At 35.7% G+C, this 72089-nt stretch overlaps 3 protein-coding genes and 1 long non-coding RNA gene across 6 annotated transcripts; 3 read left to right on the forward strand and 1 right to left on the reverse strand.

The window, feature by feature from the left end:
- The first annotated feature begins 2630 nt into the window (after positions 1-2630).
- LOC145083816 (respiratory burst oxidase homolog protein C-like) lies at positions 2631-7451 on the forward strand. Its single transcript, XM_079023407.1, has 12 exons — positions 2631-3188; positions 3288-3450; positions 3540-3588; positions 3742-3855; positions 3925-4347; positions 4428-4811; positions 5006-5101; positions 5206-5321; positions 5426-5528; positions 5624-5673; positions 6056-6564; positions 7153-7451. Exons 1-12 carry the CDS (start codon positions 2762-2764, stop codon positions 7260-7262), a joined length of 2544 nt encoding a protein of 847 aa, XP_078879533.1. The 5' UTR covers positions 2631-2761; the 3' UTR covers positions 7263-7451.
- Positions 7452-22518: 15067 nt separating this feature from the next.
- LOC145083832 (uncharacterized) lies at positions 22519-25022 on the forward strand. Its single transcript, XR_013698296.1, has 3 exons — positions 22519-23028; positions 24144-24232; positions 24826-25022. It is a non-coding gene; the product is annotated as an uncharacterized LOC145083832 (long non-coding RNA).
- Positions 25023-29671: 4649 nt separating this feature from the next.
- Positions 29672-52781, forward strand: LOC145068076 (uncharacterized). 3 transcript variants are annotated; one of them, XM_079015068.1, is made up of 13 exons: positions 29672-29835; positions 29989-30123; positions 30603-30726; positions 30849-30988; positions 31104-31248; positions 31452-31627; positions 31714-31957; positions 32235-32321; positions 32430-32575; positions 32714-32821; positions 32928-33016; positions 33111-33659; positions 52676-52781. In XM_079015068.1, exons 1-12 carry the CDS (start codon positions 29767-29769, stop codon positions 33634-33636), a joined length of 1989 nt encoding a protein of 662 aa, XP_078871194.1. In that variant the 5' UTR covers positions 29672-29766; the 3' UTR covers positions 33637-33659; positions 52676-52781. The 3 variants fall into 3 exon arrangements, with proteins under 3 accessions (XP_078871194.1, XP_078871197.1, XP_078871202.1); XM_079015071.1 differs by lacking the exon at positions 52676-52781 and adding an exon at positions 48915-49071; XM_079015076.1 differs by lacking the exon at positions 52676-52781 and adding an exon at positions 46150-46308.
- Positions 36309-41783, reverse strand: LOC145083843 (respiratory burst oxidase homolog protein C-like). The gene is made up of 12 exons (XM_079023409.1): positions 40988-41783; positions 40719-40881; positions 40583-40631; positions 40341-40454; positions 39811-40233; positions 39357-39740; positions 39180-39275; positions 38953-39068; positions 38761-38863; positions 38491-38558; positions 37573-38117; positions 36309-36888 (listed from the first exon to the last, which is right to left on the reverse strand). Exons 1-12 carry the CDS (start codon positions 41607-41609, stop codon positions 36779-36781), a joined length of 2793 nt encoding a protein of 930 aa, XP_078879535.1. The 5' UTR covers positions 41610-41783; the 3' UTR covers positions 36309-36778.
- Positions 52782-72089: the final 19308 nt, after the last annotated feature.

Genomic DNA, 72089 nt, shown 5'->3' on the forward strand with positions numbered 1-72089 from the left:
CTGATATAACTATGTTGTACATAGGTTGAGTCAATATATTAATTCACCAACTAAGCCACACATGGAAGTTGTTAATCATTTACTACGATATCTCAAACATAATCCAGATCAAGGATTATTTTTATCCTCCAAACAATCATCACATCTTCATGCTTTTAGTGATTCAGATTGGGCGGGATGTCCCAACACAAGGCGCTCCATAACTGGTTTTTGTATTTTCATTGGAGATTCTGTGATTTCTTGGAAATCAAAGAAACAAACCATTGTTTCACGCTCTTCTACTGAGGCGAAATATCGTGCCTTAGCTGCCACAACTAGTGAAATCATATGGCTCAAGCATTTGTTACAAGCTTTTCAAGTTGATACCTCACAACCTACGTTATTCTTTTGTGATAATGAGTTAGCTATCAAATTAGCCTCTAATCCACAATTTCACGAAAGGACAAAGCATATAGAGTTGGACTGCCATTTTATTCGTGATAAAGTTCTAGATAAAACAGTCAAGCTCATGCCTATTCGTTCTCAACATCAACTTGTTGATTTATTTACTAAACCTTTACCAAAAGCTAAGATGGTTCCTTTATTATCTAAGATGACTCTTCAAGATATTTTTCAGCGTTCATCTTAAGGGGGTATATTAGATATATTTATACACACATGTTCTTTGACAGCTAATTAGTTAGTCGGTTCATTCAGTTAGTTGTTATAGCTGTTAGGCGTATGATAAGAGGTATGATTTAGCTATGTTTAGAGTTTGTATATAAACAGATTGTAATGATGAAATTCAGTAATAAGAGAAATAATTTCATCTTTGTGTGAATTTCAATAGAACTCTCAGCCTTTTAAATGCTTCCAAATAAAGCCTCAACATTTTTTGTTTTTCTCGAAAAAAAACTCTTACATTTTACAATTGTTTTGAAATTTTTTTTGACTAAAATGGCTAAATCATAAAAAATAAAAAATACAAAAAAAATAAATTCAAACAAAAAATAAATTTTAATTTTAATTAAAAAAATATAAAATATAAGATATTTTATAAGATTAACCTTAGTTATTCCATTCTAACATATCTTTCAAGTACATGCGAGGTCATCAATCGACTGTGTAAACAAATGTGTATGCACGTTCCATACTATATTTATCAAATATGAGATAGTCATCTAAAATCTAAAATTATATCTAAACTATAATTAAAAAGATTTGGGAATATAAATACACCTCATAAGATTATAACTATAATTTTAAATTAAGAATCACATAGTCCAAGATGTCATTATTTGACATACTCCAAGATGTAATCATTTTAGCAAATCAGCGATAATAACTTAACTAAGTAGTTAATTAATTACAAAAAAATAAAAAATTAAAAAAAAAAACCTACTTTATAGTGCTATCCATGCAACACGTTATTCTTAATCATATATAAATGTATCATTATATTATTATATTTTTGTCTTTTATGTACTATTTATATAACATGATAAAGAAAATAAAAATGTTTGTTAAAACATATGAAATAGTATGAATATGTTAAATGTATAGCTTTTTTATTGTTAGATTGTAAATTTAAACAATAAATTGGATTTGGTAGAAATTTAGAACAAATATAAAATGAAAAAACGAAGCAACTCATCTGGATGTCAAACGGAGATACAGTTATAGTTGTTACAGAGGTGTTCACATGGGGGGCTATGGAGATGGTCAAACAACCCATTTGGCTATTCATTCATTTCTATCTCTATCGCTTATATTTTAGGTTTGAAACTAACCTATTTCCAAATAAATCGACTGAAATATTTATGATTCGAATAGATCGTTCGAGTTAATCGGGTTCCTAACAAAAGAAAGTTCAGGTAACCAATTTATTAGTTGCAATATTAGAACCGGTATTGGATAAATGTATATATTTTTGATATACTCAAATACCTAATTATTATTTTTCTCTTCCATATATATTTATTGTTTATTTTTATTTTTGAAGTTTTTATTCTTCAATTTTGATCTTAAATATTTTTATTTATGATATAAATTACTTGATAAAACTTATAATAATAAAAAAACATTTAAAACACAATCATAGTTATATATTTTCCATCAAGTATCATATATAAAAAAAATATTTAAAATCAAAGTTAAATAATAAAAACCTCAAAATCAAAAATAAACAATAAATATAAAATGTAGAAACTATATTTTTTTTAATACTTACTTCTTATGATAAATATTACTTGTCGTACAGTTTAATCTGAAAACTCGAATTCATAATTTAAACATAAAGAAAACGAAATTAGAACCATCAAATATTAAACACCACGCATATGGTTTTCAAATAATTTAAATCTATGTCATTTGTTTATAAACCTCTTGGGTCCATCGTTGATCGATTAGTCTTGTTTGTAAAAATAGACCTTTTAATGATATTAAAAAAAACCTATTTGATTTAAAATTAAAAATTAAGTAAATGAAAAGAAAACGAACGAGAAGTCAAAATATTTGGGTGTCTCCTAATCATTTTGTCATTTTAAAATTTTAAGGGCAGCAATGTCATTAATTTTCGGGTAATTTTAATATATCCTCAAGGGAGGTGACACACACTATGAGCATATAAGTAGGAGGCCTCTCCTCCTTCATTTTTCCAAGAACAACCCAGCTATACAAACTCCACCAATAGTATTCTTCACATTTTTCTTTTATTAATTAACTAACATCCACCACTCTCTTCAGACGCGCGATTTTTCAGTTTGATTAGCTTCGGAAGCAAATGCAAAAGATGAGTACGGATGACGGAAGAAATGGGTTGCCGGAGATCACTTTGAATGTCCGCGACGATTCGGTGGCAGTACAGAGCGTGAAGACGGCCGGCGGAGCTGACGTGGACGACTCGGAGCAGCTGAATGTGTTAGCTAAAGGATCGGAGAAGAGGTCGTCGGTGGTGAAAAATGCATCGTCGAGGATCCGGCAGGTGTCGTCAGACTTGAAGCGGTTGACTACCTTCTCGAAACCGAAACGACAACCCTTGAGTCGGTTAGACAGGAGTAAGCCCGTCGCAACTTATGCTCTCAAGGGGCTCAAGTTCATTAGCAAGACCGACGGAGCTACACCGTGGGCCGACTTAGAGAAGCGATTTGACCGTCTCACCGCCGCCACCAATGGCCTGCTTCCACGGTCGCTTTTCGGGGAATGCATTGGTAATAACTCCATAATCCATCCATGCATGTTATTCACATTTTTTAATAATTAGGATTCTGTTTAATTATTACTTTATTTAATTTATTTTAATTTGGTAGGCATGAACAAAGAGTCCAAAGAGTTCGCTGGAGAGCTGTTTAATTCACTAGCTCTAAGGAGGAACATAACTGGTGATTCCATTAACAAAGCACAACTGAAGGAGTTTTGGGACCAAATTTCTGATCAGAGTTTCGATTCAAGGCTACAGACATTCTTTGACATGTGAATATTCAATTATTTAATCTAATCTGCATTTATTCGCATATTTATGTTAGTGGGAATCATATGTAGAAATGTATATATAAATGCAGGGTTGATAGAGATGGAGATGGTAGGGTCACAGAAGATGAAGTCAGAAAGGTAGATTAAGGAATATGTAAATATAATTAATTTAGTCAAAAATCGCACTCATCAACAAGAAGATAGAAAAAGAAGTTTAAGGGTGGTAGATTATAATAGTTTGTCCAAATGCATGATTATTGATAATCTATATTCTATGCCCTTGCGATGCAGATTATTAGCCTTAGTGCTTCAGCAAACAATTTAGCGAATATTAAAAAACAAGCTGACGAATACGCTGCGATGATCATGGAAGAGTTAGACCCGGAAAATCTCGGTTACATCATGGTAAGATTATACACACAACTACATTATATATAAGATGATTAATAAAAAAAAGTTAATTAAATTAAACAGATTGAGAATTTGGAGATGCTATTGTTACAAGCACAAACACACAACGTGATAGGAGAAAACCGAAACCTGAGCGAAATATTAAACCAAAAGCTGAAAACGACACGAAGTGGTAATCCAATCAGGAGATGGTATGGAGATTTCAGGTTCTTTTTACTGGATAATTGGCAGAGATGTTGGGTGATTGTACTTTGGACAGCTGTGATGGTTGCTTTGTTTACATGGAAATACATTCAGTACAAGAACCGAGCAGTATATAAAGTGCTTGGTGTTTGTGTCTGTATCGCTAAAGGATCAGCGGAGACATTAAAGTTAAACATGGCCCTTATTCTGTTACCTGTTTGTCGAAACACGATTACTTGGCTTAGGAACAAGACCCGGTTGGGTGTTGCTGTTCCATTCGATGATAATCTCAATTTCCACAAAGTGAGTATGATAATATTATGTAAATTGTTTTTACTTAAACTTATGATTTTATAAATACTAAAAAATTGATATTGTTGTAGGTAATTGGGGTGGCGATTTCGATTGGAGTTGGGTTACATGCGATTTCGCATTTAACATGTGATTTCCCGAGGCTAATTCACGCGACAGAGGAAGAGTATAAACCGATGGAACAGTTTTTCGGGGATCAAGCTAAGAATTATTGGCATTTTGTGAAGGAAGTTGAAGGGTATACTGGAATCATAATGTTAGTGCTAATGATGATTGCTTTTACACTGGCAACACCATGGTTAAGACGAAACAGGCTCAAACTACCATTGGTTTTAAAGAAAGTCACTGGATTTAATGCGTTTTGGTACACCCATCATCTATTTGTTATTGTCTACACGCTGCTCATAGTTCATGGTATCAAACTTTACCTCACAAAGGAATGGTACAAGAAAACGGTAATTAATTAGTTCCTTTATATATGTTTGATTTCATATATATATATATATATATATATATATATATATATATATATATATATATATATATATATATATATATATATATATCCTATTAATTAATTCGAAATTCATCTTTATTATCATATCCTTGATTAATTGTACTAAATTAATCAAGTTTTGATTATGTTCAGACATGGATGTACTTGGCCGTACCAATCTCGATCTATGCTTGTGAGAGATTAATAAGAGCGTTTCGATCTAGTGGAGAGACAGTCAAAATACTTAAGGTATATATAGTTTTTAATAATTAACGGTTAAATTAATTTCAGACTTTTTTTTATCATATATCCACAATAAGATAATATATTAAATGATATATTATATGTTTAAGGCTGTGAATTATCCTGGAAATGTGTTGGCACTTCATATGTCGAAGCCACAAGGCTTCACATACAAGAGTGGGCAATACATGTTTGTCAAATGTGCAGCTGTCTCCCCATTTGAATGGTGAGTAGCTATATACACAGGGCTTTTAAAATTCATATTAAGTGATACATATATAAATAAAAATTAAGTGAAGTTAATGATTAATATATACATGATGTCCACAGGCACCCATTTTCCATCACATCTGCTCCTGGTGATGACTACCTCAGCGTTCATATCCGGAGTCTCGGTGATTGGACTGGACAACTAAAAACAGTCTTTTCAGAGGTACACGACATACTTGTTAATATTACTTTATGACACGTGCGTTAATTAATTTATATATGTTTAACATTAACATGGGTGTTTTGGTGGTATGTCAGCCTCTAGCTAATGGAAAAAGTGGACTTGATGGCCAAGGTGAAAATCCAAAGTAAGCGAGTTCAACTTTTTCTAGATTTTCATATATTTTAATATTTAAACTGAGCCATCTAATTGATATCTTAAAGCTTAAAAATTAATTGATACGAGAAACAAATTACCATCTAATAGCCCTTACTCTTTAGTATATATATAAAAACATAATATATGCCACCTTTCTAAATTTGCACCTAAAACCTTGACTATTTTGTGTACACCTTGCTATCAACAACATCTGTACATGATTTTCTTCAACAAAAATGATTCTTTAATTCCTTGACTAATATAGCAAATATATATATCTGACAACATTATTTATGTATGAGACGTAGTTAACTACCTAGTTGAAACTTCTTTTTACAGTTACCCAAAAGTTTTGAAACTTCTTTTTACAGTTATCCAAAAGTTTTAATTGACGGTCCATATGGAGCACCATCACAAGACTACAAGAAATACGACGTGGTGTTACTAGTGGGGTTAGGAATTGGAGCAACCCCTATGATTAGTATTGTGAAAGATATTGTGAATAACATGAAAGCCAAAGAAGAGGATGTGAGTGCCTTGGAAAATGGTACACTAGTACAAAAGAATAAATCAGGACCAACAAGTGCTTACTTCTATTGGGTGACTAGGGAACAGGGTTCTTTCGACTGGTTTAAAGGCATTATGAACGAGGCTGCTGAAATGGATAAAAATGGTATCATTGAGATGCATAATTATTGCACAAGTGTTTATGAGGAAGGTGACGCCAGGTCTGCTCTAATTACTATGCTTCAGTCACTTTATCATGCTAAAAAGGGAGTTGATGTTGTCTCGGATACTCGTGTTAAGACTCATTTTGCAAAACCCGACTGGCCCGAGGTGTACAAGCACATCGCTCTTAAACATACTGGTTCCAGAATAGGTCAGTCCCTTTGTGCGCTAATTCATCTCATTGTTCATTATTTTAAGATATACTTAAACCGTTAAACGTCCTATATACATTCCTGGACCTTAAAAGGTTAAAATACAACATTTATAGTGACTGGTAATTTAATGCTAATGGGGATTGATCAACATGAAGTGCTTATAATAAACTAATTTCATTAACATTGACAAAGAAGGGTATAAAAAAAACAGGAATACAAAAAACCACAAAATTCAAATTTCAGTAGCTAGCCAAATGATGTTATTTCACCAAGTATTAATTTATTGACACGTTGATAATATTGTTTATCTAACAAAGGTTAAGTAGGAGCGGGTTTGTTTTTTCCACGTCCAAATGGTTGCCGGCACGTTCAAAAAACAAACATGCATGCATGTCGTGAATAAATAAATCATGATATTGAAAAGCTGTTTTTTCTCTTGTAATTCTATCTTCCCACAAGAGAATGCACTGTCGATTAAGAATAGAGTATGATATCATACATGATAATAAAACAAGTTCTTGTAATTCCATCATCTGTGATCATATATGTGATGTTTTCTAACGTTTGTCTATTAAAATCCGCAGGGGTGTTCTATTGTGGAGCGCCAGCACCAACACAAAAGCTGAAACAACTAGCTCATGATTTCTCACACAAGACGTCAACCAAATTTGACTTTCACAAAGAGAACTTCTAGGAAAGTTTTTTTTCCTCTTTTTTCCCATTTACAGACTTCGAGAAATGAATCAAATCAAACCCTTAACTAGAATCATACATTCTACCCGTCATCTCTTCTCTATACAGAGATTTGAAGATCAATGTCACTATACTTAAAGATAATGTATTATTTTTTCAATTTTTTTAATATAATGTCTTTAATGAGAAAGGTTTGAGAATTTATAGAGAGAAAGAGAGAAGTTTGATGAATGAGTGATTTCTCATTATTGAAAGGAAACGGGTACAAGAGCTAACTATATACAAGAATGAAACTAACCTTAACAAATTTCTAAGAGACTTCATGCCCTAACTAAGTTCATAGTGGCGTACGTAGCCAGAATTTTATTTTAAGGTGAGCCAAATAATTTATAAAATATGAACGATAGTAAAATATTTCAAATGATAACAAAATGTAACAATATATGTAGCAAAAGATATTTTATTTGTGTATAATTTGAAATTTTTAACACACACACACACACACACATATATATATATATATATATATATATATATATATATATATATATATATATATATATATATATATATTTGAGTGGGCCAAGGCCCACCCTTGTACTAACGTGGCTACGCCAAACTTAACCACTTGTGCTTACGTGGCAGACGTGGCATCATAAATATCAAAACCCCCCTCAAGTTGGAGAGGAAAAACTCTCCACTTGCTCAATGAGTTGTAATGATTCTTTCTTGGGAGATTCTTTGTATACATATCAACTAATTGAGAATTTGTTGGAAAGTATTGGACGGAAATCAATCTTTCTTATAATTTTCTCGAACAAAATAGAGTTCCACATGCTTTCACAACAAAAAATCTTACCTTTAGCGACGACAAATAATGTCGCAAATCGATGCCAAAAATCGTCGATAATACATTTTGCGACGACAAGTCGCTAAAAGCACATGTCTTTATGGTTGGGTTGAGGCACAAGCCAACATACCCAGGGCAATCCAGTCTTTATGGTTGTGGGCCCAGGGGCAGTCCAGTCTTTGTGACTGTGGGCCTGGTGTGCATGAGTTGTATGTGTATTGTGGTATATGGTATTTGAGGGAATTCACTATACTTTAGCTTACAGATGTGGATTTAGTGCTTTGTAGGTACCAGTGATAATCGTAGGAAGGCGAATATGTGACTGTACATATTTGTCAGCAACAAAGGAGATTCTATTAATGTAAACTTTTACCTTAATTAAAAATAAAAAATTTTGTTGTGAAAATAGGACATTACAGAAGGCTTGATTGTACATATCCACCTGCAGTTTCTGTGATTCTACATGTTTGATACTCTAATATTTTGGGATGATTGTATTTGATACTTATGTAAAATCCCAAAATTCAAGACTAAAAATTTCTTTTAATAAAGTACCACTTAAAGTAAAATCATCATTTCAAAACATAAACAGAGTATTAGTTTTCAAAACACATGTTCATTATCAGAGTAAAACATTCCCAGGCTAACTAATCTATGGTGTGTGCCATGCGATCATCCCGAGCTCCATCATCCGCTACCGGAAGTACCTGAAAACAAAACTGAAAACCGTAAGCACGAAGCTTAGTGAGTTTCCCCACCTTACCACATGCCATGCAAACATATAACAACCAATGTTCAGCTAGGAGTTACGGGCCTTTCCCACACTCGGGAAGATACGGGCCCTGCCCACACTTCGCTATCTGGGAGATATGGGCCTTGCCCACACTCGTGAAGATACGGGCCCTGCCCACACTTCGCTATCTGGGAGATACGGGCCTTGCCCACACTCGTGAAGATACGGGCCCTGCCCACACTTCGCTATCTGGGAGATACAGGCCTAGCCCACACTCCAACCTCGGAGAGATACGGGCCCTGCCCACACTCAACCGCTAACCCATAACATACAAGTATCACGCAGACAACAAGTATAAGCAACTCTATCATATTAACACATATATCATACTTGACTAAACCCAGAGATATGGGCTCAGCCCACACTCTAGTACTAGCATCTCGTCTACATGGGTCAGCCTTGGTGCCTTAGACCCGTTCCTACTAGAAAGGAAACTCACCTGATACTGCCGAACTACTGCTGCTAACCCCTTTGACCGCTACCTGACCACTGACTCTGAACTGCTGCTCCGCTAGCTCCCCGAGCTACCAATATCAACATAACACTTAGTCTAACTGACCTTCAAAGGTCAACCAAGCCAACTCTGGTCAAAGTCAACGTCCTGGTCAAATTAAACCTTCCAGGTCAACCCTACTCGTCGAGTCACCCTACTGACTCGCCGAGTTCATAAGTCCAGAGTCCTTCCACTCGCGACTCTACTCGCCGAGTCAGCCCCTGACTCGCCGAGTCTGCTGATTCCCGATTCCTGTCCTGCCCAACTCACTGAGTCCTGGCTCGACTCGCTGACTCGAGACTTAACTCGAAGGGTTTGGGACCACGCGACCTGACTCGCCGAGTCTAAGAACAGACTCGCCGAGCACACGGCAAACTTCATCCAACTCGTCGAGTTGTTCATCCAACTCGCCGAGTTCATGCTCATCTTCATCCGACTCGACGAGCTGTTCATCCCACTCGTCGAGTTCCTCCTCATCTTCAAGCTACTCACCGAGTCCATTAAGATCCACTTACATGCAGAGGACTTCCGAGTCATGCATGAACTCCAAACTGTAGATCTACCCTTCCCAAGCCTATTCCCCACGTAAAGTTGCAAACTTTACGTGTAGAGAGGGAGATCTAGGCAAAATGCACTAATAACTAGGGTTTAAGACCAAGAGGCTCCAAAATCCACCCGATGGCTGATACTTTACGGAATTCTAAACCAACTCAAGCATGGATCTGAGGTAGCAACCTCAGATCCGGACCTCAAGCTTGAAATTGATCTTAGGCATGGCTTAAAAGCCCCAAAACTCATAACCAAAGAAGATCTAAAGGAGGGAAACGAATCGATACCTTCCAATACTCTGAAATGTTCCCCAAACTTCAGATCCAAAGCCACTCCTTGATGCTTCAAAGATTCCCACTTCTTCTTCTTCTTCTAAATCACTCAAAAATGGCCAAAAGCATGAATCATCACAATGGAGGCTTAGGGTGCGGCGTTCTGGGTGTGAGGGGCAGTAAAGGAGCCCTAGGAAGAAGATTGAGACGTTTAAATAGGCTCCAAGCCCCGGATTTAGGGTTTTCCTCGCACAGACCAGACTCGCCGAGTCCACTTGGCCGACTCACCGAGTTGGTCACTTACTCCTCGACCCAGATCCCGCTCCGACTCGCCGAGTCCTTCCTTGGACTCGCCGAGTCCCTCCTAAATTTAGGGTTTCCTTTACTTTCTTGGCTTTCAAAATCTTGGGTGTTACAAGTCTCCCCCACTAAAACTGAACTTCGTCCTCAAAGTTTACCATGGCCCACCGCCTGCGATCTGCCTCCAATACCCAACACCAGCCGCCTACCTGCGCTGGTCTTCCACCTGGTCCAATTAATCTACCGATATCTGAGTTACCGGACTCCCACCGGTCACTACACTCCATCGCCATCTCCTAGTCGCTTCCAGTGACTCCTGAAGATACTTCGACTATCTATAACTATTCTATCCATTCTGCCGCTCATACTGAAACGATGCTGCTGGAACCAACTTGCTTATCTCCCATCTGATTACTCAACTCCTACTAACTCGAGCCCTCCATCCTGAAAGAAAAGCTACCTGCCTAGCCATCCTTACAGATCACTTACACTTGGCAGAAGGCTCAACTGATCCTACTGAGAGAGACTTGCCATTTCCAAATCGACCAACTATACCGCCAGCACTTGCATTCCAACACAAATACTAATACTGTCCAAAATTCTGAAACTTTCCAAACACTGAACTGCCTGCAATACTGAACATGCCTGCAACTCTAAACTGCCTGAAACGCTGAACCGACTGAAATGCTGAACGACCTGAAACACCGAACTGACTGAAACATTGAGCTGCCTGAAACACCGAACTGACTGAAACACTGAGCTGCCTGAAACACTGAACTGACTGAAACACTGAGCTGCCTGAAACACCGAACTGACTGAAACACTGAGCTGCCTGAAACACCGAACTGACTGAAACACTAAGCTGCCTGAAACACTGATCTGACTGAAACACCGAACTGACTGAAACACTGAGCTCCAACCCAACTGTGGAGTCAAAGGACTCCTCACTTAGTCGCTTCCACGACTTCTGAACGAAATCTTCCTCTGGGACTAGTCTCCACTAGTTATCCTGTCACTGTGGCTCTAGCAATCTTCCGATCCAACCGATCGGGTCCATACGTCACATCCTGACATCATCAATTCCACGACTAACAACATGATGGCTCCCAGACCGACGGTATCCCTTAACACACCCGAACCCCAACGGTCCACTGCTACTCTGATCTCATAACTGATGTGACGATTTATAGCCAAAATTGTTGACTTAGCCCTAACTGAACCATTTGGGAAATCCGAAATCTAACCCGTGGATTCTCATATCCTCACTGCTGCACCCGAACTGGTGGGTATTACTGCTTTTCCGCGTCCAACACGCGCTCATGCTACCTACTAAACTGATAAAGGCTGCGACTACGCTCGCGGACTTACAACTCTCTAATACCATCTGGCTACTAGTGACTGCTACGGCTACCCCCGCAGACTTACAACACCACTACTACTATCTGACTGCTAGTGAATGCTACGGCTACCCCCGCAGACTTACAACACTACTACTACTATCTGACTGCTAGTGAATGCTACGGCTACCCCCGCAGACTTACAACACTACTACTACTATCTGACTGCTAGTGAATGCTACGGCTACCCCCGCAGACTTACAACACTACTACTACTACTATCTGACTGCTAGTGAAAGCTACAGCTACCCCCGCAGACTTACAACACTACTACTACTACTATCTCGAGGACATCCTGACTATCCCTGGTCCCGCTAGTGATTCCTCATCCCGATTTCTCAAAACCAGCCCTCAATCTTTGAATACTGCATCATCCTCGACATCTTATATCCTTAATATACTTAGCGCTTCGTCGAGGAACTCTTCGGCTTGGTTCCCAAACCAACCGTCTACTAATCCGGATACAAGAAGCTATTGTTGGGAAGTTTCCAAACTCCCAACTCCTGAATTTACACAACCCTGCATGCTGACTCTGACACTGGCTACTAATACGAAAACATCTCTTGCTAACTGCTCCCAAGATCCTCATTCCGATTCACTTGAGCCCCTACAGGTGATCCTCCAATCCTAGATTCTCAACCAGCTTTCGACCATCTTGTTCGCACGCGCTAACTGGTGGGGAGTTTCTCAAACTCCCAACCCTGAATCCTTAGTCCATCAAACGCTGAACTACTCCTTTTCCTTCTCGGAGGCCATATACTCGCTCTGGGTATGCGTGCTCTTACCTGGGCACACTCGGAGGATTCTCCCCCACTTCGATCCTGCTTACCCCTTGTTGCTTGATACTCAAAAGAGATCCCGATCTTTGCTGCCATTCCATAATCATTCTACTAAGGAACCCAAGCCTGCCATAGCTAGGGATCTAACCAATCCGTCTCTAACACTATGCCACTCCGAACTAGCGAGACGTACCAAATCCTTCCCAAGCATGCTACAGTTACTGCATCCTTCGAAACCTTCTTCAATAGAGCACATCCCCTAACTGCAACGTCCGACATTGCTTGCGTCTCCAAGGTCGTCATCTGAAAAGCCCTGCTCCCTGCTGCAGGTGTCTCTACCCGGCCCTGACGGCCATCTGCGATCCTCAAAGTTGCAGGGGCGGGTGCCATCACCCGTCCCGCCGAAGACAAACTGGGGCACTGGGCCTTCTTGTGGCCCCGCTGGTTGCAATGAAAACATATCAAGTCTGGTCCCTGTGCGGCGGTAACAGTACAATCCCTGCTGAAATGACCAGTCCGACCGCACTTGAAGCAGCCAAACTCACCACCGCTACCACTCCTGCACGCGCCCCCGTGCGCCCTGCCACACTTTCCGCACCGACTGCGGTCCTGATGATCCCTCGATCTCGAATCCGATCCCTTGGGCCTTTTGCCCGAACCCGTAGCTACCTGAACCTCATCCGGCTTCCTCTTCCGGATCTGTTCCAAATCAATTTCCCTTTCTCTAGCCCAAGAAATCATATCTTCCAGCGTCTTACCGCTGGACCTGCTCACGAACTCCCTGATGTCATCCCTCAACATCTCATGGTACCGAGCCTTCTTCATCTCCTCATCCGCTACATACTGCGGTACAAGAAGAGCCCTCTCCCTGAACTTGGCGGTGATCCCCGCCACAGTCTCAGTAGTCTGTGTCAAATTCTGAAACTCTCGTGCCAGCTGCTGCACCTCAATAATTGGCGAAAACTCCGCTCTGAACCTGGCCGAGAAATCGCTCCAAGTCATCACGTCCAACGCGGCATCATCCCCCAAAGCATGACCAATCTCCTCCCCACCAATCCCTCGCTCTGTCCTTCAGGAGACCGGAGGCGAATCTAACCTTGTCCCCCTCGAGACACTTGCTCGCACGAAAAGCGTTGGCAACATCAGCCAACCATCTGCTGCTAGCAACGGGGTCCCTAGCCCCATGATAATCTGGTGCCCCGCAGGCTCTGAACTCTCGAAATGTCAAGGTACACGCGCCCATCAATGCCATCATCTCAGTATGGAAGGCTCTCAGCCTCTCATCCAAAATCTCCAGTATACCCTCCTTGACCGTGCCAAAGATCACAGGAGTCTGAGCTAGAATACTGCGCGTAACCTCAGCTGATATCAACTCTCTCATCCGCTCCTTGAGCTGCTCGGTCCCTGAACCCGAGCCTGATCCCTCTCCGACGCCTGATCCGCCCGCTGGTCTTTCTCGCAATGTCACCATGCTGAAAATATATCACGACCACTATCAGAATACTCATCACTGATGCGAGACCAGACATGCCCTACCAGGTTCCCGGTCTTGTCTCTGCCCTTCTTGAATCGAGTACGGATCCTCTGCTTTCAGTAGTACGGGCCCATACTACCTTCCACATCTATCCGTACTTTCCTCAGGAATTGCCTTGACTCCACCAGGTCCCTTATCCACTAATACTGCTCCCAACACTATCTCATCCTAGGCTTACCCTAGGGAAACCTCTGACTCAACTCAAACTAGTCCTCAGCTGCTGAAGGTCTCCTTGTGATGCCAATTAGCCATCACCTGGATACCATCACATGCAACGAGGCTCAGATAATCCTTCAAGTAAAAGACTCGTCCCTACAACGGTTAGACTCAAACGAGAGCTGCGCAATAGGGCAAATTCCAGTACTTTGAGATTATTCAACCCTAATCACATGTGACGTAACGTATCCATCTAATGGCTAACTCCCATCACTCAAAATCCCACAATGCACAAAGAAAGCAGCATTCGGACAAGGGGGAAAATCTAACCACAACATACTCAAGCAATCATATCCATGTAGCAAGAGTCTGAACTAGAATGCATCACAACTCATAAACTCAGGCATAACCTAAACAGGCCATCCTACTACTGTCTAATCAGCACTATCATGCAGCTCAAAAGCACAAATAACAGGCACATAAGGCATCATCCCTAGATCCTTAGTCCTATTCTAGCATGCTGTTCTATCAACTAATAATCATAACATAAACTTGTATGGGTATTTTGGGGTACTTACTTGAGCTCGTTTGATTACATGCACCACACCTCTTTTCTCTTTTCAAATTTCTTTTCTTTCTGAATTCTTTTTGCTTTTCTAAATCTTTTTCGTTCTCAAAATTCTTTTTACAAAACTGTCTTTTCACTTTTGAAAACTTTTTATCCGACCCCTCAGTTTGAGTTCAGGCACACCTGAGAGTATGCCCGAATCCCTCAAACCAAGGCTCTGATACCAACTTGTAACATCCCAAAATTCAAGACTAAAAATTTCTTTTAATAAAGTACCACTTAAAGTAAAATCATCATTTCAAAACATAAACAGAGTATTAGTTTTCAAAACACATGTTCATTATCAGAGTAAAACATTCCCAGGCTAACTAATCTATGGTGTGTGCCATGCGATCATCCCGAGCTCCATCATCCGCTACCGGAAGTACCTGAAAACAAAACTGAAAACCGTAAGCACGAAGCTTAGTGAGTTTCCCCACCTTACCACATGCCATGCAAACATATAACAACCAATGTTCAGCTAGGAGTTACGGGCCTTGCCCATACTCGGGAAGATACGGGCCCTGCCCACACTTCGCTATCTGGGAGATATGGGCCTTGCCCACACTCGTGAAGATACGGGCCCTGCCCACACTTCGCTATCTGGGAGATACGGGCCTTGCCCACACTCGTGAAGATACGAGCCCTACCCACACTTCGCTATCTGGGAGATACGGGCCTAGCCCACACTCCAACCTCGAAGAGATACGGGCCCTGCCCACACTCAACCGCTAACCCATAACATACAAGTATCACGCAGACAACAAGTATAAGCAACTCTATCATATTAACACATATATCATACTTGACTAAACCCAGAGATATGGGCTCAGCCCACACTCTAGTACTAGCATCTCGTCTACATGGGTCAGCCTTGGTGCCTTAGACCCGTTCCTACTAGAAAGGAAACTCACCTGATACTGCCGAACTACTGCTGCTAACCCCTTTGACCGCTACCTGACCACTGACTCTGAACTGCTGCTCCGCTAGCTCCCCGAGCTACCAATATCAACATAACACTTAGTCTAACTGACCTTCAAAGGTCAACCAAGCCAACTCTGGTCAAAGTCAACGTCCTGGTCAAAGTCAACCTTCCAGGTCAACCCTACTCGTCGAGTCACCCTACTGACTCGCCGAGTTCATAAGTCCAGAGTCCTTCCACTCGCGACTCTACTCGCCGAGTCAGCCCCTGACTCGCCGAGTCTGCTGATTCCCGATTCCTGTCCTGCCCAACTCACTGAGTCCTGGCTCGACTCGCTGACTCGAGACTTAACTCGAAGGGTTTGGGACCACGCGACCTGACTCGCCGAGTCTAAGAACAGACTCGCCGAGCACACGACAAACTTCATCCAACTCGCCGAGTTGTTCATCCAACTCGCCGAGTTCATGCTCATCTTCATCTGACTCGACGAGCTGTTCATCCCACTCGTCGAGTTCCTCCTCATCTTCAAGCTACTCGCCGAGTCCACTCGAAGGACTCGCCGAGTCCATTAAGATCCACTTACATGCAGAGGACTTCCGAGTCATGCATGAACTCCAAACTGTAGATCTACCCTTCCCAAGCCTATTCCCCACGTAAAGTTGCAAACTTTACGTGTAGAGAGGGAGATCTAGGCAAAATGCACTAATAACTAGGGTTTAACACCAAGAGGCTCCAAAATCCACCCGATGGCTGATACTTTACAGAATTCTAAACCAACTCAAGCATGGATCTGAGGTAGCAACCTCAGATCCGGACCTCAAGCTTGAAATTGATCTTAGGCATGGCTTAAAAGCCCCAAAACTCATAACCAAAGAAGATCTAAAGGAGGGAAACGAATCGATACCTTCCAATGCTCTGAAATGTTCCCCAAACTTCAGATCCAAAGCCACTCCTTGATGCTTCAAAGATTCCCACTTCTTCTTCTTCTAAATCACTCAAAAATGGCCAAAAACATGAATCATCACAATGGAGGCTTAGGGTGCGGCGTTATGGGTGTGAGGGGCAGTAAAGGAGCCCTAGGAAGAAGATTGAGACGTTTAAATAGGCTCCAAGCCCCGGATTTAGGGTTTTTCTCGCACAGACCAGACTCGCCGAGTCCACTTGGCCGACTCGCCGAGTTGGTCACTTACTCCTCGACCCGGATCCCGCTCCGACTCGCCGAGTCCTTCCTTGGACTCGCCGAGTCCCTCCTAAATTTAGGGTTTCCTTTACTTTCTTGGCTTTCAAAATCTTGGGTGTTACAACTTATGTTGTTCTTAACTTGGTTTTTGGGAAAAAATATTTTATCCTTGATTAAAAATGAAAATTTTGTTTTTAAAATGGGACGTTACAAAATAAAACCACAATCCCTGTAGGGAGCCCTAAACATCACTTTTCCCATTTTACCCTTTGGTCCAACACACAAATCAAGGGCTTAGATCTCATAACCAATATTATCAACATTCAATAAGGTATCAATTTATTTCCTTGAAGCCCAAATCCTTTACATGATCGAATTACGGTCCAAAATCTTGAATTAAGAAACATCCTAAAACTAGATGTTACAACGTTCATGAAATGTCGGGTTCTAGCCATGTAAATTTTTGCGTAGTTGCGTTGGATTAGGTGTCTAAGCCCATAAATATAATTGTTATATACTTGAATTGATAGTATCACAGTCTTTTGGGTTGCCCCCAAACCTAGCAATTAGACATGATGACTTTTAGAGAGAGAGATTAATTTATTATGTGATTAATAAATTGAAATAAATAGTTTATTAATATATTATGAAAATAATATATTAATTATAAAAGCTATTATTTGACTAATAATTAATCAGAAATTAATTAGAATTAATTTTAGGATTAATAGAATTAATTAAAAGTACAAAGTCTAAAGTGCAATTGTTCAATATTTGAACAAAAGGCTCAAGAACCTTCCAACCCTAGAGGTGGATGGTTTTGAGGGGATATTCTAGGGTTTTTAGAATATCTTATTTGGATAAATAAAGAATGAGACAAATACTAGATTTGAAATATTAATTTAATATCCAAATCATGGTTATCTAGGGTTTCTTTGCACCACTATATAAGGACCCTTAAGCATTTTAATTTTGGCCACTCCATCTCCTCGAGTGATAGCCAAATTCTTTCTCTTCCATATCCTCTCTCTTAAGGCTCCCTCTTCCTAGCTTGGGTGTGACCCATCAGAGGCACGACAATTGTGGTGGTTGCTTCCAGGAGATCTAAAAGTGAAGGATTCTTGTTATTTACTATAATAACAATAAGGTATGTAATTCTAAACCTTCTTTTGGAATTTTCGAAAATAGCGTATACCATCTAGGGTTTCTTATTTGATGTTCTTAGTTGTAGGTTCAATAGTGAAAACATAAATTCTTAGGTTGCATGTGAACTTAACGGTTTTAAGTTTATTTGTTTTGCAAAAAAACCTATCAGTGATATCAAAGCATTTGGTTTGTTTTCAACTGAATAGTTATAATTGTTGAATTAGATCAATTAGGGTATATAGAAGTTAAACCCTAAAAGGCAAATAATTTCGACTAGGGTTAGGGTTTTTCGAAACCCTAGCCCATCCCCTTGGATTTCGAAATTAGGGTTAGGGTTTTGAAACCCTAACCTTCCTTCCCAAGTTTTCGAAAATATGGCTAGTTGTTAGGGTTTCCTATTTTGGAAAATAGTTAGTTTAATTTGATTAAAAGGGATAATTACAAAACTGGATAAATTATGCACCCTAATTTTCGAAAATTAGAGGGTTAGGATTAAAGATAAAATTATTTGATTAATTCAATTAGTTAATCCTTATTTGATTTAATACATTTATTTAAATGTTAATTAATAGATAAATATTAAATCATTTGGTTTATTTTTAAATTTAAATTAATTATTAATTTTCAAAATTTAAATTATAAACCTAGTATTTTGAAAAAGTCTTAAAATATACCTTATACTATATGTAAAATTAAAAGATTAATTATTACTATATGTATAAAACTAAGTAAGTCAAATCGATAGTACACCTCATTCACAAAGCCATACTATAAGGGGAGTTTAAGGAAGTGGCATATAAAATGACCGCCATTGGGTATCATTCTTACCCACTACTCTCTTGTACGGTGGAGGGTCGTTAGCCAAACGGATTTGATAGAACAATAACTCTCATTAAAAGTATAATGCTATTAGAAAGTACTAGAACCTCTTTATTAAAATCCCAAACCTAGTAACTTTAGGAAAAATGTGAATTAGTATGCTAACCCATTAAACTACACATTATACTTTATAAGTTGTTAGTGAAGCGTGTGTGGTTAACCAACACACTAATAAGGACTAATAAATAGTTGTAATGGGTATCTCATAAATTATCATTGTTGATGGAGCGTGTGTGGTTTACCAACACATCAATTGGGATGATAAATGACAATGAGGTTACTAAGCACATTTTCATGGTTATTCACATCTTGTTTGTGATCCTCGGTATCCTAATCACAAATAGAAGAGCATAATCCGAGATTAAACATGTCATTGAATAGTTTCAGTGAATCTAAAGAGACGTAGGAATTTCACTTAGTTTCATTTATTTTCTGGTGGAATTGGTAAATTGTCATTCACCTACCTTTATAAAATTTACAATTAGATTACGACATCCCTTTTCTAAGTTGTGAATTATATAGTTGGGTCCTAGCCTTAATATTTTATTTTGGGTTATTATATTAAGGATTGTTCATATCTAACTAAAACTACCTTCCTTTTACAGATCCCTACTCCAACTGATGCTTTTACTTTCTCCTCCTCCAACCACTATAACTTCTCCTTGCTCTCTATCTGCTCCAAAGTCATATTGGATGGATCCAATTACAATGATTGGATGCGGAATATAAATATGGCCCTTTAATTTGAGAGAAAATAGTATGTTCTCGAGAAAGAACTTATTGAAGTCGAAGAAGGCAAAGCTACTCCTGAATAATATGCCTCCTACCAAAAGCACTACGATGATACAACAAAAGTTGCTTGCATCATGGTTGCCACTATGACCCTTGAATTGTAGAGATTTTATGAGAGTTACTGGCCTTGTGAGATGAACAAGGACCTTATGGAAAAGCACCATAAGCAAGATCGTCAAGAAAAGTATGAAGTGGTCAAGTCCCTTATGGCATGCAAGATGAAGGAACGAGAATCTGTATGTAGCCACGTGCAAAGAATGCAACGATACGTGGAGCGCCTTATTAGGCTAAATGTGCATTTTGATAAGGAATTGGCTATTGACATAATCTTAAAATCCTTACCAATTTTTTATGATCAGTTCATCCTTACCTATCATTTGAACAACAGTGAGACTAGATTGGCTCAATTGCACAACCTACTGCAGACTGTTGAGGAAGGAATGAAGGATAAAAACTCAAACCCTAATCCTGATAGTACTTCCATTCTGGCCGTTGGTCAAGGAAAAGGGAAGAAAAGGAAAGTTTGTCCCAAGTAGAACTGGGAGGGCAAGGCCCATGTCGGATCATCTAGTAGTGGCCCAAAGGCCAAGTCCAGTTCTGACATTCCTCGCACCTATGATCCCAAAAGGCCACTTTCTTTTACTACAATGATAAGGGGCATTAGAAACGAATCTGCCTAAAGTATCTGCAAGACATCAGGGATGGCAAAGGGAATCCATCTTCTGCAGGTATATACACTATTCAATCTAATAACTCATCATCTTTTTGTTCTTGAGTCCTTGATACAAGATGTGGATTTTCACATTTGTTCTGATTTGCAGGGGCTAAGAGAAAGTGATTAGGTGGAGCACGAAAGAATGAACCTGATTAGGGGGAATAGGCGATCTTCTCATGTTACCAAGATTGGAGATTATAGTCTAGTGCTTAGTAGTGGTATTTGTTCAGATTTAATAAATTGTTGCTACTCGTCGGAGATGACACATAACATTATTTCTTTTCATGCTTTATTCAGACAAGGTTTTAGATATTCATTTAAAGATTTGAATGGTTCTATTTCTGCTTACAAAAATGGTATTTTTATATTTGAAGCTTTACCTTGTGATGGTGAGTATGAAACTGTGATGTGTGATGATGATTTAGGTAATAATGTTTTTCATAATGATTTGTCTAATGGTATAGACAAAGCGTGCTTGTGGCATTTTCGTCTTGGATACATTAACAAGAAACACATTGACCAACTCCAAAAGGATGGAGTGTTGGAGTCATTTGACATAAGGTCAGATGATACATGTGAATCTTGTCTTTTGGGAAAGATGACAAAGTCACATTTCACTAGATCTTGTGAAAGAGGTGAAGGTTTGTTGGATCTCATACATACAGATGTGTGTGGCCCTTTAGATCATCCACAAGGGATGTTAATCGATTCTATGTGATTTTTACAAATGATTATAACAAATATGGTTATATCTACTTAATCAGGCATAAGTCAGAAACCTTTGAAAAGTTCAAAGAGTTTAAACATGAAGTCGAGAATCAGTTAGGTAGGAAGATAAAGATGCTTAGATTCGATAGATGCGGAAAGTATCTTACTATCGAGTTCAACGACTATCTGAAGGAAGGTGGAATAGTTTCACAGTTGACTCCTCCTAGGACACCATAATTAAATGGTGTGGCTGAGAAGCGTAATCGGACCTTGTTAGATATGACTCGTTCCATGATGAGTCATGCTTATCTTCCTATTCACTTCTGGGGTTATGCCTTAAAGATAGCCGCCCACATCCTCAATTTTGTCCTTACAGGCCCGGTCCAGACGGTGGGCAAACCCGGGCGGTTGTCCAGAGCCCATGTCTCTAAGGGCCCAAAATTCCTATAATATATGGTATATATAGAGAAAGAAAAAAATCAACTTGTCCAAAAATGCTAGATAAGATTTATAACTAATACATAACTTTACTTGGTATAATTTTACTAGTTAGAAACATAAATAAATATTAGTAAATGTTTAAATAAAATTATGAATAGTATCTAAAATATGAATAAACATTGACATGTATAAATAAATGTTAGTATATATAAATAAAAATTAGTTGCATAATTTAAATGTTAGTATGCATAAATAAAAGTTATTTTGTAATACCCTGTTTATTTATTTAATACATAAGTAAAGTAATAAATACATAATAGCCCTAAAAGCGGAATAGTGTGGCAAGAAGTTAGTTACGGGGGTTAAAAAGTCATAATTGAAGAGACTTTAGAGGCTTAGGGGTTGAATGGTAATATATGGATTTTTGTTGCAAAGAATTTATAGAGGAGGGGCTGCATAGTAATTATCGGGACTTAATTTGTAAGGGATTTCCATGGATTTGGGTGAAAAGGTAAATTTTGGATTAGTCTTGTAAAGATTTTAGAATGCAAGGGCTGTTTAGTAAAATTTGGAGTTATCTTGTTAAGATTTTCAAAAAGAGGGGTTAAATGGTAATTTATTGGCCTTGCTTTGAAAGAAAATAGGAGGGGAGGGACTAAAGGCGTCATTATGGGAATAAGTTTGGGATGGTATCGGGTATAAAGCTTTTCCGTAACCCTAAACCTAGCTAAACCCTTCCAGCCGCCACCCCATGATGCTGCCGACCTTGTATCCCCATTGACGGTTGTTGCCACCTTGACGAGTTCGAGCACCAACCACCGGCGTTGCCACCACGTCGGAGATGGAACACCATCGTCAACCGCCGACGACAGCGACCACCAGAACCGCTGCCCTTCTCCTATTTGTTCTGCCGATGTGTCGCTGCCGGCGAGACCTTGCACTGCCGTGTTTTCCTTGGTCTCAGAACGCCACCACCACTTCAGTCACCAAACATCGCAGCCTGCCCCCACGATGAGTGTCGCTGCCGCTGTTGACGTCCTTCTGCCTTCCGTCGTTGCCGCTGTCGTTCGCGACCACCACAGCTGTTGTAGTTGTTTCTAATCGCTACTATCCTTCTTCTTATTCTATTTATTCCGTCGCCATATCTGCCGCTATGTGTTGTTGCTGCCGGAAAAACGCAAGGAAGAACCACCATGGCTGCCGGCCATGGTGGCTGCCACCTCAAGGACCGCCATAGCGGTTGTGTATGCTGATGTATGGGTTAATTTCGTGTGTGTGTTTATTTCCTTAGTGTGTGTTTGGCCGGAATTCTAGGTTCAAGGCACCACCACCACCGTGAGGTGGTGGCTGCCACCGTGTACCACCACCGACCACCACAAGGGTGGTTGCGGGTGTGTGTTCATTTAGTATAGTGTGTATTTTTCGTGAGTTCATTGTAAATTGTAAAATTGGAATAATGAAAGGAAAATCAAACCACCACCTTGGGGTGGTGGCTGTCGCCTCCTGCCGCCACCGGCCGCCGTGTCGAGTGGCGGTGTGCTTAGTTGTGTTGTGATTTGGTTGGGATGTTTGGACAAAGGACTGAAACCCTAATGGGCTCAAAGGAGCTCTAATGGGCCCAATGAAGCTTAATGGACTCTAATGGACCCAATAAAACCCTAACGAGTTTATTAAGATTTTAGTGGGCTTAATAGGCCCAATAAAGCCCTAATTGACATAAAAGGCCAACAAATTAATAAGTGGGCTAATATTTGGATTGGAAAACCCTAACGCCAATGAAAACCTAACTTTAAGAATTAATCGGGTCACACACACGAGAATTATTTAATAACTTGAGATATTAAATAATAATCATTGGCGGGAATTAATCTAAGCAATATTGGACTTAATGAATTAAGTCCTTAATGGATTAAGTCCTAAATGGGTTAAGTAGGAAACTTAACCCTAATCATCATTTTATGTGAAACCCTAATTTCACTTGGGTATATTATTGGGCCTTTATGTTGGGCCTAAATGATTGAGATAATAATGGACCATCCAAAGTCAAGCCAATGAACTAGAATAATTTAATGGGCCTAGGGTAAGGCCCATGTAAGGGGCTTGGGCCCAATTTGGAAAATTGGGCCTTAGATGGGCCTTAATGATTATATGGTGTTGGGCCTTAGAGTGAGACCATGTTTAGGCCTAGGCCCAATTTGGAAAATTGGGCCATGTGTTGGGCTTTGATTTCTAATTGACTTTGGGCCTATGGATTGGCCTTAGGCTTGAATAAGCCAAGTTAGGGGTAATGTAGTAATTACCCAAATAATATACTTTTGGTTATGTATTAGGACCCAATTATTAATTGGGTGTTATTTTGGTGTTGACAGTTCGGGAATCTGTCAGCCAGCAGCTGGGGTCGAGTCTGCGGGACTTCAGCAAGTGTGGGGTTGTGTCTTCGGGACTTCAGCAATGTGAGGTGAGTTACCTTCCAATGGCGGTGGGTCTAAGGCCACAATGTCGGCCCACCAGTAGGAGACGTATGATAGATGATTGTCTTTGTGATATCATCTAGGTTTGCTACTACTTGATATGTTATATGCTAGCATGATATGTTGTGTGTGATAGTAGTCGAGTTCGGTTGTTAGGACCGAAGGGTAGTCATACACCCAGATACGTCTGACAGTATGTGATGATATGTTTGCATGTTGGCTTGTTATGTTATATGTGATAGAGGTAGTATGAGGGGACCAGTCCCCATGTTCGGTTGTTAGGACCGAAGTAGTTCAGGCACCCCAGATATGTCTGATAGTATGTTTATGTTATGATATATGTGATAGTAGCAGTAGGGGGTGGAATAGTCCCCGAGGGTCGGTTGTTAGGACCGACGGGTAGGTCAGCACCCCAGAATGGCTTGACATGGGTAGGTCAGCACCCCAGAATGGCTTGACACGGGTAGGTCGGGCACCCCAGAATTGCCCGGCAGTATGTATGCTATGTGATTGTATGGTATGTGGTATGATGGGGGAACTCACTATGTTTTGTGCTTACGGTTTTTAGTTTTGGTTTCAGGTACTTCGTGTTAAACACAGCGCATCACACTATGGTTTTCCGCACACGAGATCTTTGGGATTACACTCTGATATTGTTTAATGATAACACGTTTGATTATTTCTACTTTTGTTTTGACATGACATTATATTACAGATGTTTTATTACATTGTTGGTTTTATAATGACGTATTTAAAAATGAAAATTTTGGTCTGTATTTTTGGGATGTTACATATTTGCATACTGTAAATGTTAGTATGCATAAATAAAATTTAGTTGCATAATGTAAATGTTAGTATGCATAAAAATTAGAATACATAAAGAAATGTTAGTATAAGAAATAAAATCGTTAGTAGTCCATAATGTATAAGTTTTATTAATTCATTAGTATTATTATTATTTTAATATGATGGAGGTTTTTATAATTAATAATGTTTTTACTAAGTAATACATACCTTGATTAAGATAGATGTGATTTCCACTTCTAAATAACCCTGGTTTAAGCTTTCGTGCTGATAACGTGTTATAAAATTAACGTGATTAAGATAATTTAAAACAAACTAAACTAACAACATAGATAAAGAAATTTGATGGAGAAGAAGATTTAGAAAAGATATGAGATATTTTATATCTTGTGAAATTGTATCGTCATATCTTTGCAAGAGCATGTTATTTATACTATAAAAATTACCTATCATATGTCATGTAAATAGTATGATGTGATAGCTTTCACCAATTCACCAATTATTGGTGTCATTCACAATAATTTACAACAATATATATATATATATATATATATATATATATAGTTAGGTTATTTTGTTTCTAGTAAGTATTGTGTGCCAGAATGCATAGATCTTGACCATTTGATGAAATATAATCAAAGGTCATGATCTGAGGGTCTATGATAGTAGAATATGATAACATGTACCATATAATCACACAAATTTGAGCATAAGGGCATTTTAGTTAGTTAAACTATATTTAAAAGGGAAATTTTCAAATTTTTAGGGATAATTAATTCCTTTATTTTTAAAAATCTAAATATTTTAAATTAATTTAAAATTAAAAATCCGATTTTATTCTGTCAGAATAATAGAATGTTAACCATAAAATAGTAAATATATTTTTCGATTTTATTCTGTCAGAATGACATAATGTCAACTATAAACTAGTTAATACATTCTGAAAGAATACACAAAATCGATTCTTGAACTAATAATATACCAAACAATTACATTGTATGATTGTGATTCATTGAATAATAACAAACATTCTGAAAGAATAACAACTATAATTTTTAAAAAAATAACAACGTTCTTAAACAATGAGTGTGATCATTCTTTAATTCATTCTTCAAGCCTTTCCCATCAGGTCTTCAAGCCATTTCTATCAGAAATTCATTGCCAAGTAATTTGTAGTGATACACTTGTGTTTGCATAGTGATATGAAAAAAATAAAGAATAAAATTCGAGTTCATTCTTAGAAAACAATCATTGTAAAAGAATAAACTTAAAGCTTCCCTGCCTTTTTTGGTTGTTTAGGTATGATCAATTTGCTGGATTACAAGTGAAGAATATTTCCCTTCTTCATTCTGAAAGAATAGTAGCCTTCTTCAAACTAAAGCCATCTTTATTCTAAAAGAATATTGCCCTTATTCTGAAAGAATTTTCAGGTTAACATTCATTTGGTAAAACAAACAAGTTATATTACTGTTGCTCCTCTAGCAACACCCATTACTTCATTTAATACTGGTATTGCACCTGTTAAATTCAAACATAACCAACAATGCATCCAAAATTATAATAGAATGAGTAAGAATAGAGTAAGCAAATGAACATAAATACATCTTTAAGGGACATATAATGCAATCAAAATCCAATAACAAAACAATCCCACATTTCAAAATCGCAAAACATGCAATATAGTTGAAAAAAACAGCATACTAGTATCATGTTTTTCCCCATCTTTAGGTTTAAAAATTCCCCCAAATTTCATGGTGTTATTGAAAAACATAGATGAAGAGCAATTACCTAGATTTATAGCCTGCCAAATCTAGTGAATACTTTACCCACCTTCAAAGTAAATGAATGTTCGCAGGTTTGACTTTTAAACAAATTTTGACTTTTATGGTTGACTCGCAGGAATATCTGCTCAAATCATCCCGATTGAGTTCCAAATCCGAGTCGTTCTTAAAAGCAATTGTGAGTGATTCACAACTAGTCAATAGATCATGAGTGTGAACCCGATTCCTTGACCTTTCGCTCAGAATCAGTCAATCACAAACCCGATGCAAATCAAGACAACCACATCCAACTAATTCCTTCTATTTCAATCAATACCAAACACGATTCAAGATCCGAATTTGACCCCGATTTCTGTTCAACAGATTGATTTAGTTCAAACACAAAATCAATTAATAAGATTAGAATCGATTTTGATGACAGATGACTCGATTAGCGATAAACGATTTCATGGAATGATAGATCAATGAACAAAAATTGATCTTTGTTGGTTCAAAAACGCACAGGACAATAGTTGAAACAATGAGTTTAGGGAATGGATTGCAATAGTTGAAACAAGAGATATCAGGGCGCCGTAGTTGGGGAAGGAAGTCGTAGAAGCAGCAGTCATGCACTGTTGGAGGCACAATCAACAGTGAAAGAAGCATTAGGTCTTCCTTAGGATTTTATGTCCTCTTTGGTGGGTTAACGAATTGTAGGGTTCATGAATTGGTCATGGGTAGATTTTATGGGTGGTTCGGAATGGGGGGTTTTAGGGTTAGGGATGTTGGTTTTGTAGGGTTTAACTAATTAAGGAGAGATTAAATGAATTATTTTTTACCATAATTAGATATACTAATTACCATTATACCTTTTTTTAAATTTATTTAATGATTTATTATTTCCTAAATTCCTATTGGTGCATTCATGCACACAATAGTTGCTAGAACCATTTGAACCTAGCTTTCTCTCTTTCTCTCTCTCAATATATATATATATATATATATATATATATATATATATATATATATATATATTGGCTATAACCATTTAATAGTAATTTTCATTTTTTTTTCTTTTTTTTTTCTATTTTTATTAAGTTACATATATACTAAAAAGCTATTAAAATATATTAAAATTTATAGTTTTTAATTTTCTATAAAAATAGTATTATAATATATTTTTTAAAAATAAAAAATAAAAAAAAATGAAAGGAGATCAAAAATGACAATGTCTTGGGTTTTAAAGAGCGAAAGACGACTGAAGGGAAAACTGACGTAACACATAAAAATTAAATGATGAAAGACGTGTACACCCTCGGGTCTAACACATCTATGCAAATAAATATATTGTTAGTTATTTTATAGATGTAGCGTGTAATTAAATAACCAAATTGTTTTTTTTTTTGGGTAAAACAACCACCAATTCTGAAATGGAGAATTTTAGATTTAACAAAAATATATTTTTTGACAAAAAACATATTTAAAACTTGTATTTCGGATTTCGGACCGACATTTCAGATGTCAGATTAAAATTTCAGAGTTCGAAAATATATATGAAAATTTAAGAACAATTCTAGAATTTTAAGATAAAAATAGTTTTTTAAAATCTAAAAGAAATATTAAATAAGCATAATAAATGAAATATTATGCATAAAATAATACATTCCATTGAAAAAAAATGAACATTTCATATATAAATAAAGAGTTTTAGTTGAAAATAGGGAAAACAAATCTCTACACTTAAAAAAACCGTCTGAAATTGATTAGTTTCATGAATTTCGGAATTTCGCCATTTTATATCTTAAACTAACATACTTATAAAATCAACCATGTATGTTATAAGTTTGTAAACATGATTATTTAAAGAGTTTGATTTATGAGAAAATGACAAAAATAGCCATTTACACTAATTACATTATAAAAATAGCCAAAACAAAAACCGAAGTTGCAAAAATAACCATGAATTTCGCAGATGGAATAGTCTCATCTGCGAAATGGGCTTTCCATCTGCGAATGTACAAGCAGCTAAAGCACAACTGTGCTTTAGCTGCTTGTACATTCGCAGGTGGTTTATTTATTTATTTATTTTCTCTCTCTCTCTCTCTCTCTATATATATATATATATTGAAATTGTAGGGTAAAATCACAGATGGAATAGCCCCATCTGCGATTTACTCTGATTCCATCTGCGAAATTGCGGTTATTTTTTAATTTTTTTTTATGGTTTGACTATGAAATCAATTGGTTTGACTACGAAATAATGTTGCCGAACAAGAAGTTAAAGTTATGAATAGGCGTGTGGTAGATAAAACTAAAAAGAAAAAAAAATTCAAGTCAAAAAATGGAAAAAAAACATGTTTACGGACATTATGTTGATGTTGGTGATGTACGTTTAGATATAACCGATCTACAAACCAATTGATTTCATAGTCAAACTAAAAAAAATAAAAATAATAAAATTAAAAAAATTAAAAAAATTAAAAAATAACCGCAATTTCGCAGATGGAATCAGAGTAATCGTGGATGGGGCTATTCCATCTACTATTTTACCCTACAATTTCAATATATATATAGAGAAAAAAAATAAATAAACCACCTGCGAATGTACAAGCAGCTAAAGCACAGTTGTGCTTTAGCTGCTTGTACATTTGCAGATGGAAAGCTCATTTCGCAGATGAGACTATTCCATCTGCGAAATTCATGGTTATTTTTGCAACTTCGGTTTTTTTTGGCTATTTTTATAAGTAATTAGTGTAAATGGTTATTTTTTGTCATTTTCTATTTATTGAAAATAACTCTTATACAATGATTATAAACTCGTATCGTATGCATTTTAAAGTATTTTACTTTCCGTGACGGAAGTTCATTATAGAGGCGGAAGAAGATAAAGGGAGAAAAGTGCGCCAAACTTCAAACCTGAAAGTATGCAGACTTGTCACTGAATGTGAGAGAGAATAATGGTGATGCTGTGCTTCCTACTGGATTTGCGGACGTTATCGCCTCCGTTACTTCGAGATCTAAAGCAGGCATGGATCAATTAATTTATAAATATTTATATCGATTAATGAATCTTCTCCGAACATCGAATTCGATCTATAGAACTACATTTGTTTAAGAAGAATTCGTAAATCGTCTTGATATAAGTTACTAAATCATTTAAGAAACTCGTTGTTTGCCAGTCATTACTGCAGCTAGCGAATTTCTACGCAATTTCAAGTCCTGGAGGTCACAGATCGATCTCAAAGTCGAAATCACTACTTGATAAGATCGGGCTTTGCTATGTCTTCAAAAATCGAGTGTCCTGTTCCACGGAGGTATGTGATTATTCGTACTTCAACTTATCGGTCCAAAAGAATTGTAGGCCGTTTATGTTCTGCTATTGATAAGATAGCTTTGTTTAACTTCATTATGTGAAAAATTAACATGAGTGTGATGAAAATGCGAATAATGTTCAAACTGATGCAGTTAAGGTTTTAGAATTTAAAATGCTAGGTACTACTTGTTATAATATTTAATCTGAACATATGAACTGAATCAATAGGAGCTATTAACTTAAATCGTTCAAAAGTACTTAAAATGTATGCAAAGAGGATGGGCTTCATCTGTTTCGAAATAAGAGACACGCTTTGACATTTTTTGTTTAGCAGGCAGGTCATACTTGTTTTCATATTGATCAGACAACAACTTAATGTCAGTATTTAATTATTCTTGTGACTTGTACTGCAGTCTGCAATCTGAATTCTTCTTACACCTGTTCTTTGTGATTTCTATTATGTTCTTTGGCTCATAGCAGATGAAGGTAGCATACAGGCCAAGTGGAAATTTCAGTCTCCGTGATTTTCATCATGCTGTTAACAACTTGCCTCATGATGCCTTCTTGCCAGAACTCAACAATTGTATAGCTGTCTCATGTTGTGGTAATGGAATTTTTGTGTTATTGAATGCAGATAACTTTCTAGGATATTCATTCTGTATCCATTGTGTTGCTTTATAGCTTCTTTACCTCTTTTGTAAATTTATTCGTCTTCTTTACCATTAGATGTCCACCTTGCAAGTGTCCTCAGTGACAAAGTTCTATACTCATGGGGAGGTGACAACGAAGATGTCGGAAGAAAAGTGATTGTTATTAGTTCATGTCTACTTGAAAATTTAAACTCTGTGATAAAGAAGACTCTAATGGTGAAGAATTTCAACAACCTCTTCTTTCTTGCATTTCACTTGCTACTGGCTTTCCAATATAATCAGTTTTGACTTCTTAGTTCTAAATGCTGATTGTTGCATCACTTCCTTATAGGAAGCAGCAGACAAATGTATATCAGTGGACTTTATATTGTTGGAGAAAGTGTCAAGCGGTGTTGGTGCTCTTTCAGAAAGCATAAACAACTTCATCAAGAATATATGTGATCTTGAGAATTGTTCATTCCATAATCATCTTCCAGGTACTTTTCTTCTAGTGTACGTAATATCATCCAAGAATGTAACAGAAACACTTCCTTTGAAATGATAATAGACACTATAAGTATGTGGCTGTGTTACATTACACCATTAGCCATATTAAATGTTCATATATGTAAAAATGAGGTAAAGAGTATCAAATGAAAGGGAATTGTGTAGCAAGTGCTTTTACAGAACACTTTTGCAGATGCAAAGGTTTTGTGCTCTCTGGTGAAACAATGGCTACAGGATTTAAGGGATGAAACAGAACAACTCCAAGCCCGTCTCAAATTCAAAAGAAACATTCTAGGCTCTTTAAACCAAATATGCTGCAATCTCTTTCCATCTTTCACTCACATCATTGATGACTTTGAACCCTGCCAAGTATTATATCTTTATATAATCTTTTATATTCTTTTCTTCTATATACAAATCAACTTTACTCTAAATAACAAAATACCACATATCAGTCATGCAGGTGTCATGGCTATCCATTGGATGATGAACATAGAAACAAAATGGTGAAGTCCACTTGTTGTCCAGTCACTGGCAATGAGCTTGACACACTTGATTCAACTGTAAACTCTCTCAAGGTTGGTGAGCAAACAGTCCTGTTCATGCCCTCCTTTCATTACTACACAAAGTTGCAGCATATCACCACACCAATTGACTTCAATATCATTGATAGAACCAACTTAAAGTCTTTAAGCGAAGGTGCTTTCATTTATCCTTCAATGTCATATCAACTTTTGATCATTTAGGCATCCTACTTTCAATTATGACAATGTACTTTCATTTAAATTCCATTCAAGTAGTTTAGACTTTACATCATGTTTCTTGACTATTACCATCACATTGGTTGCCAAAGATTATACATAGTTCACTTGTCTTACTTTCACTTAAGCCAATCTACTTTCAGTAATAGCAACATTCTTTCCTTTCATGAAAGTCTTTATATAAAAATGTTCCACTTGTTGGTGTTTTATCACAGGGTTGATTGTAGGGACTCCCTTTGTTGTTGTTCCATCTTCTTCCAATGAACTGGATGATATTGACCAGACAGAGTTAAACAACCAAGGTCATTGAATGTCTGCCTTTTCTGGTTCATGTTTTTGAAATTCTTATACGAATCTTCTAAATGGTAATAAAATTTCTGAAAATTTTATCTTTGGATATGATTTTGCAGTATTCCAAGGACTTTGCAGTGCCCTACATTTTCTAGATCAGGGATTGGTTTGCTCATCCAGATGTAACACAGATACAATGAGAGAAACACCATTCAAGTGTTATTACATACTTCTGCCTTCAGATAATGGAGTGATGCTGCTCAGGGTGGGTCCCGCTTCCTTCTACTAACTGTAGTCTACACGAAATGGGAATTTTAACCAATGGTCTCAAATATCACCAATCTAAATGATCAATAAGCTGTCTCTTTCTTAATGGTTTCTCTTATTTTTTGTGACTCTACAGAGGCTCACAGGATCAGAAGAAGTGACACCTGTCCCTGATGTTAGCCAATCATTCGACTCTACAGAAGCTAAGGATATCAAAGATTCCATAAAAGCCTCTTTGCTTGAGGTTAGATCTTTCTTTGATTATTAGCTCATACAGTACCAATCTGTCTCAAAATTAGTTGGATTTTTTTTATTCTTTTGACATTTTTATATTCTATTATTTTGCTCAGATTGAAGTACGCGACTACAATCCCATCCTACACGAAAGGGGATTTCATCAAAAACTAAACATGCTTGTGAAAGAAAGCTTGCATTTTGGGTAAATAACTAGATATCTTCTCCTTTTAGCATCAAGTTTTGCTTGGATTTCATCAAGTCCATGACTCATGACACCTGGCTATATATATATCCAGGTCATTGCCTACCAAATCAGAAGAGTCACCTCATGAACTTAAATCAACTCAAGGAGAATCTTTATCTGAGCCTGGATCTTCAAAGCAATCAAAGGGTATGATAGCCTTTGAAGAGAAAAAAGAAATGGAAATCTCACAGATGGATTTGAAATCCGGACAAGATAAAATCACAGCACGTATAACAGAAGAGTGGGAGCAACTAATTGTCAATGAAATTCCTAATATCAATTCTTCCACTTGTGTTTCCAAACCAAAGTTAGATCAGTTGGTTTCTACACCAATTGAGAGTAATAAGCCACTGGATGAAAAAACTTCAAGGATACTAGAAAGACTAGAAATACCAAGAAAGCTAAAAGCTAAAGTTGCTTCACCAATCATCACCTCAAGTAGTTCCCCAAGTGACACATGCATGTTGACAAAGAAGCCTCTTATCCCATTTGGTCCAACTCAAACTTCAGATATGGGAACAAATTTAAGCCAGCCAATGAGACCCAACTTCCAAAGGGTCAGAAGGAAATACAGATAAATCTACATTGCTCTTCTTTTCAAGTAAGTGTTCTTAATTCCCTAATAAATCTTAAAAATAGTCCATGCTTTACATTTTGTGAACCTGAATTTAAATGAATAGAAACTGCAAAACTAAATCAATATCTCTGTCATGTTAGTCGTTGGAAGTATTTGAATTCGGTGATTGTTTTGAAAACCAGTCTAGTTTTTAAATGCTATATTAAAAGTACTTAAAGAGTTTAGAGTTTAAGTTTTAAACTAGTCTGGTGTTGGATTACTCAACTGAAAATGGTCAAGAGTCAAGAATTTAATTTTACTGTTGATACCTATGAGAACATTAACCTTAAAGTATCTTGGGTGGTTATTCAGGCGTGAGCCGATTATAAGAATGATTAGTTAGTATATTAATTTTAGTTTTGTTGTGATAAATATTAAGACAGTAGAATCTTAAAAGATAGAAGAAAACAGCAACCATTTAAGTGTAGGAGTTGAATAAGTAGGGGTTTGTACTATGGAAGAAATGAGCCACAACAATAAAGAATGATCACTAATTTCCAGTCAAAATCCTGCATCTTCTGCAAGAGAGGACTTATTGCTAGAGTATGTCACCTTGGTCTTGTTATTCCACATGGATTTCTAAAGTGAAGTACACCTTTTTACTCTTTGTCCCGCTTAAAAAAGAAGAAAACAGGAAAAACATTCCAAGATTATATATTTTAGAAATTATGAATTAACTAAATTACAGTGGTGTTATGTTGAATGTTGAAAGATGGCTGAAGTGACAAAGGAACGAAAGTAAACAACACAATAGCTTGTAGGGTTTCACAAGAGAGAATTTTATTCATTTCCAAGATAATCTCAAAAGATTAAATAGAACCCTCTATATACAGTGAATTTAAATTTGTCGGGTATTGCCCAAATTTTAAAATACAACAGACAGAAATATGCCCAAATTAAATGGCTAATCAATATGGTCATTTAAGGAAAGGGTGAGTTGCAAAAAAACAGACACCAAGTTTTACACAAAATTTTGATTTTGACATTGTGTTTTCTTTTCAATTAAGTCATTAAGTTTACAATTTTGTTGCAAAGTTAACCAAACAACCGGTTTGCTTCATGTGTTTCATGTTTCTTACTTGCTGACTAGGCAAAAAGTTTGTGTGGCTTCCACATATGATCCTAGTTGGCAAAAATTTGGGTTAAACTGAATCCTTATGTATATTTGTACTCACTTTCCCTTATTTCTTTTTCTTTTCTTCTTTCAGAGCATCACGATTTCGTGTGATGGCTTTCCAAGGTTGCTCAAGTGGTTCATCATCCAGAGTGGTGTAAGCGCGACAAGGAAGGTTGTCCACTGTAACATATCCTAAAGGAAACCTTCCTTGTCTTGCTTAAACCACCTGTGATGATAAACTATTTAAGTGGTCTTGAGAAGCCTTTGCACAAAATCGTGATGCTCTGAGAAAAAAAGTTAAAGAAGAAATAAGGAAAAGTGAGTACAGATCTACGTAAGGATTCAGTTTAAGCCAAATTTTGGCCAACTAGGATCATATGTGGAAGCTACATAAACTTTTTGTCTAGTCAACAAGTGAGAAACATGAATCACGTAAAAGAAACTGGTTGATTAGTTAAATTTGTAACAAAATTGTAAACTTAATGACTTAATTGAGGAAAAAAAACAGTGTCAAAATTGAAATTCTATGTAAACTTAATGTCTTTTATGTCATTTGTCTTTAAAGAAATCATGGAAACCATGTGATTTTACAATTAAAACTGAAAATAAGCTAAAATTACGGGAACTTCAAAATTGGAGGTCAAAAAAAAAAAAAACATTGGGATTGACGGGTGGGCAAACCGCCTTCAACTATTGGTCAAGAGCTCTGGCTCGCTGAGAGCTTTCCGTCCATATAAAGGAGAACATAAAACTCAAATGTGTACATCTAACCTTCCCTTACCCAACCTCCATATGGGAATTGTGTATAGTAGTAGTAATGTTTTTTTTTCTTTTTTTGAATGTCAAGTGGTGGTCTTAGACGAGATGGTTGAACTTTTCGAGTCAAAAATAAGCAAATGAATTAGATCAATCCTTACTTGCAGAAATTTTAAAAGGGTAGCTACTTTCTTGTTTGGTGGAAAATGGCTAATGCTTGTTACCTAACGCATTATCTTAGCACTTACCTGTTCATTTCTCTTTAGGGGTTGTATTCCACACAAGATTATGACCTTCAAAGATATTATCACCTACGAATGTGAGGTACAAGATTAACAGATTCTTTTGAGGATTTAAATTACTTTGATATATAATCATTAACAACAATATACTTTTTAACCAATCTCTTGCGTCATTTTTATAATTTTACAAACCCTTTTTATCTAACCAATCTGGCTTATTAAGATTTTTAAAATCACAATAATTCGCTCCCCTCAGAAGTCAAAAAGGATATTTCCACTGGGCTCTCCTGATGATTTGCTGCCATGTGCATGACTTATTAGCCTTAAAAAAATTGATTTACTTTGCACGTCTATTTTTTTAACTTATGTGGGGTCCATTTCAAAATTATACATGCTATTTTGTTCCGCTTAATATCAACGATGTACATTGTAAACTACAATGAACATCTAAAGAGCCGTGTCACATATATATGTGACTAATCTAATGGAAACAAAAAAAAGTCTCCAACAACCAACAAATTCTGAAAATGGAAAGAAATATATACATCTTAGCTGGTATCTATTTTTATTCCCTGTCACGCACAACCTATATTACATCATAAACATTTCTTAACAACAAAAAATAAAATTAAAGAAACAAAATTTAATTTATGACGACAAGCCAACCACCATGATGAAATGATGACACGCCATTTCTATAGAATCTTTCTTCTTTAATCCTCCCAAGAGCTTGATGGTGATTTTTTTTCCATTTATAAAAAATTTCCTCCCACTACTACCTTTGCTGGCAGCCACAACAATCATGGGTGGTGGTGTCGCTATACTCCTTGCATTATCCTTTTACAGCTCTTATATTAAATTAAAAAAATATTAAAAAGAAAAAAAAATACATTATCTTAAACTATATATCGGCGTTGATCTTTAATTCCCTGTACAGATAAGAGATGATTCTAGAAGGTGGTTTTGATAGCCAAAAAAAGAAAATTTTCTTAGAAATTCTCTTTGTGAAAGTCAAATTTGGTTGACGTCTTGTGTGAGAAATCTAAAGCTAATTGTTTCAGCTCTTTTGTTGGTGCCGGTGCTCCACAATAGAATACCCCTGCGGATTTAATGAGACAAACGTTTAAAAAAAAATCTCACTTGACATGATCCCATCACAACAACTTGTTGTTCAATCATATATGATATTATAAACTATATAATCTATTCTTACAACATTCTATAGTGGAATATAGAATTACAACAAGTGAAAGCAAGTCTATAATATGATAATATCAATATTATTATTATTATTAATTTATTATTACTACTACACGGTTTAAACACCCTGTTTTTTCACCATTTTGTATTCCTACTTTTTTTGGCACGATGCACCTTTCTTTGTCAATTGCGTTAATAAGATTTGTTTATTAGCACTAAACGTTAATCAATCTCCATTAGCATTAAACTAACCCCCAGCCACTTTAAAGGTTGTATTTTAGCTTTTTTATGGTCCCGCAGTATCATTTTCTTTAGTCCTATTAGGATATAGACTATAGTATGAAAAAGACTTTGGTCCAAAAAATATAACGCGTTTTTTAGGTTTCATTTGGTGCAAATTATTCAAAGGCCACCTTTAGTGAGTATTGACAAAGATAGCCACAGAGTTTATATTTAGCACTCATTACAGAAAATAGTCTCTAGTTTGAATTTATTTTCCTTATTTGACAAAAAGGCATAAAAGATATGATGTTAACTTAAAGAGAACAATGAAAATGAATTAACAGAGGGATAGAGAACTGACCTATTCTGGAACCCGTGTGATTAAGAGCGATGCGTTTATACACGTTGCGCCAATTGGGTTTAGCAAAATGAGACTTAACACGAGTCCCTGAGACAACATCGACACCATTTTTGGCATGATTAAGTGACTGAAGCATAGTGATTAGAGCAGACCTCGCATCACCTTCCTCATAAACACTTGTGCAATAATTATGCATCTCAATGACACCATTTTTGTCCATTTCAGCAGCCTCATTCATAACACCTTTAAACCAATCAAACGAACCCTGTTCCCTAGTCACCCAATAAAAGTATGCTCTCGTTGTTTTGAAGTTATTCGCACTTGTTGGCCCTGATTTATTCTTTTGTAGTTTGCCAGTGTCACTGCTACCTCTTTCCAAGGCACTCTCTTCCTCTTCTTTGGCTTTCATGTTATTCACAATATCTTTCACAATACTGATCATAGGGGTTGCTCCTATTCCTAACCCCACTAGTAACACCACGTCGTATTTTTTGTAGTCTTGTGCTGGTGCTCCATATGGACCGTCGATTAAAACTCTTGGGAAACTGTTAAAAAAGGTTAAAAAAAAAGTTTAGGTGAAAATTGAAATACCATCAAATGATACATGAGAAATGTTGGAAAATATTTGCTATATTAGTCAAGGCAGAATCTTTTTTGGTTGAAAAAGATCACATGTTTGAACCACATTGAAAAAGTCCAAAATTCATGCCAACTTTTTTTGTAATCTGTTAGATGTCCTTGTTTGCATGATCTACTCGAGGCTTTAGGTGCAAAAGAAAGGTGGTATGTTTTCATACTAAACGGTAAGAACTAGAATGTAATATTGTTCTCATCTTTGGAAACTTTAAGATATTATATGGTTCGGTTTTAATATATAAATATATAAATTAAAATCTAGAAACAGTTGAACTTGCTTACTTTGGATTTTCTCCTTGGCAATCAGCTCTTAAGAGCCCACTTTTTCCATTACGTGGAGGTTGACATACCTACCAAAGACCAAAAGAAACTGTTAGGTGATAATAAAGCAACTCACATGCCATAAAGGACCCTAAATTACCAACACTAGATAGGTAAAATGGTCATTTACATAGAATCAGACATTTTAATTATTCCGAAAAAAAAAACTTTTATTAATAGGAAAAAAAGTAACTCTTAATGGACTTAATAATGTAGACATGACAAGTTTACCTCTGAAAATACTACTTTAAGTTGCCTAGTCCAATCACCGAGAGTTCGTATATGCACGCTGAGGTAGTCATCACCAGGGGCAGATGTGATGGAAAACGGGTGCCTGTGGACATCATGTATATATTAATCATTAACTTCCCTTCCCTTTATATATCACTTATTAGTGTGAATCTGAATTAGGCTCTTACTCACCATTCAAATGGGGAAACGGCAGCACAGTTGACAAACATGTATTGCCCACTCTTGTATTTAAAGCCTTGTGGCTTCGACATATGAATTGCCAACACATTTCCAGGATAAACCGCCACCTTTAATTAACACCAAAAATATCGTTACATATATATACTATCTTTAGATAAATTAAAAAGAAAAAAATACTAGTAATAAAGTTAATCCCATGAATTAATGTAAAATTATACCTTAAGTATCTTGACCGGCTTCACACTAGACCGAAACGCCCTTATTAATCTCTCACACGCATATAGGAAGATTGGCACCGCCAAGTACATCCATGTCTGCATCCATTATCATGATTTAGTTGAATAAGAAAATTGGAATTACCAATTTCAAAAATCAATCTAACATTAAAAACTAACCGTCTTCTTGGATGTTTTCTTGGTGAGATAAAGTTTGAACCCGTGAACTATTAGCAACGTGTAGACAATAACAAACAAATGATGGGAGTACCAAAATGCATTAAACCCCGTGAGTTTCTTCAAAAACGATGGTAGATTAAGCTTTCCCCGTCTAAGCCATGGTGTTGCTAATGTAAAAGCTATTGCCATCAAAACCACCATTATAATTCCTGTATACCCTTCTGGTTCCTTCACAAAATGCCAATAGTTCTTGGCTTGCTTCCCGAAAAACTGTTCCATCGGTTTATACTCTTCCTCTGTCGCGTGAATTAGCCTCGGGAAATCACACGCTAAATGAGAAATCGCATGCAACCCAACTCCAATCGAAATCGCCACCCCAATCACCTACAACAATATATATTTTAGTCATTACAAAAAATATATACATAAAAAGTTTATTAATTATGGGACTCACTTTGTGAAAATTGAGATTATCGTCGAAAGGAACGACAACACCCAATTTGGTCTTGTTCCTAAGCCAGGTGATGGTGTTTCGACAAACGGGTAACAAAATAAGCGCCATGTTTAATTTAAGTGTCTCAGCTGCTCCTTTAGCAATACATACACAAGGACCAAGCACTTTATAGACTGCTCGGTCCTTGTACTGGATGTACTTCCATGTAAACAAAGCAACCATCACCGCTGTCCAAAGTACAATCACCCAACATCTCTGCCAATTATCCATTAGAAAGTACCTAAAATCTTCGTACCATCTTCTTATCGGATTACCACTGTGAGTCGTTTTCAGCTTTTGGCTCAACATTTGGCTCAGGTTTCGGCTTTCTCCTCTCACGTTATGTTGTGGTGCTTGCAACAATAACATCTCCAAATTCTCAATCTGTTTAAATTAATTAATTATTTTTTATTAATTGCATAACACTTTCCCACCAAACTCTACTTAACTTAATGTAGTTACGTTATAATCATATTAATCTTAATTCTTACCATGATGTAACCGAGGTTATCCGGGTCTAACTCTTCCATGATCAAAGCGGCGTATTCGTCTGCTTGTTTTTGAATATTCGATAACTTGTTTGCTGAAGCACTAAGGCTAATAATCTGCATCACATGGGTATCCGTTATCAATAATGAATAATCATTCTACCAAAATATTCTAATCTACCACTAGCCACCTTTTAAAATAATAATAATTTACGTATTGATATTCCAAAATCGATATACTATACCTCCCTGACTTCGTCTTCAGTGATCCTGCCATCTGCATCTTTATCAACCCTGCATTTAATTACATTTCTAAATAAGAATTCCACCCAGCTGAAATATATGAAGAAATAAATGATAAATGATAAATCCGATCCTCACATGTCAAAGAAAGTCTGTAGCCTTGAATCAAAACTCTGATCAGAAATCTGGTCCCAAAAATCCTTCAATTGTTCTTTGTTAATCGCGTCACCCGTTATGTTTCTCCTTCGAACTAATGCATCGAAAAGCTCCCCGGCGAACTCTTTCGAATCTTGGTTCATCCCTGGAATATTAAATTAAATAGACACAGAATTAATTAATTATTTAAAATATATATGAAGAACATCCGAACATGCAGTGACTTTTGGATTTATTAATTGATTAATTACCAATGCATTCCCAGAAAAGCGAGCGTGGAAGAAGGCCATTGGTGGGTTTGGTGAGATCGTCAAACCGCTTCTCCAAGGCGATCCACGCCGCACCTCCGTCGTTCTTGCTGATAAACTTAAGTCCCTTGAGAGCATAAGTTGCAGCGGATTTAGTTCTCTCTAAACGACTGGCGGGTTGCCGTTTCGAGAATGAAGTCAACCGTTTTAACTCTTCAGACACCTGCCGGATCCTCGACGATGCATTTCGCACCACCGACGAACCAAAAGACGACCTCTTTTCCAATCCTTTAGCTAACAAAGTCAGCTCAGGATCCTCCACGTCAGCTCCATCGGCTGTCTTCAGGCTGTGTAACGCCACCGAGTCGTCACGGACGTCCAAAGTGATTTCCACGTAGTCGTCATTGCTCGACTTCACGCTGCCGCTACTACTCCCCGGAGCACCGTCGGGAATATTAAACCTAGGGCTTTTCCGGTGACCTCTTTTGTTCAACGGCCCACTTAACGGACCGCTGAATGCCTTCCTGTCAACAGCTACAACCTCCGTGTCGGAGTGGTAATGGTCATGGCGGTTATAATTTTCCGGCAACCCAGTTCTTCCGTCATCCGTACCCATCTTTTGCATTTGCTTCCGAAACTATAACCAAATTGAAAATCTGAAGAGCGTGGATAGAATATATGTTTAGTTAACAAGAGGAAAAATGTGAAGAATAATGGCCTGGTGGGGTTGTTTTGTATATAGGGTTGTTTTTGAGGTTACGAGGGAGGAGAGGCCTCCCACTTATATGCTGAAATTAAAGCGTGTGCGAGTGATAGAGAGAGGAACGAAAGAAGTCAATGAAAAGCTAAATGGGTTGTCTGACCAACTGCTCATTTGAGCACCTTCCTTTTATTTGTTTATTTTAAATTTTAAATTTAAATTGGTTCTAAATTTCTATAAAAGGCTAAAACCAGGGACTATATTCTACATACAGAACCAACGGTTCAAGGCTTGAAACTTGAAACCGCCTTCACTAATTCCGTTTTTCCTTTTCGAAATTAATAGCTAACTTCATTTATTATTTTATCAACAGACAACATATTGTGATTATTTAATTTTAACAAAATTATAGAAATGATCCTACGTAGTCTACAAAGAAATCATAGATTAATTCTATATGTTTTCAATTTTTTGTGTGGTTGTCATGTAAAACATTTATATTCACATATGTATTCTACAAAATTATTTTTTTGTATTTACTTTTATTTTATATCCATATACTATATTAATTTTCATGGTCTTGTCTACTGTACACTTAACGTTCTTTGTATATTGACCAAAGTTGTTTTTATTTTCTTTGTATATTGGTCACAGTTGTTTTTATTTTCTCATTCTAAGTCCCGTTTTCCCATATACAATTGCCACACTATTTTCCTCTCTCTTCCGTCTACCGACTATTATTACTGTTTACAGTTTCTTCTCTCATCCTTGTCTGATCGCTATTCTCTATTGGGTCGGTGTCATCTTATTAATCGGTTGATGAGAGGGAGTGATTTGGGTTTTGGTTCAGCAGAGGGATTTCTGTTCTGCTTCAACATTCGTTCTTCTCATGCTTAGGCTTTGACGATTAATCATAGAAGGTTGGAATCGTGTTATTTTTATACGTACGTTGTTGTTTGTAAATAATGAGAGGTTTTGATTTCAAGATTGATTTGGGTTTAGGTTTTGGGATTGATTGAGGTTTTGTTTGCGCATCGGGATTTCTACTCTGCTTCAACATCTGTTCTTCTCCTGCTTATATTTTGGCGATTTCTGATCAAATGTGGGTATCGTATTATTTATTATATTGTTGTTGATCATTTGTTGTTGAATTTTTGGGTCAATGTTTTCCACGTAAACGAAGTAAAGGTTTTGCTTTTGTTCCTTCTGTTTCAAGACGCTCACGTAGAAATTTGGTTGTAGTGCATGTTCCTGTATTGCCTGTGTATTACGACTGTGACAATTGTTCTTGTATTTACAAATTATGTGGTGCCATGCTTTGGTATAATGAGAGGGTTCTGTATCTGTCACGGGCTGATAATCTGCGGTACACAATGTGACAACCCAAAAATTTCCGTTAGTTTTAACGTCGAAATTAAATACGTCAAAAATTAGCCAAATTATCCCAAAAATATTTTTGACCGGATTTAAACCCTCTGGAATATTTTAAATAATATTCGTTAAGCAAACCAAAATTTAGGTGGTATAACTTTAAAAATTTGCCGTGTTTAACGGTAGTTGTGAAAAAAAAAAAAAAAAACCCGTTCGCGGTTGGTGTCAGGTGAACCCCAACCGGGCCATAAACTCCACCCTATATAAGGGTTGAGTGGCACCTTAGACTCTCTCTCTCTCTCTACTTTCTCTCTCTACAAAATGGATTTTGGTCAAAAATCGCCCCTTCGAGCTTTAAATCGGTAAGTTAACCTTCCTAGCTTGTTGTTTATCTTATCTAGCTTGCAAATTCGTGTTTAAATTACCCAAAACCCTCAAGAACATGAGTTTACGGTCCAAGAACACCTTTATGGACCGTAAACACTCATAAATGAGGTTTAATGCTCAAAAACCCTTCCAAACCACTTATGGAGCTTAGTTATGACTTAGAGGCTTACATGAAAGGACTTAGAACATCAAAATCTTAGCAAATGGGGAGTAAACAGGAGTTTACGGTCTAAGAACATTCTTAGACTGTAACCCCATCTTCATGGACCATAAACACTTATTTAAGTGTTAAACTACCCCTCAAACACCTCCAAAAGCTTCCATGAGTGCCTAGAGCCTTGTAATCCTTCGTTTGATGCACCAAAAACATGATTCATGGACTAAAATGAGTTTACTGCCGTAAACTCATGTGTTTAAGGTAGTAAACTCCCCAAGAACATCTTCTTAGACCGTAAACTCCTCAAGGAGTGGTCATGGACCGTAAACTCCCTAAAATGGTCCATTTGGAGCCTAAACCACTTCCTATGCCCTAGAATTGATCCTAGCCTAATTCCACGAGTGAGATAAGACCTTAAAGCATCCAAGGACACACCACCCATGAGTTTACGGGCGTAAACTCATGGGGACATGGTCTTAGGGCCTTAAACTCTATAAAGAGTTTACCCTTGAAGAATAAACTCCTTAACTAGGCCATACACTCCCTTAGATGTTACCCGGGACACTCCTAGCACTTGACCAAAGTGTTTTCCGCTCATTAGGATGCATATACGTGTTTAATTAGTATTATAATTACTGATTGTATGTAAACATATGTCATCATATGTTAATAGGTCACTAAGTGTGTTCAAGTCTTTACTTGACACCGAGCACCCAACCGGCACCTCCGCCCGATCCACTTACAACACGTGAGTTCATACCCCTGAATTAACCTTTTAAATGTTTTTACATGCTTTTATGGGAGGGGAATACAAGTTAAAACATGCTAGTTATCATATCAATCATATGTGATTAATAACCCGCATGCACAAGGATTTATCACACTTTCAATTGTTTTACCAAGTATGATACTATAAATGGTTTTCCAAAACGTCTTTAATTGTTCAAATCTTTTCTCAAATTGTCTCTCACGCTGTATGTTTTACTTCAAAATCAGTTACAGTAGTATTTTAAACAAAGGTTTTCTTCACTTATATTGTTTTATCAGAAATTACATTCAAAACGTGTTTATGAAAGGTTTTCAAAGGATTTCCAAATGTCTTCAAGTTTATTCAAAAGGATATCAAGTCACGATTTTCTTAAGTGTAAAGGTTTTTGCAAAGTTTTCTTCTGTGCTTCTATACTACTACTTCGTTAAATGCTTCTACTTCGTTAAACGCTTCTACTTCGTTAAACGCTTCTACTTCGTTAAACACTTCTACTTCGTTAAATGTTTCTACTTAGTTAAATGTATGCCTGTACTTGTATAATTATATAAATAATGTTTAAAGGACTTAGGAAGGCTAGTTCGCCCTATTTCCTTTTCCTCGTTTGGATGTGGTCTGGTGGGATCAAATATCCGTCCGAAGGTCGTTTAATCATTAATTATATATCATGTATACATGTATAGACATAAAGGTTTACATCAGCCAGTTCATGTTCCTTGGGTAGCAAGGGCATCCTCCCACTCGTCACTCGTAGATCAGGGACACTAGTAACTATTATAGGAATAGTTAGGAAGCTCTATTCACTCTTTCTAGTACGAGAATTCCACAGGAGTCAGTTCATACGCGAGTCTATATCATTTCTCCAGCGCCTCTAATAGAGTTCGAATTACGAGATGCATCTTCAGGACACGGATCTCCCCGTCGTCGAGTTGGTAACCAGAGTCTCCTGTAGGGAGAGCGGACATTGTGTGTATAGATCTATACGGGACTGACACTCCCGCACCCTGACTGCTAGCTACAGTCCATGGCCTACCAAGCCAAGGGGTGACAAATGTCATATTTATTCCGACGCTTGCAGGGCGTCAAGTACTCTAGTGTCAATCAGTATGGTTACGAGTATCTCCATGTTTGCCTTATAATTCATGGCCTTAAGGTAACGAGAATTAACACTGTATTCTGGAAACAACACTCTTAGGATCACTCTTTGTTTTAGACCTTGCTAGCTGTATCTTTTATTCGATACTGTCTGGGGTATGTGATTCTTTGTTTTAGACCTTGCTAGCTGTATCTTTCATTTGATACTGTCTGGGGTCTGTGTTTCTTTGTTTTAGACCTTGCTAGTCGTATCGTACATTTGATACCGTCTGGGGTCTGTGTTTCCTTATGTTAGACTGAGCCAGGCGTATCATTCATTCGATACTCTCCTGGAGTCTATGATTTCTTTTGCCTTAGTCAGCAGTATTTCCTGCTGAGGCATATGTTATTTTTCCCTAATGTTTTTACTAGTGATATTCTCCTACTTCCTTTAAAATCAAATACCATATTTTGGTAATGATAGTATTTTAGGGAAAATTACTCTTTAAAACATAACTCTGTCTGCTTTTATTTAGAAAATATAGGATTTTCTGGAAATGACTCTAATACACCGTTGATTCTAAACTACTACTTTTATAAAGTTATTTTGAATAAAATGCTTACTTACACAAATGACACTAAATACTTATGAACTCACCAGCATTTATAAAAATGCTGATACTCGTTTTCAAAATAACTTGTATTCTCAGGTCAGCAATAGACAGGTACATCTCAGGAGCTTTTGTTGAAGACAGTTTAGTACCGAGCTGCATCTTTACTAGTTTCTGTATTACTTTAATGTTGCTATGAATTGTAGCTTATGTAAAACTATTACTATTAATGCAATGGTTGTTGTACTTTGATTACTATACTGCATATGTTGTGATACTTGACATGCCGTCATCCACCCCAGAACGTTTCCGCCGTTCCGGTTTTGGTGTGTGACACACAAAGTGTTGTAAGCAAAGGCGGAGCTACCTATGGGCCAGGGTAGGCCTAGGCCCACCTTCAAAAATCTCAAAAAATCTTTTTTTGCTTATATATATATATATATATATATATATATATATATATATATATATATATATATATATATTCCAATTAATTTATAAGGACCTTCTTGAAAAAAAATTATGGCTTCGCCCCTGGTTGTAAGTATGGTATTATTGTTCTTCCTCCCTCACCTGCTCCACCTATTGTGCATGGGGGGCTTAGGAGGGGGGGGGGGGGGGGAAGTGGGCAGCTGCACAGGACCTACTTTTTTTCATTATAAAATACAAAATCATAATAAAGATAAGGGCCTTTTTTTTCTTGTTCGTCCTTGGCTTTTAAGAATATTTTATTTTTCAGGACCGGCCCCGCTGTTGTGTTATCACAACTTTTCGAGGATGGTCACTTTCTACATAATATAAGGGCTTATAACTCCATGTTTTCTATGACATCTTTTGGTGCAAAAGTTGATGACGAAATTAACAGAGGTCGTGGTCCATATGTGTTCAAGATTTCAAGTCAAAATTTCTATTGGATTGGTTCTTTTTGTTCAAATGATTTTGTAAAGCCACGTTTTTTTACAGTTGTACATGTACGATGATGAGAATGAAGTATAGCACCTAGTTCCTGGTACGTAAATCTTATTTGAGTATTCTCCTTCTTTTGCCTTGGACTCGGCGAGTCATAGGTCCGACTCGTCGAGTAAGGACGGGACCCGGGACATGTTTAAGTTGGCGACTCGGCGAGTCCATATTCCGGACTCGGCGAGTCACCGTTGTTGGATGAAACCCTAAGTTTCAGGGGTTTACACCCTATTTAAACAACATATCCGCCCCAGGCCAGCCCCCATTCACCCCCCAGAGCTCCCAACCCTCGTTCTAAGCTGGTTCATTGAGAGTTTGAAGCCATTGTTGTGTGTTCTTGAAGGTTTTAAGGCAAAAGGGGAAGTAGATCAAGAGGAAGGGAAGGAATCCAGGCATCTTTGTACTCCTTCAGCAGTTCCTTTGCGGTATAATCCGTTTTCCCCCTGTTTCTATGCTCATTACTTCATTTAAGTCATTCTTGAGCCAATCCCCAAGTTTGTATGTGCAAATTATTCCGTAATAAGCTGATTGGCCCTTAGATCTAGGCATGGTTGAGCTCCAGGAGCTCAGATCTGTTGCCTTTATGGACCCTTATTGCATCAAGACCCTAGATCTACCCTTTTGGGTACATATTGAACCCTAAAATCCATATTGGTGAATATCTACACATACAGTTGGAAACTTTACGTGTGATTTGTGTTCTAGGAGTCCAGATCTGTGAATGGCATGGACTGGAATCGAGCAGATCTGTGTATTTAGTGAGTGCATGGCAACGACTCAGCGAGTCTGTTCGCGAGTCTCCGAGTTTGTCCCCGTTTCGTAGTGTCGGGTGAGCAGTGAGTCACGGGGTGTGACTCAGTAGGTCAGAAGCTGAACTCATCTATGGAGGAACTCGGTGAGTCAATGCCCTGACTCGGCGAGTTCAAGGCAATCTCCTTAGATCAAGAACAGACTCGGCGAGTTTTTCATACAACTCGGCGAGTCTTAGCATAAGTGTTCATCGGATGAAGATGAACTTGACGAGTTGTTCATACAACTCGGCGAGTAGGATGAAGGACTTGAGTATCAGTTTAGAAGGAGAACTCGTCGAGTCGTCGCCTAACTCGACGAGTAGAAACGGGATTCAGGGCAAACGTTTGGGTAGGGACTCAGCGAGTTGGAAAGCCAACTCGGCGAGTCGGGTCAACTGAAAGTTGACTCTGACTTTGACTTAGGTCATGATCAGGGGTAAAATGGTCATTTTACCCAAAGGACAGTTAGCAGTGTTTGATTGAGTATGTTGTGGGAATTGCAGCCGGAGGATTTCCGGAGCAGCAGTAGACAGTCAGTTCCCGCTCAGATCAGCGGCTACTTCGAGGTGAGTTACCTTCCAGTAGCGGTGGGTCTACGGCCACAATGCCGGCCCACCAGTAGGAGTCGTATGTTAGATGATTGTCTTTGTGATATCATCTAGGCTGCTACTATCTGATATGTTATATGCTAGCATGATATGTTATACGTGATAATAGTAGAGTTCGGTTGTTAGGACCGGAGGGTAGTCAGACACCCCAGAAATGTCTGACAGTACGTGATGATATGTTTGCATGCTGGCCTGTTATGTTATATGCGATAGAGGTAGTAGGAGGGGACTAGTCTCCGAGGATCGGTTGTTAGGACCGATGGGTAGTCAGCACCCCAGAATGGCTCGACATGGGTAGTCAGCACCCCAAAATGGCTTGACACGGGTAGTCAGCACCCCGGAATGGCTTGACACGGGTAGTCGGCACCCTAGAATGGCCATACCGGGTAGTCAGGCACCTCAGAATAGTCTGGCAGTATGTGTGTTATGTGTTTGTATGGTATGTGGTACGATGGGGGAACTCACTAAGCTTTGTGCTTACAGTTTACAGTTTTGGTTTCAGGTACCTCTTCGTCAAAGGGGAAAGAGCCGGCGCGGTAGCGGCACATCATGCACACACACTGGTTTCCGCACTTACGAGATTTTCTGGGATTTATACTCTGATATTTTGATGGTTTGTATGATTTGACTTTTAGACGTGATCTACGTTGTGTTATGGTTTGATCAAACAATGTTTTTAACTGTTGATGTTTTCTAAAGTAATGTTTTTAAAACGAAATTTTTGGACGTGAAAATTGAGTCGTTACATGAAGTATCTAATAGATTACGTTCTTTTCGCACTGACAGTGATGTAGTGTTATCTGTGGATGTCATTAATTCTTTGAGTCACATGTTGAATTCACAATGAGTACGTCCGGACCTTTAAAACAGCAAGGGATATGGCTGAATCTATGAGTTTGGATTCATATGGTGTATTCCTCTTCAATAATGTTCCTGACAGGAGATATGGACCCCTTGCTCCTGGTACTTTGGGTTGTATTGTCTGCGGAGATGATGTCACTGGTGCTGTTTATGATATTGTTATTTATTCCAAGTCTGGATTAGCTCAACGAGTTGGTAAGTTACATCCAGCGTACGTGCCTCTAGAATATCCTTTGTTGTTCCCTTACGATGAGGAAGGTGGTCACCTAAAATGTGTATTCGTGGTGGTTATCACACACAGAGAGAGAGAGAGAGAGAGAGAGAGAGAGAGAGAGAGAGAGAGAGAGAGAGAGAGAGAGAGAGAGAGGTGAATTTTTTTATTTAATTAAAACTAGTTAGAATAAATATAATAGTATAAAAGTTGAACTAAAATCAAATTAGTATTCAATTTAAATTATTTAATTTATTTTTCGTAATTTTCAGGGTTTTATAATTTTTTATCTAATTTTCTTGGTTATAAGTTGAACTTGGGAGTTGACATTGTTGTTGTGAGCCATGGATAAAGGATGTGGTAAAACTATGGTTCAAGAAATACGCTGAAACGATAACAGTATGTTAAATTTTGAATTTAGAAAGTGTTTGTTTTAAGAGAAATTAAATATCCTCCTACCTTTTAATCCTATCAATCCTCCTACCCATTTAAATGATGACTCGTGTCATATTAGTATCATAAAATATTATTAAATATCATTAAATGAGCATTAAATGTTATACATGTCACCATTTCATTCTGTAGGAACAAAAAGTAGGAAGATATTTAATTTCTCTTGTTTTAAAGTTTTAATATCATAAATTATTATTTTTAATTTGGTTGAAAATTTGAAACTTTTAACTATTGATTTTGAAATTTTTTCTTTTATAAAATAGCTATTGTATTTTTTGTAATCTGGTTGAAAATTGAATGACATTTGGATGGAAAAAATTGGATGAATCCAATAAGATATATTTGATATCCAAATGGATAAAACTGATCCCATCTAATGTTTGGATCGGTTCAGCTTGAGAAAGAGTGGGTTGACGTGGATGACCGTAAAATAAGGATTCTCTTACAAAAATGTTAGAAAAGATAGAAACCGATACTAATTTGACAAAAAAGAACCTGAACAAAACATCCAGAAAAAAAATGAGCCTCAGAAAAACATCCAAAAAAACAATTGTACATGCCATTACTCAATTGTGGCGAGATTCGCAAAACAAACCCGAAAATCAAATCAATAAACGATGGTTGAGAGATAGGATCAGAGTTTGTGTATGTGCAATCAGCCATCCATGAATCGTTTTTTTCTCTGTTGAAATATGTTTCAATCTCCTTTTCAGCAAAGTCTTGCTTCAATCGGGTTTACCAAAGTCGATAGTTTCAGTGGGTGAAGGTGCTTGCTAGACCTGGATGGTTTCAAAATTCGGTTGTTTCTAGAAGTTGATGCGTCAATAGGGACCAAAACCATAACAAAATACCACTTAGCTAGATCTACATGAAAAAGTTGTCAAGGTTGAGACTTTATACCTCCAGAAGATAGATCTAGGTGCACAAAGCCTGGATCCAAAAGCTCCAAGTCAAGCAATGACTCTTCAAGAAGTTCCCTCTTCTTCCTCAAGCACCAGAAATACACATAAATCACTTTAAAGCTCAATAATCACTCAAATGGAGGGTATGGTTTTGTTCTTAGGGTTAGAGAGGATGGAGGCTGAAGGAAATGAGGGTTGGAGGTGAGTTAAGGTATTTAAATAGAGTCCAAAACCCTAATTTAGGGTTTTAATCTGGCTTGACGAACGTAACGCGTTCTCTTGGGGAATGCAAGGAATTCCCAAATGCACCCACATCCAAATTCCCGTGTACGCCACACGTACCTCCCTTGTACGCCATGCGTACCCATTTTGGCCCAACACCCCTCTAACTTCAAATGGTCATAACTTTTACATCCCTTATCCGTTTTTGACGTTCATTATATCCACGAAAAGGTAACGAGAATCCCTACACTTCTATAAACTTTATTTAGTCTAAAAACCAACCTAAATTAAATACAAAATTCATAAACGACCAAATTATTAAATTACGATTATACCCTTGACCTCCGAAGACACAATCGAACAGTTGGATAGTGTTAACCATAACACCCACACCCGGGAAGGGCCAAGTTCTTCCTTCCCTAAGGCCCTAAGCCTCATGACCATTGAAGATTAGGCCGCAGCCCCGAATAAAGAAACAAATCCGAAACCAAGTGTTATAAGTCTCATCTTAAGCATGGCGTGTTCTGGACGTTTTGAGTTGTCCTTTCAGACCCTAGGAGGGATCCTTAGCCATAAAAATGAAGTCCCTTGGGTTAGTTTTGCCCAACGCATCTTGTAAGAGGTATTAATGGATTAATACCTTGTGTTAAGCTCTTATTAGGCATGTAAAGTCATAGAGTTGGAAACTTTATGACTCTAGGGTGTGTTTTGGTCATGGATCTGAAATATGGGCTTAAGTGATTAAGTCATTAAGCACTAAATAGAGTTTGGAAGCTACAAGGGTATGCCTCGCTTACATAGGAGTACACCCTACGTACTCGGTCAACCACCTCGATGGTGGTCTTCTGCGAGGCATCGCATACGCTAAGCGTACCTCCGGAGTACGCCCCGCGTACTCGCATGGACCAGCCTTGTTGAGTTTAATCGGATGGGTTGACTCAATTGACTTAGTGGGTTTTACCAGTGGACTTTGATTTTGACTTTGGCCAAGTTTGACCTTGAGGGTATTTTGGAATTTTGATGGAACTGATCATTTGATGGAAATAGGTATTGGTTAGAGAGCTGAGATTCAGAGTCGGACCTTATCAGTTTTATTCAGTTTGCGAGGTGAGTTTTCATCACTGCACTTATGGGTCCAAGGCACCAAGTCCGTCCGTTTGGATTGTTATCCTGGTTTATCGTATGTTTGTGTACTGTAGTGATCTGTTAGATCTATATCCTGATAGATATGATGTTAGCATGCAGTAATGATTTGTAAATATGTTCGTTTGTCTGATGCATGGTTATATGTTTATTCGTTATGTGTATGTCTACATGTCATGGTTGGTTGGGTTGAGGCGGTCTTGCTTTGTGGTGAAGGTCAAGACACCCAGAGCGAAACGTATAGACTGTAGGCCCTATGAGGCGGTCCAGTTAGGTCAAAGGCCCGAAGGACGGTCTAGATAGGCTGAAGGCCTTGTGCGGCAGACCAGTCATGCTGAAGGTCCTGTAAGCGGTCCAGATAGGCTGAAGGCTTTATATGCATGCTATTTGTTATTGTTATATTTGTTGTGTGTTGGTACTTTAGGGGAAAGCTCATTAAGCGTTGGCTTACAGTTTTGGGTTATGTTTCAGGTACCTCAGATGATCACGGAAAGGCGAAGGCGTGATCATGCACCTCCTCGTGTTTTGATTTATGATTTTGGGAAAACTCTGAAATTAAACATGTTTTGAAAACTAAATTGTAAACAATGGTGATCTGTGGATTGGTTTTAAAAGTTTAAATTTTTCATGAATTGTGTGGATGTTACAAATAGGAAACGATTACCAAATTGAAACCCTAGATTTTAGGATGCAAGTGGGTTGGGGAAGCAAAAAATGTGGGGGGAAGGTTTTTTGATTTGTTTTTTTAGAGAGAGAGAGAGAGAGAGAGAGAGAGAGAGAGAGGGTTGGTGGGGCCCTTTTTCGTATTAAATTTCATTTTTATATATATATATATATATATATATATATATATATATATATATATATATATATATATATATATATATATATAAGAGAAAACCTCATAAATGTTCCCTGAGTAGTGAAATGACGAAAATATCATTTACTTGATGACGAAAAGTTGAAAAAATTAGCAAAAAGGACCAAACATCAAAATTTTGAAAGCACAAAGACCATCTATAAATTTTTGAACTTAGAGACTAAATTTTATATTTATAAAAAAACATAGGGACCAAAAATGATGTTTTTACATTTTTAATGCCATATTTTCATAATACAAATTTGAAATGATAGAAATTTTTGATCATGCATTCATCTTGTCAAAACAAGTAACTTTTATATGCCATAGGAATGAGTTGGGTTGTGTTAACAAAACAAATTTCATAAAAAAAATATTTTGCTTGTAATACGTTATCTTAATTTAGTTTGAAAAACAATTGTATTTTATAATAAGAATGTAGTTTTCTAGTTAAGTGATACAGTTTTAATGAATTTTAAAATATTTTATATGTTTCTTTGTAACTATATTTCTTTGATAAAATTATTGTATTTCTTTGATAAGATTATATGATTAGTCTACTTGGTTTATAGATTTAGCAGAGTGAAAATAATTAAATTTTTTACATTCATTAGCTTTAATTTCTTACAAATTAGTCATTTATCCATGTAAAATGTCCGTTATATCATTTTAATTTCTTTAAGATTTTATTTTATATTTTATATTTTATATACTAATTTTAATTGAAAAATAAACTAATAAACTTTAATGATGTTTGTTTTCTCCTAAAAGCTTTTACAATCCTTTTTTAGAAGTATGCAGAAGAGTAGCCATTTTGTCCACCGAGTGTTAGTTTTTTTCGAAGCTTACAGGTTTAAAAAGGCATGTACATATTCCTTTTTCTTTCTAAAAAATATTGAATCGACTCTTCTAAAACTTGTTGACGTCTGTGCGTTGATATTTTATAATATATTTTTTATTATTTCAAAACGAGTTACAAATGTTAACCTAGAGTGTTACATCATCATTAATGTCTAGCCTAGAAACACGGGCGTTACATGGAACAACATCACCGGAGAAGAAAAGAGACGGGCAGCTGAAACCCTAAACGGCGGCAAATCTGAAAAACCGTTTGAGCTGCCATAAGTGGTATTGAGAGGAGATAGAGACCTCCGTCGAATCTGTTTTGTCTTCAAGATCTGAACAAATCTGAAGCGAGGGAGGGTGATTTGATGGAAGCCATGGTTTTGAACATCAGCTGGAAATCTATGTTCTTCACCTCGTGCAACCTCAGGCGCCTGATTCCACTTCAATTTTTGGTTTTGATTTGGAGATTCAAGTTTGTGGGAAGTATGTGAAGCAACTTAATGTTTATTCTTGAAGCTTATTTCCAAAAACTTGTTTCTAGATCTATTTTTAGGGTTTGTTTTTGAACCCGGATCTAAACATGATATGTGATTGAACCCAAATCTAAATATGATGTTCTTGAAACTCATTTGGAGCTGCAAAAATTAGAGGGAGAAAAGAGAACTCGACCTAGATCTATGTGTTCTTGAATTTTCATTTTCAGATATCATAAACACATACACACAAAGAGAACACAAAGAGAGAGGCCCTTTCATTTCTTTTTTAATTATTAAAATGAATAAATAAGTATTAAACATTTTAAATTTGAAAGATAAACAAAAAATAAATACCCCAAGGGTATTAAAGTCATTTCAGTTTACTGAGGAACCAAATCCGCAATGAAACTAGCTCAAAAGGACCACGAAACCAAAAAAATCGAGGTTCGGACTAAACCTCAGAAACTATACAAATGGTCCCTGTGGTTTGTCGAAAATTGCCACTTTGGTCCAAAAAGGTTTCGACTAGCACCAGTGGTCCAAAAGTTTGATTTTGTTGCGAGTTTGGTCCAAATTACTTTGAATTTTTTTTAAATGACAGATTTGCCCTTTTTAATTTCATTTTCTATTTTTTTAATTTTGTTATATTTTTTATTTAAATTAAACAAAAAAGAAGAAAAAAGAAATTTGTTTTCAATCCTCCCTCCTGTAAACACCACCACCACCACCGATCACCATTTCCTCTCTCTCTCTCTCTCTCATTGGAACACCTCCGATCTCAATCCTCACCGACATGCTCTTTGTTTCTTCTCCGACAATGGAAACAGATCTGTAAATAAGGGTTTGCTTCGAGCTAGGTTTTGCTGAGGAACAATCAAGTCAGAGGAGAAGATGAAAGGCGACGAGAGGCAATATGTTTGCTTCTGACGGTGCTATCCCACAAACTGGCTTCCAGATCTGGACGGAGGAGGATCTGAATCGTCGCCACCAGATCTATCGATTCAAGCTTTGTAAGGATGCATTTTAGATTCTCGGAGGTGGCTTCGTCTAGAAACCCTCAAGATCGACGACGTTCCTGATCTGTAAACGTCGTTGTCTTCACAAATCGACGATGCCCTTCTTCTTCATTCAAAACCCTAATCCATATGAGATAAGGTGGCGGCGCTAGGGTTTCAGAAGTTGGTGATGATTTTTGTCAAAAATCGGGGTTATGGATATGGTTTCCGGTGGAGAAGACGAACAAAGAAAGTAACAAAAGGGTCTCTGATGGTGGGAATCGATTAGGATTTGTTACAGGTGATGATGATTTTCAGATTTGTTGGAGGTTGCTAGTGATAGAGACGATGTGGGCTGAAGGCGGTGGCGCCAATGATGAAGATGGTGGTGGCGTTGACAATGATTTTGGATGACGGTGGTTTCCGTCGGTGACACCAGTTTCCGGCGATGGCACCGGATTCTGGCCTTTATGAAGTGTTCTTTAGAGCCATAAAGAACAAACAAAGAGGGAATGAGAAATATTGGGGAAGAAGAACGAGAGAGAGAGAGTGTTAAAGAGAGAGATTTATTTTTATTTTCTTGTTTTTTTAGAGAGAGATAGAGAGATTTATTTTATTTTTATTTTATTGTTTTTTTTAATCTGAAAATAAGGAAAACAAATAAGAAAAAAGATAAAATATATTAGCAGGGGCAGATCCGTCATTTTGAAAAAAAATAGAACAGATTGGACTAAAGACGCAACAAAATGAAAGTTTTGGACCACTGGTGCTAGTCCAAATATTTTTGGACCAAAGTGGCAATTTTTGACATACCACAGGGACCATTTGTGCAGTTTTGTCAAATTAAAATAAACTATGCATAAAAGCATGTTAATAATTAATTTTAATTTTGGAAAAAATTTACATTAGTAATTATCATATATTATTGATTTATAATTAGATAAATGACAGTTACCAAATATCTACTTCGGTGATCAGTATATTACCTAATAATAGATCTTCCTATTCTAATAAATAAATATGTTTATTCTCCTATTGACAAGTGTCATACTATTATATCATGCCACTTTTCAACCTATTAATTATCAATTTTAAATTTTAAATTTTAAATTTTAAATTTCTCACTCTAATTGCATTAAATTTATAATCGATTCTCCATTTTAAATTTTAAATTTTAAATTTTTTCCACTCTAATTATATTAAATCAATAACATTAGATTAAAAAATAAAATAAAATTAATACAAATTATAAGGTGATATAACTTCGTATTTATTTAAATCAACGATTATAATTTTATATAACTAAAAAATGTCTCTTAAGTTATAATTTATTTAAAATAACTGATTAATAATTTTGATTTTTTAATATAAAAATTTAATTAATTTTATAACTGTCGTTCTCACGGATTATAAACTAGTTATAAAATATATGTTTAGGGGTTGATTTAAAAAAAAACGTTTTAAAATAAAAATAAACTGAACACATTTTTTACGTAAATTTTTTGAGTAAAAGTACTTAAAACATTAACAATATCTCATCCTCTATAAAACAATGTTTTACATGTGTAGAGAAAAGTCAAAAAATAAAATTGGTTGGCAAGTTTCCACGCCGATTCTTTCCACCAACAACAAAAAAAATTGACCATTCCATTATGTATAATTAATTGCAAAACTCTTTATTTCTAAAAGAATATAAATTGAAGATGCATAATGCACAAAAAGTTTGTTTTTATTTATCTAAACTATACTAATATGAATGCATGAAGTTTTAGTCTTTTAGACTATCTATGTTGGTGTAATGTAATTCGTCTTTCAAATATATTAAATAGACTTTCGTAATTACAAGTCGTAACACAAATAATCTATCAACAATGGGCCTTTCTTAATCAATTATTAAAATATGTGACTTATATATCTATTTTCTAAATTATTTTGGATTTATATTATTATATGTATACTAGATTATGACCCACGTTAAACGTGGGGAACATAAATTAAATACATATTAATTATTACATTAATAGGTGACATTGTTTTAGGTGAGATTTTAATAAAAAAAATGTTAGATTCATTTTTAGACTTTTTGAACCAAACTTATTAAATAAAAATATTTAATATTTATATTAGAGCAATTTGATTTTTAATACAATAATTTTTAACATAAATGATCCACGTGATCTTTGTTTTATCACAACATGATCAGTATACCAACCTCCATGTTGTGTAGTAACTTTATGAATTGATTTTGTCCGGTATACCAACCTCCATGGAGGCTCACATCAGTCACATGACTCTTTTCATATTGGCCCTGTAAAACCAAAAGCAACAATAAGTTGTTATATGTACCAACAACATTAAATTCTGCGAATAAATTCGATAAACATTACAGATTAAGTGCATTTTCATAACCATAGACATCAAATTCAGATATTTTAATTTGGTAAATTTATAAAATATTTTTTTTCTTATAAGAATTAAAATATGATTTTTCAGGCTACACCCAATCACATATACATATCTTATGATCAAAGAAATTATTACAAGAAAAAAAAACATGTTATGAACAAAAATATAATATTAGTTTCGTAATTTGCCAACGGTTAACACTAATAAATAATAATAAATTTTCACAAATCTTGTATTTGGTCACTGCATCCTACTAACAAATGAAATTCAGTTTAGAGGATTGATTCAAGAAGTGCATCCATGACTTCTTGTAGCCAAATTTAGGGAAATGCTAAGACCTACCAAGATATGAACGAACGGTCTATGAGGCTACAGTTGGTTTCTGGAGGGCAATAGAAATTCAAAATCGTTAGCACATATCTTTCCTACCTGCTTCAATTATTAAATTTAGATCAAACTTGTCAAAATCAAATTACAAAAAAAAAACCTAGATATATAACCTAGCAATCAAACAACATATTTTTCATAGAAATAAATATAACAAATCCACCATTTATACTCTATATAATTTTCGTAAATTATATCTTACCTTTTCATCTTTAATGATTACTAATACCTCTTTCTGCCTTATTATTGTGACACGCATGTATATCAAAAATAAGAGAAAGAATTTTAGAGAACAAATGTTGATAGAGTGATCCTTCATTGAAAACGCAACAAAATTATTCATAGAGCCGCTAGGATTCTTCTATTAGACCGCTAGAAGATCTCTATAGTGACAACCGATGTGACTTCTATGAGAACACACCATTTAAAGTAACAGTTTTGATTAATGTAAGTGGAAAATCATTTGGAATACTTACCAATTGTGATTGTTTCTACTTGAATGTGAACATTAACATTCTTGTAGAGAAATAGAACTTCAAATGAATCCTACATAGCCAAATCCACAAACATGACAACACAAAAAGAAGCCTAAATTCATATATAACCAATTAGGTTTTGTTGAACAATTTTTTCAATTTATCAAAATTCTATTTTATTACAAACCTATATGAGTAATCAATAATCTTAAGCAAGTGAAAGAAGTAATTGTTAATTTAAAGCTAGTAAAAAATACAATATTGTGAAATTGCTTATAATTTGCATGTTTGCTTATTGTCATGGAGGTACCCAACCAGTTGGACATGTATTATTATTTGATTAATTAGTGCATTAATTACATTATAGAATATGAAATTTAACAATTGTTCAAATTCATTTACACTTGATTTATTAATAGAAAATTGACAAATTTATAGTCATAAAAGTATGCTTAATTCAACAAATTTTTATCAAAATTAGTAGAAAACCGAGTTTCTTGAAGAAACAAATCAAATACACAAAAACGATATAAATAAAAAACAAAGAATTGAGCAAAGAACATTTGAAGATCATGTCAGAAAGGTATGACCAATATGATCTTTTGACACTTTTCAATATAGTCAAGGTTAATGTTTTCTCATCTTCAAGATGATAAGTACAAGTGAGTAGAGAAAACAAATTTATAAGCATAAAAATATGCTTAATTGAGCAAATTTGTTATCAAAGTTAATGGAAAATATTTTTTTTCGAAATACTCAATTATTAAGTATGTAGGATATTACCACTAGTGTATTGAGAGTTTTGCATCATCCTCAAGCTTCAATACAAACATCAACTAATGCTCATCACTTTCAAGTAAAATTCTCTGCAATTTAAACTTAAATATAGTAAATATAATCAATAACATTATAAAAAAGGGTAAGTTTAAGAGTAAATACATACAATTATTGAGTTAGATAGTTGGAAATCGAGCAATTGTAATTTAACATGTATCAAACCGATTAATACTTTCAAAACTTGAGGTATTTACTATATTAATAAGATTTAAATTCAAGCTGACTGTTTTTCCCTTGATGAATTTTGGTACCATCGATCTACACTGAGAAAGAAATAGAATAATTATGAAGATATATCATGTTGATTTGCAAACATATAGGATGGTCAGTGCATAAATTACGACTTTAAATTTGGAGAAGATTTGAATTTTGAATTTTGAATTTTATTTTAGGGAAAGAGGAAATTGGTGAAGATTTGAGCGAAAACATTAATGGACAACGTGTTTGACCAAACATTGATCAATATGACATAAACAATTTGATCTAAGGGTGGAAAATGTATAAGTGAAACATAATGAAAAGTCTTTATTGCTTTAGATGATAGAATAAAGTTTCTCTTTTAGACATAGATATCAATCTTCTATTTTGTAAATGTAAACGTCTTAGTCTTTGTCTCTCTCTAGCATCATTGTAATGAGTTTTATTATTTAAATCTATAAAATTGTATGATATCATTAATATCTAAAAATAATAATATTTCAATGGTAAATATTACTAATAAATTTATAAATAATTTCACAAGAAATATAAATAATTGTTTTAGAACGGTTAAATGAATTATAAAAGTTTATAATTTCCTAAAACATGGTAGTTTTCTAATATTTATATTGAGGTTGTAATGAATAAAATTGTAACAATGTTGAAATATTCACATTCAAACGAAATAATAGAGTAAAATATGATTAAATTTCTAAATTAATATGAGTTTAAACCTAAAAGGAAAATAGATGAATAATTCAACATTTCATAAAACCCAAAATGTATTCAAATGATCAAAATTCTAACCCAAAAACGAATAGTATGAAATAAAGTCATCAAAAATCAAACCCCAGAACCAAATAGTATGTAAACAAAATATGAAATAAATAATATTCAAATCACTCAAGTACTCAAACAAAATTATGAAAATCATATATTATTTATCTTGCTTTGGAATTAACAGTTTTGGTTTGTCTTCTCTAGAAGTAGGATTTGTCATTGATGTTGATGTTTGTTTGTTTGAGGACATGGTTGTTAGATTATCAACATCGTAAACATCTTACAGGTTGCGTTTTAATTCTTCATGTCCATATATTTTTTTAAAGGATGTCCACTTAGTTAGTGGACTTGTTGCAGTGTTTTTATCAAGATTCAAAGCGGGTGTGGCGTTATCACCAGTAAACGAAACAACATCCTAAATGTAGAAAATAAGTTCATATGTCAATCTAAAAGTTAATAATATTTTAAAGTTTTTAAAATATTAGATTTAGTTATATTATATTTAAAACCTTCTAATTTAATGTGTCTTGAGATCCAACTTCTGCCAATAAAACATTAAATGAATCGGATTCTGGCGCCTACATTTATAGTACATAGAAATATGTTAGTTGTTCAACTGAAATATAAAAAACAAAATTTAATAAGTGTAATGTTTGTAGTATTCTTCGTAAAAGAATGTTTCATGTTCGATGTTAATTTTTTTTTCCAATTCAACAATGATTGTATTATCAACAGTGAAGTTTGAGATTGCATAACCATCAACTTTGTTCTTCAAATTATAATGTGAAATTTGAATTTGAACACCAACATTTTATCAAAAAGTACATTAAAGGCAAATGGATAAATCTCTATATTACCCTCCTAAAAATTTTTAAAAAAATGGTTAAAAAAATAGATAGACAAAAGGTAAAAAATTAGTTTTATATAAATGAAGTTAATATCGATAACCTCATTAAACTTTTGAAGCAACTCTTGTTTGGTTTTTTCCAGAAGTTTCTTTGTGTCACAATCAAATAACATAAGTGACACCACACCGGTAAAGTCTTGTATTCGAATGTCGATTTTGAAATTAAATTCATTGATATAAACAAATATAGTAATATAAAATTAGAAAATTTTAACTAAAGAGTATAATAATATGTATAAAACAATTATTGAAAAACTTAGAATAAGAAATACGTATTTGTTAGTGCAAGTTGAAGTGTAACAATAAAAAACTTCTTCATCTTGCTTTTGGTCCGTTCCACGAGTTTTGCCATCATACGTTAAAACGACTTTTATGACTTTCTCTTGACAAACATAGGTTAGCATATTAAAAAAATTAATATAAAGGATATAATTTTGTTTCTATAACTAAACGAATGAAACTAATATACTTAAAGTAGATTGATTCATTTTTTTCATGACCTCTCAACAGGAATACAATAATAACAAGCCACAAGAACAAAGTAAATACAAGAAATGGTAGAAGAAGAAGGAGAACATGGTAAAGAAAGAACCTAGAAAAAAGAATTATAGAATAAGACCGTTGAAGAAGAACACTGTAAATTATAGGACTCAATCCAAAATCGTAAGAAGAACAACTTCAATGTAATCGTATATATAAGTTGTTTTTCAATAAGAAAATCATTATCTTTCAAAAAAATGGGATCCTAAAATATTATCTTTGAGATTTTCGGTTATTCATCTGGAAAAAATGATATCATTTATATTAAATTTCAAATTAATTGACTTGCTTAATTAATGAGTTTTAAATTCAAAACCATTATCTCAAATTAATTTATTTTACGTGGGATATACCGGGAAATAAATTATAAAAAAATATTGACTTTATTTTTGACTCTTAAATATTTTGCTAATTTAATAGAATTAGATTAGATTTTATAGGTTAATGACCAAATTATTGATATGCTTATTTAATGAGTTTTTTTTTTTAAAAAAAAATAAATAAAAACTAAACAAGTTTGAATATTAAAGCCAAAAGCTATAAATAAGGAAGTTAAATTTTGAACAATATTAATTAGAGAAACTAATATCTCGTATATAAATAGAATGATATGTTATAATTGATAATGTAATTATTGAATTTAAGAATTCTGTAATTATTAAAGATTTTATAATTAAATGTAATTGTGTTTGAATTTTATTTGAAGATGATGATGTCAGCAATCTAATCTAATGGTGGAAAACATAGGTTGAAATACAATCAAGAGTCCTATTGTTTCATTGGTGAATTAAGTGTTTTCTTTTAATAATATTTAGAGATTAGAGATGTATTTGTTTTAAGATGTATAATTCAGTTGGATAAATAGTAATATGACAAAACAAAAATAAGTTATATTATAATAAGATTACGTAGTAACTGTAATAGTATAATAATAAACAATAATACCTCTTTAATAAAACATTAGGATTAAACTTTTCTTTTTTTAAACCCTTCGGACCATAGACTGTCGATTCTGGTGGAATTCGTTGGTTCTACTTCTCTATGGATTCTACATTCTTTATTCTTTGTTTTGGATGCCACTATATGTTTGCAGGGGATTTGCACTTAGCATTTTTTTTAATTATATATACAATTAATTTTGAATTGGCTTAATTACCGTATAAGTTCCAAGCTGCTAGTTTTGTAGTTTGGCTTATATGGCTGGTATTAACTATCATGGAGTTGAGACTTCATTTGCATCGTCGTCTTCTTTGCAATGTTTTGAAAACCGGTTTGAACCGGTTGGACCGGGAACTGTAAGAAGGAGCGGTTCAATTATCACCGGTTTTACATTGATTTCTGAACCGGATTGAACCGGCCGGTTTTTAAAAAAACCCGGTTGAACCGGTTAAAATAAACCGGTTGAACCGGTTAAACCGAATAACAACACATGAAAAAGAATAATTTACTTAATAAACTTTGGTGATTTTTTTCAAATATATTTAGTTTTCTCTAAATAAAAACATATGGTAAATATTATAAAGTTTTTTGATGTGTTTGTATTCATCTAAAACTATATTTCGTTTCGGTATTATACTTTATTTTCTTTCTGACATATATGGATTGATATAAATACTAAAATTTATGGTTATGTGTTATTTTAATGTATTTGAATTCATCTACAACGTATTTTTATATGTATTTTTAATGTTTGAACTTATAAATCTCAAATTCATAATTTATATATGTATTTATATGTAGGAAAATAAAAAAAAAAAAACATGAAAACTATAGAAACCGGTTCATCTGGCGGTCGAACCGGTTAAACCGGTTGAACCGTGAACCGGTCACCATACCGGTTCAACTAAAAAACCGGTTTTTAAAACATTGCTTCTTTGAAACCACCATACACGCGTTCTCTTTTTTTATCCAACATTTTCTCCTCCAATGGAATCTCTCTCTCTCTCTCTCTCTCAATTAAGCTCCAACAGACGATGGATATGTTTTCTCCCTCAATCATCGCAAACGATTACAAATGTCTAGGAATCTTCGGCCTTTGCTTCTCATTTCATCTCACCAGTCCTCCTCTACCCCACTGTAGAAATCACGTTTCACCCAAAAAAATAGCCCTAAATTCTTCTATTTCTCCTTCGTATGTTCGTACAAATGTGGGAATGTTCTTATTTGAATTCGTTGGTGTTTAGGGTTTCCGGTGGAACCCATTAACGTGGTGGTGAAGGGATTAGAAGCAGTCTTCTGCTTCCTCCACCGTTTATTCTATCCAAAGCCGTTTTTCAGTCTCTACATTATTCTCTATGAGACAGATGCCCCCATTCTCTTCCACCCCGCTCCCGAGTTCAACTTAAAGAGAGAAAAGAAAGAAAATGGGAGGAAATGAGAGGAAAGCAAGAGAGAATGGTGCTCCCGAGTTTCATTAAAGGAAGGAAGTGGAAGGAAATAGAAGGAAAACTTTCCCTCCTACCTTTCCTCCCGATTTGGGAGGATTTGAAAAGAAAAAACAAAATATTTAACTTTCCTTCAATTTCTCTCCGAAAGCACAAATGACAATTTTTTTTCTTTTCTTTTCTCTTCTTTTCTCTCCTTACTTTCTTATCTTTTCTTTTCTCTTCTTTTCTTTGCTGGGAGCTGAGTGTTCCTGCTTTACTCTAAAGGCTATTTAGCAAATTGCCATCTCCTTTTTTATCTTCTCCGACCAACGCCTCCCGAATAGATTTGTAGTGACTGACTTTTTGCACTAATCAATATCTCCCAATAAATCGATTTAGGTTTGTTGTTGTTTGTATCATTCAAATTTTCCTTATTAGGTATTGGAATTTGGTTTTTTTTCACTATAATTCATTTGTTAATTAGAAATTAGTTTGTTTTCACGAGGATGGTAACATTAAATGGAGAAGCTAATTTGATTAATCATGTTGTGTATACTTCAACTCACAACGTCATTTCTATCTCTCTGTCTACAATATCCAGCTTAAGGTGGTCCATTTCTTTCTCTATTTAAGTTTTAGTTAAGAAAAATTGTTTATTTTTTTGAGTCATCAGTTCATTATCCTTTTATAAAATTCAATCAAGGATAGATATAAACAAATATCTATCTCCATGTTTATTTACATCTTCCTTTAATTTATCCCTAAAAATCCTTCATCATTCATGTTAAGCTCACATTCTCGAACCTGACGGGAAAATTGTGTACAATTTCACCTATGATATGGTTCATATTTCGATATTGTTGTGCAATTTGAAATATATATGAATCATCTATTACATGATTACATCCATGGAGGAAAATTCATGATTTGATTTACTTTTTCATGTTCAGTGAGTCCTTCAAACTCTTGGATAGTTGAGAAGATGAATCTGGTTACTGTATGCAAGGACTCATGAACACTTGGACTTTAGAGGCGGAGCCTAATGTGATGGGCATGGTCTAATGTGATGCTTGTTCCAACAACTCTTTCAACAATCATAGCCCAACCTTCTGCTTCATTAATAATAATCTTTATATTGTTGTTTCATTTTGGCATACACTGATTGATATAATTGATTGCATGGGCAGAGGTTAGGATCGACTGCAAGTCCAATGCAACTTCACCAAGAACAACTAAACAAATATCAATAACAGGACTACCAATTGTTATGGTGTGTACAGAATGGAACTGGATATATGTGTTTTTAAGGTTGTGTTTGTTACACATACAATAGATCGAGAAATATTTTTATGTTTTTTGTTTGATTTTAAATTATCTTGTGGTTTCAGTTTTGTTTAACAATTTTCATCCTTTAATCATAAGTTCATAACGATGTAAGGATATGAAGGGAGGAATGTTAATTTAATTTTATGTTCTATTGCATGAATTGGTGTATTTCTGAACTGAACTAGAGACTTTAATGATATGACTACATCCACTTATTTCAAGAAAGGTGCTTTCAATAAGATTTCAAGATGAATTAAAAAATCGATATTTTAGTCTTTTCTACAATCAACCAAGAAAAAGCCAACAAAAAAGTTGAAACTACCCTTTGGCTTAATGAACCAATGTTTGATGTAACACCCGTTTTTCCAGAATGGATTAGTGTAAAGCATTAAGGAGTCGATAACATGGTTTTTAGGAAAAACCATGAGTCATGACGTGACCATAGGGAGGTCACGACGTGACAAATCAAGAATGAGAACACATATATGGAGGCTAGTCACAACGTGCAATGTGTATGGTCATGACGTGACAAGGACTACAACCCAAGCCCATGATCTTTTAGGGCTTCCTTCGTATTTAAGCCCCTAGTCTCGGATTTAGGGTTTTCATTTCCAGCCTCCATCACCCTCTAGAGCTTTGATCAAACCCTAATATCTTCTTCTTCATTTGTGAGCTTATTCTTGGAGTTTTGGTTCTCTTGAAAGGAATAAGAAGACCCTTGTGGTGTAGAGAACCTCTTGGCAAGTTTGAAGTTTGAGTTTGAACCATTTTTGGAGCATTGTAAGTATTCAAGAACCAAACTTTATGATGTCAGCTTCCAGATCTAGGCTTATTGTTCCTTTTTCTTCATTTTGTGGAAGTTTGGATGGGAGGATTCCATAAAGTTGGCAACTTTATGGGTCCTTATGGTCCCTTGAAGGTTGTGTTTAATGGATTTGAGGTTTGGCTGAGTTCTGATGTTATTCATGTGAGTGTGGTTTCATTTCTTCTTTATTTTGACATTTTATGAGATCAAGACATGCATTGGACATGCATGACTATTAAGTATCGATTTTTAGGATGCTTTTTGTAGTAGGAAGGCATTCTGGAAAGTTGGAATGAAGGATTTAAGGATTAAGGGTTGACAGGGTCGTTCCAAACATATTTTAGGCCCCGGGCGAGAGAGAAAAAGGCCCCTAAATTCTCAAAAATTTCATCAACTATTTATATTAACTCGATAATTGAAAGAAATTTTCTTGTACTAACATTTATATAAAATAAAGTATATAAAAAATTTGGGCCCCTTAAAACATGGGCCCTGGACAGTCGCCTCTATCGCCCACCCTCTGGGACGGGCATGAGGGTTGAATGCATTAAGTTTCCTAATTTGTTGTAGTCATGACGTGACCATATGGTGGTTACGACATCACAATGAGATTTATCTCGATTATTTTGGACTGACTTAGTCACAACGTGAGGGCATGATCCTCACGGCGTAGCGATGGTTTTGGTCGCGGTTGAGTTGTCAAATCCAAAGTTTTAGATCGGGACTGAACTTGTTGGCCACAATGTGATCATGGGCTGGTCATAACGTGAGAATCAGTTTTTGGTATTGTGGCTGTCGACTTTGACTTTGACCGTTGCCTTTTCGGCATGGGTTGACTTTTAGTCAAATTAAGGGTTTTGTAGTGTAGACTAAGAGGGTAATCTTTATTGTTGTTAGGTGCCTTATAGGATCGGTCTTTGCTGGAAGAGAGTTGTGGTGTTTAGCTGCTACTTGTGAAGTGGGTTTTCTCAATATACTTGCATTTGTGGTATTGTATGCATGTTGATCAATTGGGTCTTATTTGTTGATTTTTGTTATATGTGAACAAATTTGTTGATAACTCGTGGATTGTTGTGAGTCTATGGGACTGCTAATAGTCCTCAGGGTTGTTGATAACCCGTGAGGTGTGTTGTTAATCCACAGGGCGTGTTGTCAGCCCACTAGGACCGCTGATAGTCCCCAGGGTTGCTGATAACCCAGAGCTGATTATTATGATATGATGTGATATATGCAATATTTGAGGAACTCACTAAGCTTTATGCTTATAGATGTGGATTAAATATTTTGCAGGTACTTATCGGATTTCGAAGGCGGGACTGTACACACACATTATCAAATTTATGATTCGAGATTTCGTATTGTCTTCATTATAACTCTGACTTCTAAATAGTTGTTTATGAGCAAATGGTTTGCCCCGAATGTAATATTATTAAAACGGATGTTATAAAAATGAAAATTTTAACCTGAAATTTTGAGATGTTACATTTGAACCATGGCTCGACCTAGACCAGATGTCCTCCAAGTGGGTCGCGTCTTTACAACCCAAATTCAAAACATGGAGATAACTCTGAGTTCACCCAAGGTTCAAATAATCAGTATTGGTGAATACAATAATAGCACCGGCATTTATGAAGAAAACAATATGAGTTAGTGTAGTATCAATAATAAATCTTATATGTCAATAGATATAGAATGACAGGCGATTCAACGTGTCATGAAACAAAACATAACAAGTAATACCTGATATGATTCTCAAAGAAATTGTTTCTTTAAATAGTCTTGATATGGAACTCTATAGGTATGCAAATGAGATTTTTCAAAAACAACATCAGATTATGGAACAGAAATTGTAGGATTCTCTTTCTGTCACACCTGTAAGTTCATAATTTTTATAAAATTTGAATTTATTCGAGATCTCATTTAGGATTTTGTTTTTCATGGATAAATTTTTCAAGAGAAGTGACATCACATGATATTCAGAAAGATTGATTCTGGATAGCTGTTTATTTTTTTGGGTTTCATGTTCTTGATTTTTTTTTTTTTTAATTGTCAAAGTGATGGGTTGAATACAATCATCCTATGCAGTCAAAAAGATCAAGTTAGGAAGTCAAAATTACATAAATGTTTTCCTATTTAATAGTAAATTTACAATAATATCTCGTGTAATATTATAAAAATAAATAATAATAATAATAATAATAATAATAATAATAATAATAATAATAATAAGTTACAAAAGGGATCATGTGTAATTCTAAAATCACAAAAATGGCTCCTAAGTTGGCATAATGTAAATATTGCGTGAATGTCCTCATTTTTTTAATTTGCAGAATTACACTTACATGTAATTTTGTATTTACAGGAAAAAAAAAAAAGTTACAGTCCATACACAACTACAAAACACATATCAAAAGTAAAAAAATGTGTTCATTAACAAATGCAATCTATGATCCTACGAACCCATGCTTAGCATGGCCCGCCTATTAGTTTGAACAAACTATAAGGTTATTAAGTAGTATTAATCAATATATGTTTTCTTTTAATTAGAGATAATTTGCATATAGATCTTCTCCATACATAAAAAATTTATGTTTTAAAATTTTATACTTAACTACTCTCATTCATAACCAAGGTTTTGAAAACCGGATCGGAGAACGAACCGGTTCGATGGTTCAACCGGACCGGTTTTTACCGGTTTTGACCCGTTTTACCGGTTCAACCGGACCGGTTTTTACCGGTTCAGCCGGTTTTTACCGGTTTACATGAATACCGGTTTTTTGGCATTTAAGAACCGGATCCGGGACCGGTTCCCGGTCGAACCGGCCGGTCCGGTCCAGTTTTCAAAACATGGTTCATAACTAAAACCAACCTAACTATCCATTAATTAAATAGTTTCTCTCTCTTCTACATACCTAACCTAACTAAACTCAACTTGTTTGCATCTATTAACAAACCAACTCAAACCATTTTTTTATTATATAAATAATAAATTTTAAGATTATTTTTTATTCTACTAATATTTATTAGAAAAAATAAAAAATATTTAATTTAGTTCTATTAATAAATTATTTATTTTAAATATAAAGCTAAAAAAATATTATATATTTATAAAACAAACTTAATAAAATAGATAAACAAAGTTACAATCAAAACATGAAATACAAGATTACAGATACGGAAGACATAAAATACATAATTATCTATTAATGCCAAAATTTTGTCATATATGCTCATTCAAACTGTTTTTCAGAATGTTATGAGCTTCTCTATTGCGAAGCTGTGCCCTATTGGTCATATAACTCGATAGGTTTGCAATTCGTTGAGTGGAATATTCTAAATTTTGATCGTCATCTTCAATATAGGTTCTTAGTTTCCGGTTTGTAGGACTGTTATTTAGAAATTCGGATAGATCATAATAGTGAAGGTATGTACAACGTCCATCCTCACACAATCATATTATGAATGATAATACATTCAATCATAATTTTCCCCATCATATCCTTGTTCCACAAAAGACATGGGTGTCAAAGAAATGCAAAACGAGCTTGTATAACTCCAAATGCTCATTCAACATCTTTTCTAGCGGCCTCTTGATGTTCAGCAAACAAATTGTGTTTTCAAAATTGAGGGGAAGTTATTGAATTGACAAAAGCAGCCCATAAGGGATATATGCCATCAGTGAGATAATATGTCATATTATTTTCCCGACAATTCGCGACATAACTCACATTTGGTGCCCGGCCTGCTAAGACATCATCAAAAATAGGAGACCGATGGAGGACGTTAATGTCATTGTACATACCTGGTGTTCCAAAGAATACATGCCATATCCATAAGTCATACGACGTAATGACTTCCAAAATGATTGTTGATTTACCGCTTCTACCTGCATATTGTCCAGCCCAAGCAGTGAGACAATTTTTCCATGTCCAATGCATACAATCAATGTTTCCTATCATACCCGGAAATCCACGTTGCTTCCCCACATGAAGTAGTCTTGCCAAATCAGCTTCATTTGGCCTTCTAAGATACTTTTCACCGAAACATGAAATGACACCTTCTACAAACTTTATTACAACATCCCTTCTTCAGTAGTCCTTGATCTTTTCGAGCTACCATGTGACATCCCCATTTTCATGGCTAGAAAAGACCGATTTTGTTTATGCTTTTTATAATAAAATTAGAGTAATCATTTGATTAAAAGAGTTGCGGAATTTGTTCCTAAAACAAAATATGATAAGAATTTATCAAAACATTTCTTAAAGAAATGTATTTTCATTAAATAACAAAATCTTGGGATGTCATGTTCCAATACAGGCCAAAAGCATAAACAGTACAATATAGGCCTTACAACATTTATTCATATCTACTGGCCTATAATCCAAAATCTCTCGTCAACGTCCAACTATGCTCTTGTTCCACTACCTGTAATACAAAAAAAAAAACTGAGTGGGTCAGGCTTGGGAGCCTGGTGAGCATATAGGGTTTTCAACCCACAATAAGTAAATTTATTATGTTTAAACATCAAACAACTAACCAAATTTTCTCATCCCTATTATCTTCTTTATTCTTAAAGATCTTAATAATCATCTGTCCTTCATTCATTCATTCCTAAGGATTCTCCTAACGTGATTGCCCGTTCCCGTATTCCTCACTTTACGTCCCTAAAGTATCTATTTATAAGGGACCTAGTCTAAGGATTTTTAAATGGGGCGACAACACTACTTTGGGGTTTCCTTAGCAATTTATGTCAAATAGGCACAAAGTACATCGTCACTAGGGTTTATACAACAGACACTAATTCCATAGCTACCAATATTCATCTATACAATACTAAATCCATACTCTTAACGTACATCTATAAGGCACTAAATCCATAGCTTCCAACGTACATCTATAAGGCACTAGATCTATAGCTGCCAATATAATCCTTTAGGCGCAGCTGCCAGGATATTTAGATTACAACTAGTTAACACTTAAATCAAAAAGTTTGGTAAACACCCCGTTTGAAAATACTTAATGAACACCTAGTTCAAATAATGTGATAATAATGTATATCTAAATCCTACAAGACCACTATTATTATTAACACACACACACACACACACACACATATATATATATATATATCATATTTCTAAAACAATCTATCCCATCCCGTCGATCCCTACATACTGACCCTATACAATGATCTTACGAGATCTAGCCTAAGGAATCGATATGAACAACAAACTGATGAAGCTGCTTCGGAAATTCCCTAGCAGTCAACGAGGATCAATAAAGACATCAAATGAGGGGAATGGAATAAGTTTCACCACGAACCTTCATTCGTAAAAGAAAGAACCACAAGACAATTAAGTCAGGGGTAGTTATCTAGATAACAGTGCCTAGCAGTGGTCCGAATATCGTGAGGTATTTTACCGCAGACTCACCCTATCCAACATCGAACTTTGCCTAGTAGTGGTCTAAATATCGTGAGGTATTTTATCCCAGACTCACCCTATCTAGCAATATAACACCAGACATACCTAGTAGTGGTCTATTACCGACACACTTCATTAAGCAGTCTATGAAGTTCCCTCAACTACTTCGTGAAAGGAAATGTTGATATATGAAGCTCGTCCGATCACTTCATAAAAGAAATGATGACTCCAAAGCTCTTTCAAAATAAAAGTATGGGG

The sequence above is a fragment of the Lactuca serriola genome, chromosome 1, assembly GCF_051521515.1.
Source record: "Lactuca serriola cultivar US96UC23 chromosome 1, Lser_US96UC23_V15, whole genome shotgun sequence".
NCBI lineage: Eukaryota > Viridiplantae > Streptophyta > Magnoliopsida > Asterales > Asteraceae > Lactuca > Lactuca serriola.

Coding starts and splice junctions, on each gene's coding strand:
- LOC145083816 (XM_079023407.1), top strand. CDS start 2,762: ATGCAAAAGATGAGTACGGATGACGGAAGAAATGGGTTGCCGGAGATC. Junction 3,856..3,924: donor AAAATCTCGGTTACATCATG/GTAAGATTATAC, acceptor TAAATTAAACAG/ATTGAGAATTTGGAGATGCT. Junction 5,529..5,623: donor TAAAAACAGTCTTTTCAGAG/GTACACGACATA, acceptor GTGGTATGTCAG/CCTCTAGCTAATGGAAAAAG.
- LOC145068076 (XM_079015068.1), top strand. CDS start 29,767: ATGGTGATGCTGTGCTTCCTACTGGATTTGCGGACGTTATCGCCTCCG. Junction 31,628..31,713: donor ATGACTTTGAACCCTGCCAA/GTATTATATCTT, acceptor ACCACATATCAG/TCATGCAGGTGTCATGGCTA. Junction 31,958..32,234: donor CTTAAAGTCTTTAAGCGAAG/GTGCTTTCATTT, acceptor GTTTTATCACAG/GGTTGATTGTAGGGACTCCC.
- LOC145083843 (XM_079023409.1), bottom strand. CDS start 41,609: ATGCAAAAGATGGGTACGGATGACGGAAGAACTGGGTTGCCGGAAAAT. Junction 39,741..39,810: donor ATAATCTCAATTTTCACAAA/GTGAGTCCCATA, acceptor ATATTGTTGTAG/GTGATTGGGGTGGCGATTTC. Junction 39,276..39,356: donor AGAAAACATCCAAGAAGACG/GTTAGTTTTTAA, acceptor TAATGGATGCAG/ACATGGATGTACTTGGCGGT.